Below are 72089 nucleotides of genomic sequence, written 5' to 3'. Positions count from 1 at the left end.
GTAACAGATCATGCTACTTTTCCACTTTAAAGTTTTTTTTTTTTTTTTTTTTTTTGATACCTTTTTTATTATGTAACCACACTTTATGTATCCAAGGCCAGTGGTTACTATCTCTTAAACAATCTCTACATGAACACTGCTGGGTATTTATTCATTCATGATGTTGCTAGTCCCTACAGTGGCATGAAACACTCTAGTGCATACACATACAGAAGAGATGCCAAGTAGGAGATGTGGAAGCAGGAAAAAAGGCTGCATTTATGAATGAATCGAGCATTCTAAATTATTTATTTCAGTGTATGAACTGAGTTACTTCATCATGCTATTCCTGGCTATCTAAAATTGTTGGAATGTTGGTCGTGACTGAGGTCTGAATCTGAGATCTTCAAAGCTAGAACCATGACTTTTTTCACTTAAGAAAACAAAACCTGAAATCAACAACTAAAGACAAATAGTTTCCATGGATCTAAAGCAGAATGTTTGACTACCTAATTGATGCATACCTGGAACCAAGCAAATGATGTTTCTCTCAGTGACTTGACAAAAACCAAACAAATAAAAAACAACAAACAGAAGGAAGCTATACTATGATTAAAGGAATGAAATATTTCCTAAAACATCATTTTTCATGAATGAGAAAATATCATTTATTTTTCTCTGAAACAAAATGTTTTATTTAATTTTAGATATTTATATATATATATATATTAAATGTTATGGATTTATGGTGGTTAATTGTAGTAGAATTTAATTTTGATCTTTTTTTTTGGAATGAACTATGTCAGCACTTGCAAAATTAAAAATATGTAAAACCAAACCAAATAAACTTAGAAACCAAACTGAAATGTTTTTCTATTTTCAGAACTACACCAATTACTTTCCAGACAATAATGTGTGGTCTAATTTAAAAAACAAAAAACAAACAGACAAAAAAAGATTCATCTTAATTCTTTTTTTCTCCCTGAAATTAAATATCTTAAAAAGAATTACAATTCTATGAATTACATATGCTGAAAAGGAATTTATCTGTTTTTCTTATTCAAACTATCATATCCAATATACTGATTATTCATCAATAAATTGGTGAGCATTTTTCATTGTCTGAAAAGCCTAGCCATTTGCTTAATTTATTCTTTAGCTTACCTATTCTTTAATGGTATTTTTTTCTATTATTTTTTGCTTGCTTATTTGTTTATTAGGTTGTAGAAGAAGGGTAATATGGTCAAAGTCGGTTGGTCTACAGTCATCACAGAAGACCATTATTCCATTCTCTGTAGAAGACATTAAACAAATGTAAACAAAAGATGGAGGAACACACTGAGGTCACTCAAGGATGATTATGGTAATAGAAAGTGAACTAACACATTGTGGACTTTTCTCACTATATATCAAGAACTTAAAGGGAGCTAGAGGAAAAAGAATCATCCTGGAGAAGCCTTGAAAACATCCCAGATAGCTAGCTGTCAGAAACAGAGCATGGTAGCTGAAGAGTTATACACAGTATTTTGGTAATTATATGTTCTCTGTGTGCATCCCCTGAATGGAACCCAATGGTTGTGTTCTGACTATGAAGTGATATGCTTCTTCTGTTTCTGTGGCTGAGTAACTAACAGGTTGGGTTCCCAAAATGGGAAAGCATAAGGACAAAAAATGACACCAAAGACCCCTAGTTTCTAATAATGAAATGACTCAGTGGGGAAATGAGGAGGGATGTCAAGCAGAAAATTAGTCTGGCATATCTGATGGAGCTTGCTTAGCAATTAGATATGCTGATATATTAGATATGCTACTGGGTCAGTTTGAGCTTTGTGATGTAGCTGCACTAATGGTCCTTTGATATGTAATCTTAATATTATCCTAAAAGATTTTTAAGTATTAGTATTAATATGGAAGTGTTTGGCTAGAGAAATTATACACTAGATCATCTGACATCTTTTTATAGTGATTCTCCACTTAATAGCAGTTTTCTGTGGTTTTAAATAGGTAGGTATTAATATAGTACGGGGTGCTGGCTACTAGAGAAAACAGCATACATTGTAGTTGCTTCTGGATATATGCGTAAGAGAGTGCTCATGTGGTTCAAGCAAAAGAAAAATGATACATATTTACTTCAGAAATGAGTAGATAATAAACTCCTGAAATATGTGTCATTCAGGAAACAAATAAACTACAAATATTACAGAAATTGCAGCTATTGCAGGGTTATATTAAAACTGTTAAAACTGTTGAAACTGTTAGCACTTAGCAAGAGACAATGGCAGAATATGTAGCCACATTATGAGAAAAGTTAGTGTCTGCAGTTAAATTGTTCATCTGTATGATGAGTATATGGACTGTGAACACAAAGATAATGAAAAGCCTATAAAAATTTTTATAGATAAGCAAGAAAGCAAGAAGCCAGGCAAAATAAAGAACATTTTTTTTTTTCCCTGCATTAGGTATTAGAATAATTTTTATGATATATGCTTATATCATTTTTATGATACATGTCCTGCATGTGTAATTTTATTAAGTGACTTGCAAAGATGTATTTATAGTTATTTAGGAATTTGTCCTGATGCTTCAGTGCAGATCACTGATGCAGTAGGCAGCAATGTCTCACCTTGGTGCTCTGAATCTTCTAAGAAAATTGGCAACAGAAAACCTGAATGTACATGAGTAGGAGCAACTGCCTGGGGCCATGCTGTCTGCCAGGTACAGGGTGGGCTGCTGGGCACTACTTGTCTCTATGTGTGAATACCAACCTTTCTAAGGTAGATATTCCACAAGGAATCAACACTCACCACCTCTGTGGGGTGACCCATGCCAGGCTCCTATGGATCACTTCAATAGACTTGGGAAGCTCATGTGGTGATAAATTCATAAAAGAGTATTGACTTCCAGGTAAGTGTTGTGAGCACAGTTGTCTCAGATGAGCAGATGGGGACCAAGCTGGTGGACCTGTTACTGATTAGTCATCAGGAGACTCTATGGTATGGTAAATCAATACCATCAGAAATGCTTCATCTTTTCAGCTACACATGTATATATTATATATGTATATACATATGAGTTATGCATTTGTAATATAAAATGTCTATAGGTACTGATGTATATATGTGCAGCTGTTGAGACGTTTCAGCCATCACAGGCAGGGCCCAGCTTAACAAGCACAAGATGCAGTGTTGGAAGTGTGAAGCTTTGCTTATTCCCACTGAGTAGGTTTGCATATAAATGCAAATACATTTCCATCCTATGCCAAGGCAGTAAACAATTCTGGATGGAGTTTCTCACATACTGCTTTTCATTGACCCCATCTTCCATTATACCTGGTAGACTTGGGACTTCTCATTACCTGGCTTACTGAAAAGAAGATCAATCTTTGCTAGCAGGCTAGCAGGTGTTTTTTTTTTGTTTTTTTTTTTTTTTTTTTCTTTTTTCCCACATAAATATGAATATCCTGCTGAGAGAGAAAAAGTTGTATTTCAAAGTCTGTTCTTTAAAAACAGCTGATTAGTGCTAAAGAAATCAATTTAATGCAAGAAAACTTCATAAAGGCCTATTCACTCTGCAGAAAATAAATTCATAGTTCCATAGGGAAGTAAAAAACAAAGAAAAAAGTATCTATCCAGTCAGGTTTCTCTTCCCTAAAGGGTCCTTCTGTTTGTAAATTAAACCACTGTTCTTAAAAGTGCTTGACTTTAGAAAAGAGTTATTTGTTTTAAAAGCTGACTTGCTGTTATGTGTATACCTTTGGGCCTTAAGTTTTAAAGTTTATTTTATATAATATATATATATATTTAAATAATTATACATATAGCTAAGTAACCTACTGTAATATTACTGTCTGACTTAAACAAAAAAATGAACAAACAAAAAAGCAAGTTGCATATCTCTTGGAGAAAGCCTGAAACTTTAAATGGAAAACAACAGAATTCAGTACCAACAGTCTTGAAAGAGTACCAAATGCCTTTATACATATATATTTGTATATATATATTTTTAAGGAAATTCTTTACAAACTTCTAAACACTATCACACATAGAACTTTTATGATTAATTTTGCTTGCTTGGGTGATTTCATTTTTATATTTCATCATTTTTTTTCTTCTGTCCTTAAAAGTGGATGAAGTGGATACTTTGCCCAAGGGAGCAAGAAGAGCAAGAATATATCCATTTTTCACTTGGTGGAAATATCTACTTTCTTCTCTCTCTCTCTCTTTTTTTTTTTTTTTTTTTTTTTTTTTTTTTTTTTTTTTTTCACAGTTCTTTCAAAAACAAAGCAATCAAACCCTGCTTCATATTGGAAGCACCATTTTCCTTGGTGTCACTGCTCATAGCATCACTGACTTCAGCTATGTTTGCCTATTACTTCTGCCAGGGAAGCTAGACAAGTAGTTCCCAAATGTTATGCCAAGAAAGCAATATTAGAATCTACTATTATATTAAAGCTAAATCAATAGTCCAGATCAAAAAGCACAGTGTAAAGAAATTTGGACTCTAGTGTTAAAGACACCGTTTTCTGATGATTTTATTATTTTGAATCGAGGAGAGGAGCAATAGTGTCTTGAACATTTTGCATGCAGAACAACACTGACATTTGATCCTAATTTTAGGAAGGGTCATTCTGAAAGTGATCTGTCAATGATGAGTCTATATTGCTCATAAGCACTTCTCCTCATCCCTGATAACAATTTTTTTTTTGGAATGTTATCTCTTTTATTTGTTAAACTGCCCAGATTAGTGGTGAACCCTGGTCTGTGTAGTAGAGTCCTATGACTGGAGTGAACTCCCATGTCACAGCTTTCTGAGGTCCTGCAAGGAGAAGGATGTTGAGGAAAGGCACAAAGAACCTATTCTGATGAAAGAATTAGGTTAATCTGGTTCAAGAACTTCTTCCATATGATGAAAGCCTTCTTATACAATGTAGTTACATTTTGCCTATCCATTCTTCTAGGCACCTTATTTTCCACTAATTCTGGGTTGATTCATATCATTTTTCCTTTTTATTTTCTTGATCTCTTCTGTCCTCATCTATCATCACAATTGCTCCTCTCACTCAGTCATCTGATATACCTTGTTCTCCTGACATGCAAAAGAGCTTCAGGTATAAGACCTTTTAATTTGAGGGACAGAAACAAGAGAAGGCAGGAATCAACCTCTTTCACTTGGCAAGGGAGTCGGGCAATATTTAGCATAGACTCTGCATGCTAAGATATGTGGTTACAGTGTAGCTGGGGAATCACAGAAACACAGAATGGCTGAGGTTGGAAGGGACACCAGGAGGTCATCTTGTCCAACCTCCCTCCTCAGGCAGGGCCACCTATAGCTGTTCACCCAGAACGCTAAGTGGCTTTTGAATATCTCCAAGGAGGGAGACACCACAACCTCTCTTAGAAACCTATGCCAGTGCTCAGTCACCCACACATTAAAGTGCTCCCTGTTGTTCAGAGGGAACCTCTTGTATTCCAGTTTGTTCTGATTGCCTCTTGTCTCACAGGGTATCACAGGGTACCACTGAAAAAGTCCTGGTTCTGTCTTCTTTACATCCTCTCCTCCTCTCCTCAGTTATTCATATACATTGATAGGATTCCCCTGAGCTTTCTCTAGGTTAAACGGTTCAAGATTTCTTAGCCTTTCTTCTTAGGAGAGATGCTCCTGTCCCTTAAACATCTTAGTAGCCCTTCTCTGGACTCTCTCTGTTATGTCCATGTCTCTCTTGCACTTATGACCCTAGAACATAATGCAGTACTCCAGGTGTAGCCATCTGAAGATGTACAGAATCTCATTACCAACCTATAACTTTTATGCGATTCAGATATAGCAATATGTCTGTCTTTGTTTAGCAGACAACTACCTCAATGAGAGAGAAACTTATCTGAAATATGATACTTTAGCTGCTTGCCAGTCACTCTCCATTACTCCACATGGAAAATGTTTCAGGGAAGAAGGTGCTGAAGAAGTAGTTGCAGGGAACAACAAAACAAAACAAAACAAAACAAAAACCATACCTCATCTATTCTAGTATGTTTACCTATTCTAAGGTCACTGTGAAATAAACACAGCTGAAGACAATGAACTCCCAGATTTTTTGTACTTGAGCAGCACTCAGATACCATGAACTATTTTCTTTGACATATCTGGCAGCAACCCCACAAATATTGGCTTAGCTGACCACTGACACACTTACGCAGTGCCTGTCTTTTTCTGTATTCCATGTAAACAGAAAACTTCCATTCTACATACATCAGCCTTCTGCATAACCTTAAAAGAAATAATATTAGTGAGCTCATTTTTCCTCACCTCTTTCCTTGGATTATAGTCAAACATATTCTATGGTGGTGTGAACAGCTGAAGCTTATTCTTTGTTCTTCTATATCTGACAATCATCTTTCTAAAAGTACACAATAAGAAACTTCCCTGGATGACACTGTAACAAATAAAAGTGCCAAATGTGAACTACCTCTAATGAATAGTACCTCCAAAGTTGAATGCATGGGGCTTGTGCTTTGCATTTTCTTAGCACAACTTAACAATAGCAGAAGCAGAAATAAAAATTGTCTCTTATTCTGATTGACACATGTTAATTTACAGCACAGAATGCATCAGTACATCCATACTGGTATACCTTTTTTCTCTCTACTGCTTAATTATTTTATTTTATTTTATTTTATTTTATTTTATTTTATTTTATTTTATTTTATTTTATTTTATTTTATTTTATTAAACCAACATTTTATTTCTGGGATTTGGGAGCACGAGAAAGACTCAGTATAAATCCAAAGCCAAATTGATTAAAAGTGAGTAAGAAACATATTCTGCATCCTCCTTCTTTAAGGCTTTTGCCATTTTTAGATATTTTGCTATTTAGGGCAAAATGAAAGATTTAGGATAAGTCTGGAAATGTTTAAAATATGAGGCTTCTGGGCTGGGTTCAAGCTTCATCTACCTAGCTTTGCTGTGGAGCTGCACATCACAGTTGTATTCAATGACATAATGTGCCATTGAGCTGTAGGTTAGCTGAGGGCAATGGCAAGAAGTGCCTGAGGCAAAAAATGCACTATCAGTCTATCAGCATGCAGCGTATTAGAAAGTTATACATACTTCAAAGAAAGAGACTCTTCAGAAGATATGTATGAACTCTCCAGTAAAATTATAGATGGAATTTGCAATGGTACAGAGTACAGGGACTGTCTGCCTGGTGATGACTTAGTGTGTGGGGGAAGACATATGAACTGGGAAAGGGTATGCTTTTGTACCGCTAGGCTGCACTTTGTTCTTCTTACACATATAAATGAAGGGCATAGAGATCTTTGGACTGGCAAGGTAGACCTCAGATGAAAAACCTTGGGTTTGAAAACCACTGCTTTCGTATTTCATTGTAAGGAGTGTTAAATACCGTATATAAAAAGTTACACTGAGAAGTAACTCTTGAACTGCAGAATACTACTGAAATTCTGTGAATTACTGTAAGTAAGTAAATACATATATTTAGAAACCTTCAAATTGTTGCATTTTATTTTGGATTGTTCTGAAAAATCTGTCTATATCCTTGCACAATGCACACTAGTTTACTAGTTTTAATAAGAAACACTGGGGTACAGATTTATTTTAATAGGAAAAGCTGGGGTTTCTATATTTTGTGTGTTTTCAGCCCTGCTAATTGTCTTTCTATTTTCTCTGTCATTGAACTATATGAAGGGTAGTGGTTTTTGCTTTTTTTTTTTTTTTTTTTTTTTTTTTTCTAAATGTATGTAAAATACGTAAGAATATCCATTTCATTATAAAAAGACATTCCTTCATGAAGAAAAAAAAAGAAGAAAAAAAAAAGAAAAATAATATTAGCTTTGAAGGCTCAAAATCATAGGCAAATAAAAAAGTTACCAACACAGATAACAACTTCATGTCTTGGTCTAACAAAATATATTATCTCTCCTAGCAACCCCACACCTCCTTTAAAAAACAACAAGATATTTAAGGTGCTGTCATGACTTCTAAATAGCAGGTTTGGTTATGGTGAATCTGTCTGAAAGGAAAGTATTGTTTTTCGAAGGCTATTGAGGAAAAATTACAGTGTTGCTCATCTCCTGTAGTCAGCTGGATTACAATGCCATGTACTTCTTATCGTTAAGTCTGCTGATTGGTGGGTTTACATGCACAGTGGTAAGTCATAGTCTTCTCTCCCGTTCTTGGTGCTTTCTTACATTACTGTTATTCTCAGTTACTTTTGCAGTTATGAAGGGATTATGTATAAATAATAATGATACATGATTTTAATATTCCTCTTCCAAGAACTTCCATTTAGTTACAATTAAGACCAGGAGTCTAAATTCAGGCTGTGTTTTTCCATGTTAAATGTCTACGGCCTCTGTTTTGGTATCACTAGCAGATTAGAATTCTATCATTATCACATCATGACTAAGCAAAAGGTAGAGAATATTCTTGACTGGTTTAGAGAAGGAAGTTGAAGAATTTGCAGGTGTTAATTGTATCAATGTGCAAAGCAGTATAGCAACTTTTCTTTCTTTCGTTCTTTCGTTCTTTTGTTCTTTCATTCTTTCATTCTTTCTTTGTAAATTTTCCATGCATATAAAGTAGTAACACACCTCAAAATTCTGTCTGTTTGTTGTACTCCTATTGAATTATAGTAAACTATTTTGTAATATTTCTTAAATTTTATCTGTATGCTCAGAAAATCTTTGTAGAGGTTGAAAGGCTGATAGTTTTTCAAACTTCATAAAAATATGGTACATGTAGTAAACTCTCAAAAAGAACAGTGTTAATAACAACAATGCTAAACAAAACTTACTTTGACATTGAATGTTTAAATTCCACTCAAGACCACATTGTACATCACAGGGCAACAACTGAAGGGATTCAGAGTGGCTGAAGAGATGTTAACACTCCTAAGAAACAAGATCCAAGGCTACTTGCTGTCTCAGCATAGGAGCAGAGTGAAATTCAGAAAATTATACCACTTAAAATTATTCTTTTTCTTATGGATAAATGCTAAGGATTTTCCTTGCCTTTATATGCATGAACGAGATAAAGAAGGTGTTCAGTCTGTGTTCACATTTTAGTCGATATTATACCAGCAATCTGAACACCAAGAATACACTGGATAGCTTGCATCTTATGTCCATATTGACCTTATAGGGAACTGATGCTTAGTTCGAATTTAGATAGATTGCAGGTCCCATCTGTTTTTTCAGCACCCACCACTGTTTTTTTTCCAGCAGGAAGGAGTGTCAAACTCTCATCCACCTCAAGTTGGTCACAGATCGGCAGAGCATAGAGAGGTTAGATGTAGGCTGTTGAGCCAGACACAAAATAAAAGTTCTCATTTGGGGTATTTTGCACATGGAGTGTGTTCTCACATGGACCAAGAGTCCTCCTGTGGGTAGACAGAGTAGATGGAGAATGTAGCCTTGATCTGGGTAGTTTTCAACACAGAGATGTAGAAGGAAGCAGGGAGTCTTAGCTTAAGTAGAGGTAGAACTCTGAGGATTTCCTACTTTTATGTGGAGGAGCAAGGGATTTTGGGAAGAGAAGAAAAACTGTTTTTCAAAGATAAAGTAGGATTTATCTTAAACCAAAACTAATTTTAAAATTGCAGAATTGCACTGTTTGGAGTTAAACCTATCACCCTGATTATCAAAATTAGAGAAGGTAGATATGTTTAACTAGGAAGTCTATATTCTATAACATCCATAAAAAAAAAAAAAAAAAAAAAAAAAAACAACACAAACCACCTTTCAGATGATGTAACCTTGCAACTATTCAACAATTGCCCTTGTCCTTCCATTATCCATCTTCTTGGTGTAGCCCTTGTGATGTTTCCTGATGACCCTTGTCTGCCTTTCTCCATCCCTACCTGCTTGTAATATAGGTTTTAGATGCAGTGAATGTCTTCACATAGTTGGATGTGATATATTTCCTCTTTATGTAGGCAGATCAAACACCACCTTTTTCAGTGTAAATATTCCCTTTTTGTACAGCTCCATAGGATAGACATACCAGCAGTGTTCACAGAAATTTGGTTATTTTCAGTGGCTTTTCATTTCTTTCCTTTTCCCAAAGATAATCTTACTCACATATATTTATACATGCACTTAGACCACATATGTAACTTTATAATCCATAGATATATATTTTTTTTTATTTTATTTTTTTTGCTACTTAACAATTTCAAACATACTGCATGAAGACAGACTAGGCCAGGAAAGATAAGGAAGTAAAAGTTGTTTGCTGTGATCCAGCTGACAGTAGTGCAATTAAACTGCCAGGAAAAAAAAAAAAGAAAAAGTGCTTTACTTGTCTAAAGAATGGTTTCAAGCCAAGCACATTTTGTACTGCACATTCAAGGAAGTAATTAGCATATCAGGCATTGTAATAGCTTAGGTGATGGGCAACAAGATATTAGTCACTGCAAATAGCTGCAGTATGGGACTAAAGTACATTACACGGATGGTTGTTTGACACCATTTATCTAAGAAGAACATATAAATGCATCTAAATAAACTAGAATGCAAAATTACATTTTTTTATTCCTATGAAAACAGGATTAAATTTATTGAAATAATTTTACATGCTTGCCTCACTCTCCTCTCCTCTCCTCTCCTCTCCTCTCCTCTCCTCTCCTCTCCTCTCCTCTCCTCTCCTCTCCTCTCCTCTCCTCTCCTCTCCTCTCCTCTCCTCTCCTCTCCTCTCCTCTCCTCTCCTCTCCTCTCCTCTCCTCTCCTCTCCTCTCCTCTCCTCTCCTCTCCTCTCCTCTCCTCTCCTCTCCTCTCCTCTCCTCTCCTCTCCTCTCCTCTCCTCTCCTCTCCTCTCCTCTATCCTCTCCTTTATAATTTAATTTAATATTTTATTTTATTTTATTTATTTTTTTATTTTTTATTTTTATTTTTTACAAATGGAAGGCTGAGGACAATGTGTGAGAACAGGTTTCCTTGCCCACAGGTTAACACTTCCTCTCTAGGGACAGTAGAGATGGGAATTGCTGTAACTCGGTCTATGCTTTCCAGACATGACACAGAAAAATCCAGTGATATCTCATACCATTGTCTTTGTTTAAGATCTCACTTTTTAATCCTGCATCTGGAATATAGTTATACTTCTATTTGTAAGCTAGGTAGCTAGTATGAACTGAACTATTCAGTTTTTTAATACTGATGTATACAAAAGTAAGATTAGAATTTACTCTGAATATTAGGACTTGTTCAATTGTACATATTCCTTGTATCCTGGACTTTTCCTTGAAGAGCATGACATGAATGACAGATGAGGGCTGCTCTCCTGAAGTAATTGATATGGGTAGCATTGCCTGGATCTTCTCATATTCAAGCTGATTGCCCCACTTCTGTGTCCTATGACACAAAGATGACATTATTATATTCAGAGATGGGTGAGCATTTTGTACATATACTTATAGAATCATAGATTCCCAAGATTGTTGAAAAATAATTGAAAGAAGTCCCGCGATGATGTCAACCAGCTCTTTAAGCACCCTGGGATGAATCCCATCCGGACCCATGGACTTGTATGGATCCAGGTGGAGCAGCAAATCCCACACACATTCAGGATTGGTTGGGAGTTTATCATTCCCACCATCATGGTCCTCCAGCTCAGGGCACCCTGGGTACCAAAGCCTGTCATCAGTGTTGAAGACAGAGGCGAAGAAGGCATTAAACGTATCTGCTTTGTCTGTGTCTGTGAGGAGACATTCCCCATCAAGTAGTGGACCAATGTTTTCTTTGGTTCTCCTTTATCTGTTCACATAACTAAAATAAACTTTTTTATTGTCTCCCACAGACATAGTCAGCTTCAAATCTTGTTGGGTTTTGGCCACACGAATTTTCTCCCTACAAACATGAACAGCATCCCTGTATCCCTGTATTCCTTCCTCGTCTCCTGACCCTCCTTCCAGCAGCTGTACACTTATTTTTTCTCCTAAGCTCCAGATCCTTGGTCAGCCAGGCCGGTTGTTGTTTTTTTTTTTTCTTCTTCTTTCTTTCTAGTTGAAAGACCTAAATGAATTGTCTTATAATTTCTAATCAATATTATTTCCACATATAGTTTTGGAGCAACTTTAGCAGGTCACTGTACTGTTTGAGGTGTTGGAAGCATTGCCAGATGTACTTCTTATATCTTGGCTACAGAAGCTTACTTGCAAGCTAAATTTGAATTCTATTTTTTTTTTTTTTTTTTTTTTTTCAGGATACCTTTATATAAAGGTGAGAAAAAATAGTGGAAAAGAAAAAAAGTGTAAGAAGAAAATCAATACGAAAAAGTATTCCAAATATGTTGAATAGATGAAGTATGTACATGAGTATGGAAGCTGACATAAATCAAGCCTAGCTGACAAGAGTGTCAGCATAAGTAGGTGACCTTTAGTTAGCCCTTTAGAATTAGGAAGTAGTTTAGTCATAACAATGGAGGAATAAAAAGGATAAGCTGTTATTCACTGTGAAAGCAGCAAAGGTGTCAAGATTCTTTGAGAGAAGCAAATCACATGGTGGTGGCAGCCACTTGTAGAGTGGGAGTAGGACTAGGAGAAAAGCAGAAGAAAGGTGATGAGAAGGCAGTGTTCGTAATAATCAGGCCTACAGTTTTTCTGTCCAGTCTTCTGAGATTTACTGTATAGGAAGTTTCAGAATTGTTCTAATGGAGGAAAGAGATTGTTCTAAGTATGTATGTAAGAAACAAATAAAACATGGTTCTAATAGTAATAAGCAGTTTGTCACTATGTTAAATAAGACAGAATAATGGAGTTAGAAAGAGCTTGTTCAGCTGTGGCACTCGTTCAGATTTGACAAAGTAATCAATCTTCTAAATAACAAAAGGTCCTAAAGAACTTGGGATATAAGTATTGCACATTTCAAAATCAACATACAATGCTCAACGTTATCAGAAAACCAGGTCACTAGTTATGGTGATGGTCTGATTTTGCATAAATATCCTCAGAAAGTGAAACAATGAATTATTCCTCTCAAATACAGCATGACATGTTATATTCATCTACACATGCCTGTTCTGATGATGGAAGAGCCAGCCTTGTCCTTATAGTGTAGACTTTGGATACAAGAGAAGATGGACCACAGCAAAAGAGAAAATTTTCTCTTTTCTGTGGCAGAAGAAGATGATACTTATATATTTATGAGATAAGGGTTCAGCAAGTTGAGGACTATGAAGTTCATAGAATCATAGAATCTATGAATCATAGAAGCATAGAATCACTAAGTTTGGAAAAGACCTTCAATATCATCTGGTCCAGCCATCACCCTACTACCACTGTCACCCACTAAACCATATCCCGAAGCACCAGGTCAACCTTTCCTTGAACACCCCCAGGGGCAGTGATGCCACCACTTCCCTGGGCAACCCATTCCAATGCATGACTACTCTTTCTGAGAAGAAATGTCTCCTAATTTCTAACCTAAACCTCCCCTGACGCAACTTGAGGCCATAGATTTGTCCATGAAGATCTGTAAGACAGCAAACAAATGAGATAACCTTGGTTCTGCCCACATTGTCTACAACTCAAGAAACTCTATTCTGCCTTTCATAAATAAGGTGCTATCATACAAACTCTTGCACATTCTCTCTCTAATAATCCACCCAGCAAATCCTTGGCTTTAGTTGTTGTATATATTCAAAAGTGGAGACAACCACAGATTTCTTAAGAATGTAAATGCAATATTCCAAATCCAAAAGAATCCCAGATTCGTAAGACTATTTCAAAAAGTATATGGTATGTACTTGTGGGTGGTGAATGTCAACATTTACATGTGTATGAATCTGTAGTCTTTCCAGACACCTCAATTACACTTTCAAACTTATTGACCATAGTAGTGACAACATTTGATTTAATAAAATTTAAAGTCTTGAACCTTCTTATGGAGATTAGGGTTTTAGGATGCAAAACCAAAAAACAAAAACAAAACTCAGAATAAATAGTGCAGAATTCTTAAGGAACACGACAGATGTGGCAACTGCCAGCTCAAAATTACCTGGCCTGTGTTTTAATTCCTTCCTGAACAGACAAAAACCCTATAACAAGTAAGAAGGTTAAAATGAAGACTGTAGTAATCATGATAGACAATAATTAAATATGTTACTATTTGAAAACCCTTTACGGCTTGTATACAGAAGCCACTGCTGTATGCCAGTATAGCAGTGCTCCTCAGAAGCAGGAAATGAACAATGTTTACTTGGCCTTACTCATCACAGAGGGCAAGAAGATTGCTTTGGAAACAGGATTGTGCACTGTAATGAATTCACTTGCACATTAAGAGAATCTTTGGATGTGGGGAACAAGAACAGTCCTCTTGCAGGGGAAAATCCATGTTTATATGTAAAGATGTATACATATACATATATTTAGTTTTAGTAAAGCACAGTTATATTTGAATCAAAATGCTTGCAATTTGAAGTTATGATCCAAAATCAGAAGTGGAAACAGCTTGATTATTAAGTAAAAATAATACGAAGTGACAGTAAACACTCAAAGTGATTTGTCTAACTGCTGTCACCAAGCATTGCTACAGAAGATGTATGATAAAACTCATTGAGTTTTTCTATTTCCTAGGTAAACAACTGAAGGAAATGTCTGTGTTTCTCTGTTCTTGCCCTAGGGCATTTCCATTAATACATGTATTGACATCACAAGCACTGTGCTATTGAAACAAAAGAAGAATAACATATTCTGGTGATGATCTAATACTGGCAGCAGCAGGCAGCCTGAATTCAACACAGAAAAAATATTTTTGGTGGATTTTTCGTGAACCCAGAACTGGAGCTGGCACTTGGCAAGAGTAGTCACTCACCAGCCAATTTGCCATGCAACTCCGAAAACTTTTGAAGATATGTAACAAAATATGCTGTACACTTTAGCATCTCACCTTGTACAATCAGTTTTAAAATTTAGCTCCAGTTTTAAATTCACATTCTTTGGACAAAAACAGAAATAGCTCCCAGTCTGTCATGTTGAGTAGTATGAACAAAACCAGGCAACACCAGCTGTAATACACTTACAAAGTCAAAACTGCATGACTTTCTGATGTTCATAGATCTGAATATATACCATCTTCTTCTTTTTTCCTTCTGCTTTTTTTTTTTTTTTTTCTTTGTTTTTTTTTTTCATCTCCTTATCCTTCTTTTTACTTTGGAATTGTTTAACATAAACACATACTAATGACAAAGGCAGATAGTCACCCCTATTGCTGAAAATTATGTTGGTAAGAAAAAGCATGTCCCTGGGCTGTGCTCACTTTAGCATGAAATATGGGCCATGGTCTTGCTTATACAATGGAGGAAGTTAGCATCCCACAGTATCTTTTGCAAATTCCTGTACATTAGAGCTGCAGTCATTCCAAGGTTCATGTCATGTTCTTCCTCTGCATGTGGGTAGGAAGGCAGAGAACACAGGAAAAAGGTCTAAGTTTTAGTTCGTTCCAAATAATCTTTCAAATAGAAGTGACCTGCATTGATGAAAGGATAACTTGTTATGAAGAGAGCCATCACACATGCATTCCTTACTGAATTAAAAATAGAAGCCACAAATTCAATGAAATGTCACAAATTAGATTTAGATCCCAGGCTCAGCCTGGATTTTTTAAGTTTTGCTCATGGAAGAGTGGTGAGGCTCAGTCCAGTAACCTAAACATTAACCATGAAGGGTGAAGGATTAAGCTGAATAAATGGTAGAGAAGGAAAGGCTTTTTGGTGAATAAGTGACATTCCTGAAAAGAAATAATACAGTAGTTCCTTTCAGTGTAACCCACAACTTGCTGTGGTAAGGTCTCTAGCTGAAACAGAGGTATATGTCATTAGTAAATAGAAAGAATATGAGGTAAACTTCCTATCCACATGTATTATTAATTCCTGAATTAGAATAAAAGATAAAGGCTTTAAAAGAACTTCACAGTGTGCTTTCACAGTCATTCATACAGAATGCACTTTTAAAACATTACTTACAGCATTTCAATTAGATTTTTGAAAGCTACGCTTGATGTCATTTTACTTGAGTACGCAGCCTGTATTTGTCTGAATAATATAACTTAAATATCAAATTCAATTAGAACTCAATGTAAATATTTAAAATCCAATTATTACTACCAGGAAGCACACAGATAAATATTACCAGACAACAAAGTCAGTCAAATTACATGTAATTCACTGCACTTGGAAGACAATCACAGTTAATATGAGCTTGCAAGTTCTTTATGCAATAAAATAGATACCAAAATTAGCTTGTATTACCACATTGTAGGTAGGTTATCATAATCAGCTGGCTAAGACCCCATGTGATACCATGAAAGGGTAATGTCAGATAGCTTTACTTCTCACATTTGAAAGAATTATAAAACAGGCTCAACTACTATTCAGATAAATAGCTCTATCTGCCTGATTGACATTTGTTTTTCTGCTTTAGATATTTATGTAAAATCACTTTAAAATCAGGCCAAAGGAACTGAAAGGAATCAACTGAAAGCAACCAAACATTGTGTAGTTTGATAATACTTTTTTTTTTTTTTTTTTTTTTTTTCTTAACTATCCTGGGTTTCTTCCATTTCACTCCAATGACTGCTTGACTCTTTGAAATGGTGGTTGAATATATGGCTGTGCTGATCTCATTTAAGAGAATTTGTGCCACAGACAGTGTGTGAACCTATTTCTGTTGCCAGCCATAATGTTTGTGGGACAGTGAGAACCATCTCCCATGTTATTCCAGTGGGTGGTCATTTTGAATACACAAGTGATTCTATGGAGCTGGGGAAGAAGAGGAAGGAATAATTTTTCTGATGCATGTCACTCGTATGCTTGTGTGATGGTTCCAGCCATAATGGATTGATTTTATCAGGCTTTAGGAATAAAGAACTGATCTCTCTCAGCAGACAAACATTTCCCAAAACATCTACATTGATCTTTTAGCTAGCAGCCACAACCCCAAATCAAAATGTTACTACAGCTTCCTCCTGTGAAACACCTCTACTTCTGCTTGTGGGCATGGACAAAACTATCTAGGTTGCCAATTCCCTGCTGCTAGTGAACTATGTGGAAGTGATGCTCTAGTTAGAAAGTTAGAAGGCCTAAAATTATTGACAAAAATCTTGTCACATTTAAGTCAGAAGCAGAATCCACTAAGGAAAATCAGTGAGGAATTGCTTGATGCTGTCATTCTGGATACTTTCCAGGTTCAGAAGATTGGCATCTACGCTGGTCAGGGTTCTGGCACTAAGGACCTCTGGGCACAGATAATTTTCTGTTTGTCTGTAATTTGTTGGTGATAAATATTACAACAGACAACAATGTCAGTCAAAATTACACATAATTCACTGCACTCAGAAGACAATCAGTTTATATGAGATTTATACGGACTTTATAAGAGCTTTATATGAGGTGGTAGATGACTAGCAAAGTTGGTTAGATAGCTTAAGTCAAACCATTTTGGTAGCAGAGGGATTTTAGTAGGATATTTTCTTAAAGAAAAATATTTTCTTGATTGTTAATTAAAGAATGTCTGAACATGATAACTGTGTCTTAGTTTTAACAAACTGCCTTTAACAAGCTTTTCCTAAAGAAAAAGAATCAAGGTCAAAGAAATTTATTATTTTTTTTGTTTGTTTGTTTGTTTATTTTTTGATCTAACGGACACAGAGCTCAGAAATGAAGAGCTCAGATAGTCCAAATCCAAATTCTAACTTAGATAAAATCTCAGTGTAAGTTAGCCATGCTTCTGTTTTGCTATTTTCATCCATATTTAAGTACAAAGTCATTAGTATATTCTAATATTTCAAGAAAGTGTGCTTTTTTATGTACTATTGACACGATTAATATTTACTTAGTAACAGTCAACTTTATATAAAGCTTACCTACCCAATCACACTGTTGCAAAGACTATAAATCAGTTAATTTTATATAACCTCACATATGTTATTTAATATGTAAAGTCTCAGGTCTTGACTCTCTTCTTGAATCTCAGTGAGTGTTTCATAACTGCTAATCTTATGGAAAGTGTTATTCAGTCATTCCAAAAAAAGTTGATCCTCAAAAGTTCTTTTGAAATTCTGTTGGAGTTGGAAGAGGCAACGCACTCTTGTGAATCTCACTTTTGATTTACAAAAGTAAAGTAATTTGCAACACATGGAAATTAGCCATTATATATCTATGTATACCTCTCTCTCTCTATAAGTGTGTGTGTGTATAGATATATAAATATCCAACACAGCCAAACTTCAGAATGCATCCAAGTGGCTTTCTTCACCATTTTCCTTGAGAAATGTCATTACAGTGAAAAGAATTTATTTTGAAAAGCTATGAAAAAAGTTAAAATTGGTTACAGTGGCTGGTCAACTTAACTGGAAATGCACTGCTCTATGGGATGTATGACAATGACACAAAAAGAACTGATGTTTTTGAAGAGATCTGTAGTACGAAGCCTGAGGACACAAAAAATTTCTGCTGGAGAAGGCAAAAAAGCACCTGAGTGGGAGTGAATATGCTCACCAATTCTGTAGCAGAGCTTAAGATGTGATTGCTGCATTTTAAAGTTCCAAAAAGGAGAGTAATTGGGCAATTTAGGCATGGTGTGCATGTTAGGCAAAATCAGTGCATGTGCAAATCAGAGTACTTGTGCTTCTGCCAAAATACTGCCTTCAGAATGTGACAGGTGACAAATATTTCTGTATTTATAGTGCCAGAGACTTAAAGCTTTTAAAACAAACTCTCTGGTATGACTGTAACAAGCATTGTGGTCAGCTGAGCTGCCTACAATCAGCACAGAAGCACAGAGAGTGAAGTTCATGCAGGACCTTTTGTTCTAAAAATACGTCTGTCACTTGAGTTAAACAACGGACTCTGTTATCTGCAACAGCAGCAGCAGGAGGGCTTTTATTCAGCTTTCAGAATGATATAGTAGGCAATATTGCGAGAAAGTAATATTTCTGTTTCCTTATCTGAACTAATGTGTTTTAGCAGAATAAAAGGACATTATATATATGCATACTTTTGTCTCCTTTGTATTTTTTTTTCTTTTGGGAAACTGTCATGTATTCCATGCAAAATATAAGTTCATCTAGAGAAATACTTTGTAGCCTAGAAGACAGGAGATATTCAGTTCAGATCCCTGATTTTTGCCGCATCATTCTTAAATGTTGTGCTAATAGCATGCATTGGCTGGGACAGAGTGCTGTTCTCTGTATGTAAGAATATTTAATAAGTTGTGAAATTACATCATGTCTATTTTTCAGTGTATTAGAACAGTGTGACCACCCACAAAAGCCATTCTCCTTTCCTGAAGTCAATAAGATGTAATTGTTTTAGTGTGTTTCTGAGGAAAGCTGGAAAGGCAGTCAATAGCCACCAGAAGTTGTTAGAGTTTTCTCCAAACCTCATGGTGTGTGAAAAAATGACTTGGAAAAACTTGGAAAAATCACAGTGCACCATGAGCTCTTCTACTTGCAGTAGCATGTACAGTCCTGCTCTGAAAAGTTGAGGGAGAGATGAAGCCTCCCACATTGCAACATGACCTGGCTCTATGAAGAGGGAAGAGGTCTGTGCCTGTTAGAACAGCCTTCCTCATGCAACCTGTGCTGGGAAGCCATGGAGAAGCCACAACACTGCTCTTGAGCACCTGCTTCTTTCTCTGTGAGGGAAGCAGAACTAGTAGAAAGGTTGAACCTCTCAAGGATTTTTCTGCCCTCCCATCTTCTCCACATTTCCTGACAAATCATTTCTTGATTTCCCTTTGGTTCTTCCACTATTTTAAACTGCATATTCTCCAGCTCCTCAGTGGATTAGTAAATTTGGTTTTTGTAAGGAATGCAGAGACATTCAGGAATGATTTAAGTGCAAGGATTAGGAATTTAATGGGAAATTATGTTGCACAGACTGCAGTGAAATCTTGGAGAGTGTGGTATTCCTTCTACTTCAATTGCAGCTAATTTTCCAAAAGAAACTATACTACTCAGAACCATCAGAACCTATCCCTCTAATGCAAATAAGTACTCTATTGCATTAAAGAGGAAATGTTAAGATTAAAGGTAATATAAAATCAGAATGACATTACTTCTGCTAGATAAAGATAAGCAGTTCTTCAAAGAAAACTGATTCTTTCAATCACCAGTGTAAACCAAGTCCCTGAAATGAAGTTGAAAACTGAATTGCATGTTATATCCGAAGCAGACATCTGACTAAGGATAGACTAATGTTCTGCCAGCAGAAATCAGAAACAAGATTGGAACCTCAATATTGTGTATCTACTTTTACTTCAAAAGAATTACAAAGGCATACCAAAGGACAATTGCTTGTATGTTGAACTTGGGTACTATTTTTTCTTCAGAAAGTATTCTCCAGGTTGGAAGATACAGAACAGTGGTGTTTTATCTCTGTTTTTATCAGATCGAATTAGGCATCTGGTAGAATGAAAAAACATCATATCCAGCTAAAATTTGACACTTGAAACTTAGGTTTCTTATTTCAAAAAGTATCCTCATGCTAAAAGCCAACAGAATAGCAGACGTGCTTAAGGCTGTCAACCCTGGATCATCATTGCTTCATAACATGTTGTCATTAGCTTCAGCTGAACATAAACATAAAATAAGTCCTACCCATATCTGTTTGTCTCCCTTGCATGGTAGTAAAGTTCTTGTCTGTTTGACCTAAGTGATTAGGCAATTAAGAACAAGGCAGTTGGAATTCAGACTTATGTCTCTTAAGTGAAATACTTCAATAACCTTAAATACTTTAATAATCTTAAATTGAATAATTAACCTATTATTTAAAATATGCTCTAATGACTTTGAAGATTACAGTAAACAATATCATAGCAGGAAATGGAAGATAATGTGAAAAGCATTACACAAAGTACTAGTTAATGTAATGGAGCTATTTGATTTAATTGGTCTTCGTTCAAATATGTTCTGTCTTCAGCCCTGAAAATTGGTGGCAAAAATGTCCCCTTCATGGTTCAGAATTTTAGTAATAACTTCATTAGAAGAAAACATTTTGTAATGATACTTGGGTATAGGAAGTGTTTTCAGTGTGAAGTCAAAAGGTTATAAAGGCTGTTCTTCCTCTCTATGGAAATGAAAATGAAATAAAATTTTAGGTTTAGCATTGATCTTAAGGCATCAACAATATGGAAATATACCTCAGGAGCACAATGAATTCTGGTATGGAAGACAGACAGAAGAAATGGGAAGATGGTCTATGCATCTATTTAGTTACAGCTCCAAATGTAAACCAGATAGCGTTATTTTTTTCCAATATGGCTCAGTATTTTCTTGTAAATTGAAGTGCAAAAAGCAACTGTAACCTACTGATTTTTGTTTTCTCTTGAACAGTTTGTTTCTCAAAAAAGACAAAGACGAGAATAGTTTTAACCACTTTATTTCTTTTTCAAAATACATATGAAACAATTAGAATAAAATTATTTCAATTGTGTTCTTTTTCTTTTATTTATTTATTTTTTAAAATATAAAATTATCACAAACTGTACACTTCATAACATCTTTTGAGGTTTCATTGTTACGTATTTTTTTTCAGAACTGACAAATAAATTCACACTTTCTAGAGAATACATTGTAAAAATACTGAAATGTATTACAGCTCTTAAAGGCTAGTGCAAAAAAAACCATTTACTATCAGTAGTACAATTATATGCTCTCAAGATTCACAAATGGCCATTTAGCGCATACAAAAAGCCAGTTACACAAGTCCAAAGTTTTCTTTTTCTTTATAACGCAGAAGCCAAGGATATTGACTTGAACAATGGCTAAGTATCAAATCACAGACTTCATTTAAAAAGTCACATCATGAACACGAAATAAAGGGTACTACTAAAACAGTCAGGTATTTAATATTAGGTCTTGGTCAGCCAACACCACATAGCAAGAACAGACAAAATCTTAGAAGAACTCTGCAGTTCTTTGTAAGCTACATAGACTTGGCAACATTTCTGTTCTAATCAAAAGATTATTTTAAAGGTAGGGAGTTCTGTTAGAGTTTGGGCCAGATGGGGCCTAATCCAAACCCCATATTGTTACAGCAAAGATACTTATTCTGGTGGGCATTGTGCTGGGTGCTTTCTTTTTATATTTCAAAATATTTATTGTTTCAATATTAAGTATTTTTTAACATTTCCTGTGGCCAGGAACTCCAGTTTAACTTCCTACCTTTTGAAGCATACATTCTGTAGAATGCCTTTTCCACAAATAAGCATATGCTAGAAAAACATAATGATCTCTGCTGAAGGAAAGATGTGGCTAATTTCTGTATTCTACTTCCTCTGCTTCATTTCTCACAAGTAGCCCACTGAAGATGAGTGGTTTAAATCCAATGTGGACTACAAGATCATGAGAAGAAAGGAGAGGCTTTTGGGGACTCCCCTTGCAGTGGTTCAAAAGGCATCCTCCTCACATGCAGAGGAGCCATTGCTGCAGGCCTGCTGTCTAAGATGGTGAGGACTGGGCAGAGCAGGATAATAAGGAAATGCAATTTGACTTTGCCCTCTCCCATCCTGGCTAGTATAGCTATGCTGGCATGGAGGGTGTTGAGATGTGCTTTTAGTCTAAACTAAGATGAGCATCCAGTCTAGTCATGACTCCCTATGTTTGCCCATTCCTAGACAATGCAAAACCCCTGGGCAGATGCTCAGGTCAGGGTGCATGCCCAAGCTATGGTGATTTCAATGGGACTCAACTAGCAGCTCACATTTTAAAAACATTGCAAATAGTTTGCTGAACAAAGGCCCTCATTGTGATCTCTACCGCAAAGTGGAGAAAGCACACAAGTCAGAAGTGTGTCACCAAATAAGTACACCAGCAGTGGCTGCTTGTAGGGTAGAGAACTAGCCATATCCTGTCCTTACACGTATATTTAAGTTGAATATATCCTATTAAGATTACTCATGGAAATACAGAAGAATAGGGAATGATTTAAACTCATACTTGGAAGAAAATTAAACAAGAAACATCATGAAATATATATCTATACTTTCTCCTTTTCTTGAGAAATAATTTTCTATTTATTTAACAAAAGTAAATTTTGTTTAATATCTTTTTTTTTTTTTTTCATAGAAATATAGACTAAAAAGAATTCCTTTATCTGCAACATGACTATCTAAATATTATATATTAAAGATTTTTACCTATACAGACACCCTCTGAGCTTCAATAGCAAGATGGCATTACGTGGAAAACTGTAGGCCACTATTAAAAAGGAAAAATCTAGTAAAAATACACCTGACCTCTATGCCTGACTACAGAGACTAGACATTTTTATCTACCAAATCAGGCAGCTGAGACTCATATTTCTTACCAGTATTCGTAAAATTAGCATTTGCAACAGTAGTTCATACCCTAGGGACACACTGAAGACTTTTAGCATAATCTGAATTGTCAGCAAGCTGCAAATATCCATGGTGGATATAAGAGAATTCATTCTACTTGTTTTGAGACTCCTAACTCAGTTTACTTCATAAGTTGTTATCATACAACATCACATACAAGCTAATGCAAAGCCAGCTGAAATCAATAGCAGTGTTTCTGCTTAATTTCAACAGTGGACTGGTCACTTACGTAATGCTGAGTTTCAGAATGAAATAACATATTTAAAAGACCTACAGAATAATTTTGCTGGGCTGATTTAATGGTCTACTGCCATAACATTAAAAAAAAATAATAATAATTAATTAACACAAAAACAATTGCCATAGAAAATAGCAAGTGATAGACCTAAATGAAAGATTGGTTTGAAAGCATAGTACACTTGTACCTTGGTAATATAATGGTAATTAATAGATTTTGGTAGGCTTTCTTTATTAATACAAAATATACAAATGTGTGTTGTTGAAATTATGCATTAAGAGGCTGAAATAAATCACCTTCTTGTGCTATGTTATTTCAATAAATGTTATTTCAATAAATGTTAAAGTTACAGTAGATACATTTAACAATTTGTGGTTTTCTTGAGAAAGACCTGAAAAAGGGGTGAAGTATTCTAATTTTATTTTTAAAAAAAGGGGGAAAAAATCTCAGAATAAGTAAAATGTCTTTTTCTTAGCATCTTTATATTTTACTGCCATTAGTATTTTTTGCAAAAAGGCTTTAAGTTTTATTTTATTTTACTTTATTTTTTGCATCAATATTATTTTCAGTGCATGAGTAGATTGGTACTTAAGGACCACTTTTTGCCCTGCTAGAGATTAAATTGTGAAGTCTGGTTTTAAGAAAAGGTTTAACAACAGTACACACACACACACAAAAAAAAAAAAAAAAAAAAAAAAAAAAGGCATATATATATATATAATGCCTTGAAATTCCTTAATTTGAATGAAATCTCTTTTCTCAGCATGGATTTCTCGTTCTCATTATCAAGCCCTCTTTAGGTAGGACTGCTCATTCATTTCATGGGTTGCCCTGTTTCTGGAGGGCATGCAGAATCAGATCCAAGATTTTAGAGGTTAATCCTCAGAGCTTCTCTGAAACCTAACTGTGACCTACAATTTTCTGTGTGCTACTGGCAAGTAGCTAAAGTGCAATAGTGCCAGGCTCCCTTTCAGAATAATACAGAAAAGGTGCAGATTCAGTTGCTGGCTAAGATAAAGCTACAATTTGTAGTCAGTGATTTTGATTCTCTGGCCCAAATTTACCTTGGTAATTGGTAAAGAATGGTGTTTGGTGGACTGCAAAGTGAAAAGGTTGTAGGTTTAACTAAACGAATTAAGTTCTTGTCCTTCAGGGACAATTAAGATCATGAAACACACTGAAGGAAAGTTGAAAGGAATAAATGCAACATAGTATAAAGTGCCCTTTGGAGAGTCTAACAAATTTCCTTTTTTCATTTCCTGGGGTAGCCAAATCTCCATTCACATAAAGAAGACACACCCATCCACACATACCCTTTTGCCAAGAACAATTACAATTGGCAATTCTATGCTTTGTTCAGCTATGCAGTCCTTTCCCTCATAACTGTTATTATGCAATTAAGCCTCAGAAAAACATGGTGAGGGAGGTAATGGTCACGTATTGATCACAATGATTTTCAGTAAGAGGCAGCCACTCCCAGGGTGAAGCAATCTAGCACACTCAGTACTGTGTGACAATTCAGGACAAAGAAATAAAAAATCGTTATTCAGCTGAACCTGCATGAGTAGGAAAAACAGGAGGAGACAGGATTTGTCTGGAACATCGGTTCAAGAACGCTATTCATACACAAAGACCTCTGGGATATTAACTGAAAAATACACCATAATTATGACTTCAGTTTTGTGAGTCATTAAGGAATTAGCACCTGCAACAGCCTACTGACTCTTCCACCATTGTGTGACATAAGTCTAGCCCTGACTCAAAACCAAAACCAGTGCCTTGTGCCTCAGCAGCATTTTAAAGGTGTTGCCTGTTGGTTTTTAATTCATTTACTGATTGTCTGAAGCTTTGAAAATGTGAAGAGGTGGCATTATATAAAAATGATTTTTCACCTATCAGAAACTTTTCAGTATATTCCAGGTGCCAAGAGAAAGGAGGCCATTGCAGCACCTAGAAAGGAATGTGTCTGAGTGCACCTTGGTGGTTCTTTTTTTAGCCTCAATTATGCTGCAAGAGATGGACCAGAAGGGGAGGATGTGTCTTGTGCAACTACCAGCAACCTTTGCAGTGTAGCTCCTCTGGGATCAGGATCTGTAGGGCGGAGGACTATATTTATTTTAAGAATAGATCCAGAGTTCACAACATGGCTCCCATTGTAAACTTGCAGACAGCTTTGTAAAACACAAGGTAAGGGAATTACATCAAAAATCTCTCTCTCTTTTTTTTTTTTTTTTTTTTTTTTTTTTTTCTGGAAGTGTTTGCTACATGTACATTTTTACTATGGAAAATGCTCTCAATTCACAGACTTTTGGTATTATCTACTTTTTTTAAAAAAAACAAACAAACAAACAACTTTTTTTTTTTTTCTATAAAGCTCTTTACACACTTAATAGGTTTTTCTGCCTCCTCTCCTCTCTTGTGCTCATGACTCAGATGTCACACAAGATTTAAATATCTTCTTGTTCATTACTTCTAATGCAATCATCAGTCTCAACTCACAACATATTGAACAAAACCCCTTCTCTCTCTTTTCTTGGAGACCGTATTTATATAAGCATATCTGCTTAACAAAACCTGCTAATAGCTCACAATCTCTCCTTCCCTGAAATTTACCTGCAAACTGTCCCAAAATGCAGGTTCCTTTTTGGTGGTCATGTTATGTGCCTAAAATGTCTGTTTGTTATGTTGACAAACATTTTTTGGAATATCTCTGATATTAGGGATTATGCAGGGATTATGTAGGGATTACACAAGTAGGAATTCTGCACCTACAGAAAAAGACTGTTTAATAAAGAAAAGCACAGCCTTTCCTTTTAACTCTAAGAGGTCCCAAACTATCTGGTCTTAAATCCATACCATTATTTTACATCTTTTTTACTATTATCATCATTTATTTTTTTTTATACATGGATGCATGGACGGATTTCTTTTACTTCAAGTGTTTGAATTTCTTATGTACGCAAAAGTACCAAAATATTTTTAAAAAGTAATCTCTCCAAAACATGCTTGTATTTTGAGGGACAGCAAAATGCTGTATAAAGGCTATGTTGCTGTCGTGAAAACATGTCGATGTCACTCTATTGATATGCCCTGTGTAATAAATGAGTGGGAAAGTTCTCTATAAACTCTGAAGATGTCATGAAATAAATGTACCCCTATTTTTTCCTTGGTCTGTTTTCAGATCTCCTTTCCTGTCAGGCTTCCTGACTTCACCACTTCAGGGGAGAGTCAGGATTTCACAATTCTCACAATTATTCTGGGCTCTGGGACACTGTCTCTATAGTAACTGTGCTAACCTGGGCAGTCTGAATGGATTTGCAACTTTTCTTTTAGGGAGGCTGTGAATACTCCACTTAATTAAATATAGAACGTTATTCAACTATTTAAGCTTAAATATGTAAGATTTAATATTTCAAATAAATGGATTTGAAAACAACGGTCTATATGTGCATATCCACTCTGTTAAAGCTTTCCCATCCATTAATGGGAGTTTAATCCAGCCTAATTTCTTTGTAAAATTTAGCAATGCTTTGCATTTTAGCCTGCTCAGACATAAATCTTGCCTGTTCTGAAACAGATCTCCTGATCTTTCCTATCCATATTTTTTTTCCTTTGCCTGCTTGGACTATGATCAATTTAGGTGAGATGCATTTTTCAGACTGGCTGGGGCATCTGTCAAATCTCCTGGTCCACCAGGACAGATATTAACATTTTGAAAATCTCACGTTCTTCTAAGAGGCATGCCACTTACAAGCATTCTCTCCATATTCTTTTTTCCCCCTAATTTGAGACCAATAGACAAGTCAACATATTGTATTAATAAATTATTACAAAGATCCACTTTCATCACAACAGGTATCTGACTTCCTACAGATCCAGCTTTCAGAACACGGTAATGGATTATATATTAGAGAGTCTTTCTGTCTTCCCCACTAGATAGTGCTTTGGCATTCTGATAATCTATTTATCCTGTATTTACATTCATTAATTTTATTTTTCCAGTGTTGATAGTGAGGCTCTTCAACAGTGCTAAAACAGTTCACCACCATGAACTTATCACTATAGAGCACTCTTGAACATGCTCTCTTGGATTACTAAGGCACCAAATCTTGTCCTTATTATCAATGAAGTGAATAGTCTTCATGATGGTGCAGTTTGAATTGATTTTTTCTGTTTTGCAAATTTAACACGCTTTGTGATCTTTCAGAAGACTGAATTCCATATAATGTAATAGTCATGGTCTATAATGGAGTGGAAAAATTTTACTTAGAAACACCAGTGGCATTCTCTTCCCTGAGTCAATAAAGACTCAAAGAGGTTTCCCAGCAACAGCAACACTGTAGAGGTGCTATCAGATAAAATATAAAATCACAGTCCTGAGCACTTACTGTCATCAAGCATCCCCTAGCACTTAGCACAAAATTGAAGGTGTTAGTTCCATTTTCTGGCCAGATTCCCCTGTGATATTTAAATCCCACATGCAGCTTCATATTTTCTTAGTGCTCCAGCTCCTGGTTTGTTGTGTGCTCTTACAAAACTGCTTATTTCCAACCAGGACTAAGGAAAAGAGGAATTGTGTATGAGGCATTAATTCATTTGGGTTAGTAAACAAAAGACAGTTTTGAAGTTAAAATATTTGCCTTGGATACAGCAAGTGACTCTGATAAGGACCTCAATTAATTCTTACACTTAATTCTAACTTTTCATCAGGTACCTCCCTCTTTCTTCCTGCTTTATAGTACATAATGAAAAGATAAGTGATATAAATATTGGGATGACCATTAGTTTTGAAGGGAAGCTTTTCATTTTAGAACATTTACAGTTGAACTGACTAGCTGTGCATCTGCTGCCACATTTTCCTTTGTCTTTCTCAGCCCTGCAGTCTGCTCTCTGGCACAATCTATTTTCTGACACCAGAGAGCTCGGTTTAGACTGACAAGCCTCAGAAGACAAGTGAAAGTGAATTTTGAGCAAAGGCTTAAACTGAGTCTCAGCAGTGCTGTGAATGAGAGAGAACATTTTCCATCAAAACTTGCATTAATATTCCTGTCATATATACTGTATGTTATCTGTATTTTGGATGGTCTGACAGATATTGTATGAGCTTTGCCTAAAAGTTACCTCACTGTCTAATTAACACTTAGACCATATTTTAACACCTACAGTTTTTTCATATTTCTAGAAATAGAGTCATATGAACGTTTTAGATCAAAGAACCTCAGCACAGATTAGTCCAGTATTTTTCATGAATTGAAATCTATTCTGATAAGGTGGGGGTGTTTTGTTTTGATAGAAGTGCTAAACAATAATGATTGATTATACATTTTGCAAGTGCAAATACTTGTATGTGCAAATCTAAGCTTTTGTATTCTCTATTAAAAACATTTTCAAATTTTGCAGGCACATTTATGGATCTCTGAAAAAAATATTTTCAGCAGGAGAAGAATTCTATCATGGAGTTCTAAAATAGTTACTCACTAAAATAGTTACTTTAAAATTTTTACACATTTAAAGATATAGTCAAATGATTTCAGAAACTGATGTATAAAGCTTTTAAGATCATTAATCAAATTAATTGATAGTGTGACAAAAAGTTAATACGTATAAAAGTTTATTGGATATAATCACTTAATTTATTAAAAAATGTAGCAAAAATAATCTGGGAACCAAAGAATCATGCATGTGTTGTGCGTGGTAAAATCTTTCAAAAGGATTAAATAGAAGTGAATAAAAAAACCTGAAAATTAAGAGAAATGGTTAGATTGAATAAGTGGTTTTTGGAAACTTAATTTTCTTAATATTGCTCAAAAAATGTATCAACAGAAAAACGATAGGAAGTAATTGCTTTTTCTCTTTGGAAAAAATAAACAAAAACAAAAGCACAACCAAACAAACAAAAAACAATGACAACATTTCATGCTTGCTCAAAATTTTCTTCAAAAATGTTGAATAAAGTTGTGATTCATTAAAAAAAATATATGTAAAAATATGAAGTCAAAATTTTTCCATATATTGAAAAAGAAATGTTGCAGGGGAGATTTTGTCCTGATTCTCTCGTTTTGTTTTATTGATTCTGGACACTTTCTTTGTCCTTGGCCAATATATATATCCCTGAGATACATATATTGCCCTCATTGCTTGCTGGGAGCCAAAAACCATACAGTATCATTGATTCCATAAACTTCCAGGTATCATAAGGGACTGTGGAACATGGAAGTTACTTCCCTGACAGTTTTTCATAAAATGAAAATGAGAGATTTAGCTATCCTATACCTCACAGGTTTCATATTACTGCATTTTAAGAAAGAAGTCATCTTTTAGCAGCACGGACAAAAGTAAGGGTCAAGTCTGCTGCTTGAACAGAAACCCAATATAGAAAAAAGATGGCGGGAAAAGAGATAGTAACTTGCTGAGAGAGTGAGGGGAAGGCCCATATCATCAGATGGATACAATAAAGCCATCCAAAGTTGAGTTCATAGAGTACAATATATGACCTACAGCTCACAGAATATCTGCTAACCTATGCTACTGTCTGCAGTATCACTGGAATCCTAAATCTACCTGTGTTTTAGGGTCCTACTTAACATTTTGCATAGACCTAATAACAATTTTATGGTTGCTCAGAGCAAATCTAATGGTCCCTGAAAACTTATTTAAAGTGAGAAAGGGAAGCAGTTGTTTGAAAACAATATTTACCCAAAAGACCATAATGGCTCATTAGATACATTTGTATGTGGGCTTTTTTCACTTTACAGTGCATTATTGAAAATAAATGTAAAATTTAACAGCTCCCCTGAAACCACTTAATCCATCATGTACTTTCTCTGTACAGATCTGTGGTTTACTGTTGTGAAAGTACAAAAAAGCTCTGCAGTGCAAAATACAATTCTTATTAAGTACAATTACTGTTTCCAGCAAAACATTTCAATAAAAATAACTCAGGCTTGTGAGTTAGCTTCAGGAATGTGAGTTCTTCAAACTCTTGTAAAATTGCTACAATATATTTTACACCATTTTCCAGATCTGATTTCTCTCAAATTAGGCTAATGTTTGTGATATGACAGAATGTGGATAAACAACAAATAAATATTCAGTATGGAAGAAGAAAATTTACAACTATTCTGCAAATTAAAACATTTTACATATCTTAATAAAGAGATTCATAAAGCAACATATTAATTGATAAACTGTGCTAAGTTTTTACTTAAAGGTACTTCTGTGAGTTCACTCATAGAGTAATGTGTGAACCAGGCTCCAAAGCCAATGGACAGGTTATACTAAATATATACCCTGTCTTATGAGATAGTGAAGCAAAAATGAAAAATTATAACCTTCTGCATTAATTCTATTAATTTCTGAAAAGGGATTAATAAGAATTAACCAGGTGATAATTTCTGAAATTAGATGTCCTGATAATGTTGCAGCCTGATTTTTCATATACGCAGAGCACCCATAAATCAAGTTTAGACACAAAAGTCATTTGCTATTATTGTTAACAATACAAAACAAAACCAAAAACAAACAAACAAACAAAAAAAAAAAAGGAAAGAAAAAACAACCACCAACCTCCTCCCCCCCCAAACAGGAGCATAACTAACATAACAACAACAACAGAATCAGCAACAGGGCACATAGTGAGCTATTATTCCTTTGGCGTCTGACAACAATTTAAATTTAAGGAAATGACTGTTGAAATATCATACTAACGATGAATCGTACTCATAGAGGACAATGAAAAAGTTAAAAAGATGTTGCTCATTGCTGAACAGTTATGCTACATTTGATTGTGAAATTGTTAACTTTTTGGATATTAGGTGCAAAAAAGTGCAAAGAATATTTAGTCAACTGTTACAGTACCACATTACAAAAAGTATTTTCTAGGCCACAAAGGCCACTGCTGATATAATTTATATTAAGATACATGTATACACAAAATAGTTTTTCTATATCAACGTATATATTTATGTACGTATAAGAACTGTGAGAATGATCTAGGCCACAAAATCTCATGAAGATGATGATAGGAGAAAAAAATAACAACAAAACAGAAAGGAGATCTTGTTCTCCTATTTAAAATATTAGTCACCTGGAGCAAATGGAGGAATGAATTCTGCAAGGTTGTTCTGTAGTTATGGTGATGAAAATACAATCTTAATCAAGGAGGATCAGTATTCAGTATTACCAACCGTCTCTGGGAAATCTATTACTGTCTAGAAACCATGAAAAGCAACCTGGAACAGACATTCAAAAACTCGGGTTGGAGCCTTTTTTTTGTTATTATGTTATTATTATTATTATTATGTAAAGAATGCCTGAAAGATTTATTTACTCTTTTTTTTTTTTTTTTTTTTTTTTCCTTAGAAACACCAGTAATGTTAAGACCAGCCTTCCCAGCTTTCTCAGAGCAGTCAAGACACTTCAGAGTATAACTGACTGACTGTCTGACTGTTACAGGAGGAGCTGGATCTTTATTAATGTTTTCTGTGTCAACCAGGCCAAACTAACCAACCCCAAATGGTTCTTTCGAAGTCTGTCTAGGACCCCCTTTCCATTCAAAGCTAGATTAATTCCCACATTTTTTTCCATTATCATAAAATAATCTTCTATTTTTCTCATGTATGACACTTCTGTAGAAGTAACATTTTGGAAAATACTATCTTCACATGTTTCATATGTTATAAAGATACAAAAAGAGCCACCAACCCAATTTTTTCCAGTTGCAATTCAGCTTTCAAAATCTCAGTCCCAATCACTCAGTCTTTTCTGTGCTCTTCATAGAAAACAAAACAAAACAAAACAAACAAACAAAAAAAATAACAAAAAAAAAAAAAGGAAGGAAGAAAAAATATCTGATTGAGACAATCTGTATTAGGAAGAGTTAAATGCAGAAAATAATATGCACTTCTCTTCCATTTTTTAAATTATCTTCTTTCAGGCAAAATATATTTTTTTGTATTTGCTCTCACTTTGTATTCTATTTAGTAAGTTTACTAGTTTATAAAATTGTTACATTTTATTTTTTTTCCCATATATATTGACACAAAAATTATTTCAAATTCATATTAGACATCTAATTTGAGGCATCCAGCCAGCACCAGAAACTATCCTACACGAGCTATGCACTCAGTTAAAATAATTTCAAACAAATACTAAGTCAAGAACCAGAAAAATGTTTTGTGTAACTGAAAATTTTGGTCAAGTTTTTGAATACTAAAATTCATTAAATAAATTCTTCTATTTCAGAGCATTCTCTTATCTACGGTTTGGCCTGAATAAAGGCTGAAAAGGACTGCATGATGCCCACAGAAAACAGGCTTTATTGAAGGGGCTAGATGCACCTCATAAGGAGACACCTACTACATCTCTGTGGAGCTATATCGTCCTCCACACAGCTTCTTGTAGACACATTTGCTGTCCACAGTGATAGTTCAGTGCCATGCAGACATGTGAGCTAGCTCTTCATCAGCCTGTGGGTAGCTGAAGCAAAATAGCTGCCAAGCACAGCTGCTTGCCTGGGCGCACATGCCTAGTGGTTATGACAGACAGGTTTCCTGTAGGTGCAGTGGGCATCCTAATTGCTGGAAAGTTATAACTGCATAGATACAGTTGCGGGACCTCTTCCTTAAAGGCTGAACTAAAACCCAGTAAAGCCAGTAGGGTGCTACTCTGTAAACTTGGCTTCAATGGGTTTTTGATCAGCCCTCTTTCCCTGCACAAGGAATGAACTAGTTTTCCATACAGTAAAAAAGTGACAGTAGTTTTTTGTTGATATTATTTTCTTTTTCTCATGCAATATTCAGCTTGAAGTGTTTAGAAATCATACAGGATTTAGTGCAATTTAGAGATGTAATACAATAGCCATACATGACTATTTGCTTATCCTCAAAAGAACTAAGCATTATGATATGCAATGATTTTGAATTGCTTAAGGGATTTTTTTTTTCTGATTTCTTTGTCTATGCAAAGATACAGGTCATATAAAAACCATACTTGGATATGACACTGGATATATGCCAGAGAAAACAGGTGAATGAATTTTTATGAAGAAAGATTATATTCAGCTCAAGTCAATTTCACTCATAAGAAATTATTATAAACTGTAATATAAGACAGAATAGGAAAAATGTATTTTAATACAAAAATATGGATACAGTTCGTCAGCAGAAGCCAAACCTTCTGTTCATGTAGATGTGAGCTACATAGGAGTGTTGTACATTGAACATGATGAATGCACTCTTGTTCCCTAGGGTGTAAGCGGTGGTTTTGGTGATGAACAGGATCCCTGGCTGTCAAAACTGGTTGCTCGACCAGGTAACTGCAAGAAAAATGTTAATATAACAAATGTCATTAATATGTCCATGACTCACACTCATTTCAGAGGATGAGAGAATACCTCAAAGAAGAACCTGAGTCACAACCAGACCCTTTCTGGATCAAACTCTTAATCAGAACTGATAATGGTAAGAAAATTCCTAAAGTGACCTCATAAAAATCTCTGACTCTTTCCACAGGAGTAGGTTTAACCACCCAGGGTACCTCCTTCTTCAAACATAAGTAATTCAGAGAAAGCAAGAAACCACTCAAAAGAGGCTTCAGTTTTGCACTGATCTTTTTCAGATGTTCTACTGAGGCCTTGTTGTTGGCTGCCTTTTTTTTTTTTTTTTTTTTTTTTTTTTTTTTTTTATTTGTTTGCTTCTATCTATTACTGAAGATGCTGTGCAGCCATGTGCTAAATGATTGAGAAGCCAAATGGACCATGTTGCTTTGGACTGCAGCTCATTTTTCTACAGAGACTGATTTAGGGGAGGGCTAGAAAGTGTGTCCTCTGTGTCCGAAAGGTCCGAAAGTAGGATCCATTGTTTCTTGAGACTTCAGTATGAATCTTTTCAAACCCAAAGCTAATGAGCATTTTATATACAGAAAATCCATAAAATGTGGCCATAGCAGGCTGAAGAGGTAGTCTAAGCCCAGGGATTTGTAGGTATGCATTGCACCCATGCATGCAAATAAGCTTCCAATCAGTGTCTGCTTGAGCAACTCTGGAGGTAGCTGCTGTTATGTTGCCGTAACTTAGCACAATTAGAAGGCCAGTTTCAGGTTAATGTTTTAGCAACATAACTATTAATGTTAAATATTTTTGAATAGGAAATGATTGCTTTTGAAATGGTTGCAAATGATTTCTTATAAGTGGATGTAAGCTCCTTAATTTCTGGTATTTTAAATGTTTTAATATTACAATGTTGTATCATGCCGTATCATCATGAAAACTTTTGAAATGGAAAATTTAAATAAAGAGTAAACCCATGAAACTAGATTTAGATTGAGGTAATTATATTATAGCTGCTTGACAGATGGACAGTGACTCCCATGTTGCACTGAGTTTAATGATTCTCAGAAGCACATACATGTTAGAAAGAAAATAACACAAAACATTTAAAATACTGAGGAAAGAATTGTGTTACTTCTTACCTCTACCAGTGGATGCCAGTGAGTTATTGGTTTGCGTGGGTAAGCCAACATTTCATTCCAATGATCTCTTCCAAGCCCTTCAGCATCAATTCCTGTCCGACATACCCCAATGACCTCATTGTGCCCTACTCTGGGAAACGTAGAGACAGTTTTTTTTTTTTTTTAAATAAAAATAGTTTTAATAAAATCTGATGTATAATTCAATTTACTGGTTTAATGCAGCAGAGAATGCATGCCCAAGGTTCTCCTATTATTTATTACAGATATTAGTTTTAGTGGTAATATAGTAATACGAAGTTCTGTAATGGCAGCATCAAAAACCTCCAGCCACTACCAGAGTGCTTCTAGAAGCCATAAAAATAGCAGTGAAGACTTAACCTTTGCCATAAAAAGGTTAAAGGCCAAAAGACACAAAGACAGAAAAGAACCATGTTACACCAAATGATCTAGAAGGAAAGCATATTTAAATTTTGTTGCTGAAGAAGGTGAAAGAATAAATTTTCTGCTCCAGGGAATAAATTTCCTGTTCCAAATGCTTCAGACATAATTTCACACTACATTTCCTAACTCTAACTGTTGTGGTAATTGGAACTTCAGCCAAAAATGAGAAAGACAAGGGGTGTAACCATAACAGGCTATACCTTAATATTTCTACATGCCTGTTGAGGGAATCCAGAAGGTCATTTTCTGCACCTCACTTATAGATGCCTTAGAATAACATTTCCTACTTTCCACAAGAGCTGATGAGCATTGAAGGTGTACAAGTTGCAGTACTATCCTCCTCCTAATAGCACTGCAGTACCCCTTTCATATTTTCAGGGAATACCTTCCTGACTCAAGTTAGAGAAAAATGAAACCGGATGTTGAGGAAAAATAATCTGAGGTTTGTGTTGCTAAACTGGACTTTCACTGTTTATTTGCCTTGCAATCTCAAGAACTCATTACTAATAGCCCTTGAACAATGCAGGCTTGGCTCAGACATGATGCTGTCGATCATTGTCTAATTTAACCTGCAGTCTTAGTGCTACTCTAAGCATCAGTCTCTTCAGTTGTCAGTGAGGTTACAGATTTGTTGAGGCTTGGAAACATTATCAATGAGGGCTGAACCCAAAGGTTACGAAGCTTCTTTATTGTGTCAACCAAATAATTAATTATGACTTATTATACCTTAATTCAATGAGACAATTAAGCACCTAATTCTTCCATTCTCTTTTAAACTAGAAGACACACTTGACAAACTTTTTGCATAGTCCAGCCACCAGATGGGGACAGAAATGCCAATGTTAGTGGCAGGTAAGGAGACTGAGACATTTCTTCCTCATCACAGTTATTTATGACAAAAATAAAATGAACTGAGCTTTAAAAGTTGAGGAAGCTTTAAACTGCTCCAGGAAAAGGTCTGAAGGCTTTGTCTTTTGTGATACTGAAGCTACCTGTATGTTCAGGGAGGTAGAAATTGGTTGCTTGCAATGATCAGATAATGTCTCACTGAAGTTTAATGTTCAGAGAGCAAACTCTGCTTACCGATCATAGTCCATCACTGCAATGGAGAGGCTGACCTGATCCACATTCTCTGGAGGGATATCAAAGATGATGGCCTCGTTATAAACTGGATTGAGTGTGTTCTTCTTCGTGGTTGTTTTCCGCTTTTTCAGTCTTCGACCCTCACACATTAGTGACACTTTGACGTATGGATCTGAGTAGCAAATAATCAGTTGTGTGCACTTGGACTCAAAGTCTTTCAAACATGTTAAGCGGTGTTTTTGTAGGTATGTCATATTGGTAAGACACATAAATACAAACATTTTGTGACCTTGGAAAACTATGTTTTCAATATGCTGTCAATGCAATGGAAAGGTATAGGCTTCTGAATAAATGTACTAAATGTCATACCAGAGATAGCAAGTAGATCTGTACAGAAGCTATACCCACTATCTTACTGCTTCCTTTCACAACCATGTTAAACATACACATACAAAAAAGGAGTTGCTATTAATCCACTTTTTGAATAGACTTGACCTTGTTATTTAAAAAAGAAGTAGATTCACCTGATGAGCCAGTTATATCCATTGCTTTGAGATTTCTACATTTGATGACTGTTAATGTCATTCTCCCAGCAGTAGGCAAATAACAAAGGGAAAACATGATCTCACCCAAATCTATGCTTTCCTGAAAAAGAAAAATAATAATTAATTATCTGACTATAAGGCCAACAATAAATGCAAAATTCAGATCATGCAAAATTTTAGAAATACTTTTACATTCACAGAGACTTCTTTTTGCAGCTTCAGATGCATTCAAAGAGATTGTAAACAAGAATATTCAGAAATTACTTCTACAAAATATGGAAAGAGTAACAATAGGATAATATTTTAGTGACAGGATCTGGAATTGCCAAACTGAGAATTTAAATCAAAAATATGGTCAAAATTTTCTTGATGTCTGATACATTTGTGTTGAATTCACATTGGAAAAGGTGATGAATGTAGAATGTTAAGACCCACTCTTGAAAAGACTCCAATTCCATCATCCCCAGTAGAAAGAAATCAAGTGGGATATTTAAATGACACACATTTCCTTGCAGTTTAGCCACTGAAATGTAGGAGTTTTATTTGTGCACATATGTATGTACATGAAAAGTTCATCCTCAGAGATTTGAAGAAATAAAAGCACTTGTAAATGTTGCCAACCTTATTGCTTTCATTGTGTTTTGGGGGTTCTGTTCCAGAAGAAAAGCAAAGCAAAAGAGTAACACCTCTAACTTTCCTGTCTAAGGGATAACTTAAAGGAGGATGGTATACTAGAAAAGATGGATAAGGTATATATGGATCTTAATACTCACAGAAAGATAATTTCTTTATTGAGACCATGTGCTGCAAATTCAAACAAAATGATGTAGCTATACAGTTCAGATGCTACAACATTTGGGGAATGTGATCTAAAGAAGAGAGGTTCCATCAATTCCTGTTTTTTCTCTCATGAGGAGAACATGTGATTTCTTTAATATCACACAAGATTAGTTGTTGAGATATCACTTATGTACCAGATTGTTTCTGTTCTTTTAAGATTTTAAATACCTCTCCCCCACTCCAAAAATCCAACACACAAACAAACAACAATAACTAACAACAACAAAAACATATTAAGAACAATTTAGAATTTTTAAATGAAAGTTTTTAAGGAGCTTGTAAGGCAGTCAGTTTAGTAAGGCAGCAATTCTCAAGCTTGATCTCAAAAGACTATTTTTGACATTACTAAAAAGCCTATTTTTTAATATTCCTTCTTCAAAACCTGTCAAATCTGCAACTACTCTGAGTGTGAATTTGAGAACTACTGGTACAGCTACAGAACTACTACTATGGTACAGCTGTTCTAGCATCAGAACACAAGTGTGACATATTTTCAAATGATACATGCTAAAATAATCGTTGTGTGTATGACAAATATGTTGCTCATAGTTATGAGACAGAGTGGGACTTCTTCACATATTTCAGCTGCTTACTGGAAATATTTTATTATCTTATTTTTTGTTAATGCTTTATCTAAATTGAAGTAGGTACTTAGGATCTTTCTTGATGAACTTAACCAAGTGCCTCTTTTATTTTATTTTATTTTATTTTATTTTATTTTATTTTATTTTATTTTATTTTATTTTATTTTATTTTATTTTATTTTATTTTATTTTATTTTATTTTATTTTATTTTATTTTATTTTATTTTCCTGCCTTGCAGACTCTAGCTCAAAGAATGTAGGTTTAGAATATCTTTGAATTCTCTGCTGCACTGTTAATAAAATATAGGCTTTGGGCTGGTTGGTTCACATGTTCAGTTATTTTACTGGGTTTCTGTTTTGAGAATTAATAGATTGGTATATATATTAACAAGTTATGAGGGGAAATTTCATACATGTTAAGATTTCTCAGAATTTCAAAATGATTTAGCTCATTCAGTTTACATTGGATGAACAGGCATTTAGCATTCCCTTTGCCCAACCCCTTACTTTGCCACACACAATGAAGAATTTGTGCCACAGAATACACACACAGAAAGCAAACAAATTTACTTTCCTATTTCAGAAAATATAAATAGAACTTGAACAAATGAAGTGTAATTCTTTTCAATCATTTATTGAAGTGGTAGATGTCCTCTATTATACTTTGCAGTTTTGTCACATCTGAAATCTGTTTTAAACACAGCTTCTGTTTGCTTTCTAAAACACATTGCTTTCTGAATTCAGAATCTGATTATTGATCCTCATATGTGTGTATGAAATACATTTCACTCTTTTGTTATAGAAGTAAACACAGTTCCCCCACATCTAGCACTTCAAAGTGTGAGTTCTGTGTTGAGAGAGGTGATGAAGATGGATTGTATCATAGAGCATAGTGGACAGAACATGAAAAAGACTAAGGGGTATAAATTCTTCTTTCAGAGACATGATTTGTGTAGGTGAATAGAGAAAAAGTCTTTTCCCCCAAGAGCTGTGTATGAATTTGAGTCTTCTATTATCTCTTTCTGGAGAGAAATTACATGCACTCAAAAGTTTGAGTGAGCTGAAATTATAAACAAGAACACAAACAGCGCTATTTAAAGTGACTTAAATGCTTTTAAAAAAACATTGCTCAAAATACTTTCAAAACTCTTTGTGATTGTTACCTCACCTTAGTTTTCTGCAAACCTGTGAAAACCTCAGTGCTTAATGGCAACAATTTGAGGCTTATGCTTGGTCCTTTTTCTTTCCTTTCTAATCCCCATGCACTGAAATTGTATTGAATATGAGCTTGGAAAATCCCTTGCAATCAAACCCAGTGTGTTTGACCATGAAATTAATAAGAAAGATGCCTTCATGCAAAAATAACGATTAGACAATGAATGAGGGGGATGTTTTCACTCCACACAGCAGGCTGTCCACTGAGGTTACCAGGGCTCAGTAATCTGTGTTCTGGTACTCCTCAGTTTGAAGTAAAAAGTTATGGGTTGGAAAAATTGTCTTTACCATTCCAGTATTTATGCAGGAATCTTCTGACACCTATGACCTATGCCTAGAGAAAAAGTGGCTCGTGTTGCCCTGCAATGCCTGATTTTCACATTGTGGAACAACTCATGCTGCTCTATGCATTTCTACAATAGATAAATTCTTCAGTAGAATAGAATACATATTACTTCAGATAAACATAATCTATGTCAAAGACATTTATGAGCATCACATTGTAAGATCAAAGGGCTAGAAATAAAATTTGTAGTTACCCTACACTAGGCAGTAGACACCATGTAACTTACCTCCTTTTGAAGTTCTTTTGAAGAATTGAGGATAAAATTATTCACATATAAATAAATACTATCAGAGGCTGGGTATCACATAAAATGGCTGGGTCATCACCAGCTTTGTTTTCTATTTTTCTTAACTTGTATGTTAGTGGTTCATATATTTGGAGATGAAAACACAGATTCAGACTTGGATAATGAATAAAGTAAAACTCCGCATTTAAGCTTTTCACGAAAGTCTGTCTACTGCCCTGATTATCATGAGTAAAATTTTTAAACACCCTAGGTGCTTGAGTATTATTGATTTTAATTGAGATTTAAAAATAGGATTTAAATTACTTCAGAATCCCAGCGCTTTAGAAAATTCATATTTCTCTCATTTTATAATACACTTGATAAATAAGTTCACACAACTTATTTGACATTAACCCTTCAGTACAAGCAAATCTATGGAAGCCAAGGCATCACCACATCAATAACTATGTCTGCACTGCATTCCACTTCAAACAAAGCACAATTCAGAAAACATGAACCTGGAACCAGAGGCTGCCTCTCACACACTTTTTAAACTATCCTTCATATTATATTGCATGTACTATATATTCACATATAACTTTTGTTAGAGTAGTTGTGCATTACTTAGCTAACTCATGAAATATTCTTCCTTTCCTTTGCCTATTTTGATTTTTTTTTCTTCTTAAATTAATCTTAGATTTCAATTAACAGCCAACTTTACAGATGCTTATAATGATCCAAACAACAACAAAAACCAAACAATCAAAAAAAAAAAACCAAAAAAACAACACACTAGCATAGCTGCACTAAGACAAAAATAAGCATTTGTTTGTAATGTCTCTCTCTTCTTCATTTATTTCCCTTTTGTGTACAAAAGCCATCATACAGAACTAAGGAACTGGAATGGTGGTAAGTGCTATACCAGCTTCAGTTATTTTTATGGTTCCCAATCTACTTCACTGTCCAATTCATTTTTCTGGTACAGCAACACTAGAACAAAATAAAACAGAGAAAACACAGACTTCAAATGTGTATGTCAGCTACTGTGATGAATTTGATTTTTTTTTAGCTATAGAACACAGATTCTTTGAATAGTGTAATTCTTGTCCCACACAAGAAACCAAACCTAAATGGATACACTAATCAGTTGCCAAGGATCTGTATGCATACATTGCTCTATGAGGTTTTGGGATATCAGTCCAGGGGTTGGCAAAATCAGACAAAAAATAATTACTCTTTTTTTTTTTTTTTTTTTTTTTTTTTTTTTTTTTTAAATCAGACTTACTGGAGAACAGTGGTCTCACCTTCACACTTAATCCTGTAGAGGCAGTAGCAGCATTTCTGTGGAAATGCTCCATGTTCACAATATGGATAAACAGTGAAGGGGTGTAAGAATTTTGAAGCCCTTGAATGGGAACATAAATTATTTTGATCAAGTTTTTAGAACTATTGTTGCTGGAGAAAGTTTTCCTGTTTCTCACTCTGATTAATGTTTCCAGTTGCCATTGAATTCAATCAGAGAGAACTTTCAGCTAAGAATATCTGCAAATTCAGTGAGGAAGTTAGTAAGTCAACCTTTAACATTCAAGGAAGTTTCTTCTCATATATCACCACCCATAATTCTGAATTGAATGGGAAAAATTATTTACTGATTAAGTTGAAAGTGAGATAACTCGTACAGTGTTCCTCCAAGGTCTTTGCTGGTTTCATGTGCTAGCAGGAGAGAAAAGTTGACAGAGAGCTGATACATGAAATACAGTGTAATTTTTGCATCAAATTTTGAAGAAAAACGTACTCTAGCCATTTGTTTAACTGATGTTTGTTTTATGCCTTTCCCTTTTTCAAATTTTGCTATTTAAATAAAATCTTAAAACAACTCAGTGATCTATGTGAATGTTACTGGAACTCAAAATATTTTATACTTTTATTGGTACTAGAGTGTCATTAATTTATGTTGTTAAAATATGAATTATTTGCATAATTAATACTGCACTAGAAATCTAATTTCCTAAAAACCATTCTGGGTAGTTTCATTTTCATTCCAATTATCATAATCCAAGTTAATAAATTAATTCTTAATCTCACTTTTATTATCTAGAACTACTTTCCTAATAATTGTAGTTTAAATGATGTTTTAATGATTACATGAGAAAGTAAAATAGTGAAAATCCTTACAGTGACTTGAATTTATTTTGCAATTAATTCCTAAATAAATGATTTGCACATTTTCTCTTTTAATTTTCTTACTGTATGTTGAATGAGCAATTGTACTAACAATCATTTACTAGATGTGAAATAAGTCATTTAGGCATTTGCATTTCTAGACTCTTAGCTGTTCAGTCACAGTGAGGACTGTCTTTCTGTTTAGTATGCAATTAAGAAAAAAAAAAAAAACAACAAACTTGGATTTTTTGAATACTGCAGAAAGATAATTTCCCAAAATGAAATTTATTATTTCCAACAAAAGCTATCTTTGCATGACCTCAATGTTCAAGAATCAGGGATGAAATAAAAGATAAAGCTAAATGTTAGGGGTTGAACGAAAAAAAAAAAAAAAAACAAACAAAAAAACAAAAGAGGGGCTTGTCCCCTCAGAGAATCAGCAAAGCTTAATGTATTAAGACATTTCTGCTTTTGAGGTGTAGATCAAGAATTAGAAGAATGATAGAAAAGAAGAGTACAGAGCTCTAACAATTTGTTTTCTCATCTGTGCATTTTGACTTTGATGGTATTTATATTATCACAGACGTTGTCAAAAGTTACCTACCTGAAGCTCAATAATACAGGGAATTCTCCTATCTCTCAAAGGGATTTCACTTTGGAAATCTTGTCCCCACAGCTAATATTTATCTCCCTCTCCTGTTAGTCTTTGCATATCAAATTCAACTCTTCTTCCCAACACCTCTTATTGATTGAGCTGTTCTCCTGGGAAATAAATCAATCAGATTTGTGTTTGTTCTTGCCCCTGTGGAAGATGGTCTGGAGACACTGGGGCCTGTTGCTTCATAATGACTGTGTCTACTGCTTCTGGAGGCCTAAATCTTGTTTTAGCCTGACATCCTGATTGCTCTGGGTAAGTGCAGCTGCTGATTGTGGTCCTGATTGCAGAGAGGACTCCCTGAGACAGCAGGCTGGGTCCAGCAGGCTGAATACTCTCAACAGGAGACCAGGAAACCTCCTGCATGCTTCTTTTGTCATCCCCTTTGTACATAGCCATCTGCCTTGTGTGGTATGGGGGTAGTTTCATTTTGCCAGACACCAAGGAAGCCCATTCCTGCTTCAGAACAGCTGGGGACAGAGATGCTTATGTAACCTAACCGTGGCATCTATTGGCATGTGAATGAAACAATAACTAAGTGGCTTCAAATACAGAGATGCACTTCTGAAGCAGCAATGCATTGATTACAAAGAGAATATTTGCAGCAAGAAACTCATAGAGTGCTTAGGGCATAGAGTGATCATCAGCAGAACATCAAGCTGAACACTTTAGCATAGCTACCATGTACCACCTAGACACAGAAATATTAATTTTCCTTGAGGAAATCATATTTTTAATTCATCTGATATTTCCTACTTTTAAGGTAGAACCGAAAGTAGCAGTTTGCCTCCAGCAAAAGAGAATATTCAAATAATTTGTTGTTTCAAACTAATAATAATTCAATAATTCATTCAACTCAATTTGTTCAATAATTCAATCATTTAACAATAATCAAAGCCTTCCCTGCTTTCAGTAACTAGAAAGAAACTTGCCCTTTCTCTATTGTCTTTTCTTGTTATCACCCAAACCTAAGGCAGTCCCAAACCTAAATGAAAAACCTAAACACTTTTCTTGTAAAAACTGCCCCAGAATATTGTCTCATGTACTCAGCAGCAGGTGATCACATGGATCATCTTTATATCATCATCATTGATTGGAAATGACAAGTGCCACCTATTCTTGGTTATTGGGGGGCTGTTCCCATTATAGAGATGATAAATCCGAATATCTCTAATATTAGGGGGCCTTTACTTTTTTACGTTTAACATTGTTTCGTGGCTTTTATGGACATTTCCAGAAACAATAGTGTAAACCCATTTTGATGAGGAACTATGAGGAAAACTAATCAAAGACAATGGCTGCAATTGCTCTAGATGGACTGCAGAGGTAGGCTTAATTTTTGTTTGATTTTGTTTGAATCAGAAGAATCTCTCAATCTCTCTTCATAACAGAAGTCAATGTCAAATAGGATTACCTGTGCGACGTCCTACACTGGCGAGTGTTTGAGATAGATCTACTGAGACAAATGTTACTATTTTTGTTTGTTTGTTTGTTTTTAAGTTACCTAAACATTTCTGTCTTTTCCAACAATGTTATTCATTTATATTCCAAGTGCTTTAGAAGTAGAAGTCACTCTTCATGTGCATTATATGAAGTCTGTATCCTTACATAACCTTTTACTAACATCCCACTTCACAAATGGGAAAAATGAAGCACTGTAATGTTTGGTGCTAGAAATGAAGTAGTAATCAAGTTCCATCCATCTACATGAGATAATTCAAGAGGCTACAAATATGTGACATCTCCATGACTAACATCCCCAGGAGATGACCATTATCCTGGAAGTGGCTTTCATCTAAATGTTGAGTTCTATTAAATTTTTAATCCAATTGCAGTGTCATATAATTGGTTACACTAACGGAGCTCACAGAATACCTTTACTTTCCACCAATATTTTGGTCAATGGTGTTAGAGGCAGGGATTTCCAAAGCAATCTATCAAGATTAAAAGAATAATCAGAAGTTAATACACTTTTAAATCCAGAAAGTGTTAGATCATAGCAAGAGGGGGAATTTTTGTCTGAGTGATTTTACAGTACTGAATATTTGCACTTAAATGATTATCAATTCAAATTAATGTTTTTTGTTGTTGTTTTTTTTTTTTTTTTGGTTGTTTTGTTTTTTAAGTATGCAGTAAGTATTGATAGTGACAAACCTCAGAAATATACATGAAGCTCACAAGCACTTTGCAAAAACACATGACAGATATTTTGACTAAATAGTTCATGTAATATTGTTTGCTTTTGATGCTATGAACTAATCTCCTACAGTGTTTTAAGAACTGCAGTATTCCAATATACTAAACAACCTCTGCAGGTAGTCCAAGGCTGCCTCTGGTTTGTCTTTTTATTAATCAATCAAACAAACAAAAGTAAATGATGGATTATTTATTGAAAGTTCAACCACCCAGTTATAAGCAAAAATTGGGGATGTTAATATCATCAGATATTTGGGATACTTATTTTTTCACAATCAATTTTACACCAAATTTATCTTGGTAAATAAACATTAAAAATGAAAATGCGTTAGCACTTATAACAGGTACATGCTACATATTATACAACAGCTACAGGTTTCCAACAGAACGTGTAACAGAGAAACAACGATATGAATGAAAAATTAAATGAAGAAAATACAAACTACAAAAGATGAATAAACATCAACAATTGTAAACTATAAGTGTAAAAATGAGTATGTGAGGGACCAATCCTGCACTTGTAAAATCATTTCAAATGAAAAAAGAAAAAAAAGAAAAAAGAAAAAAGAAAAAAGATTCAAATTGTGGTTTCCCACAGATTCATTGGTTTTATGGCCAAAAAAACTCAATGCAACCATCCAGTCTGATCTTCCCTTGGTTTTGTATTTCCTGTACCAAATAAAAAAATCCTTGCAAGCAAAACCTTTAAAAATGCTCTTAACTAGTGACAGTCTTTGCATAATGGAGAATCTGATCTACTGTGGTAATGTCTTTTACTGGCAAAATTTTATAGTTCATTTCCTTGGTAAATCTGTAAATCTCTTCAACTCCTATACTGTAGAGCCTTGTGTCATAAAATCAGATTCTTTCCAAGTAGGTAATAGTAACAGGATTCAACCAGTTTCTAACTTCTCAACAGAAAATCCTTGACTATGGAATAGACATAAAAGACTCAAAGCTGAGGAGAGGCCACTTCTGTGTTGTATTTTAAGTTTTGAGCTCTTTTAAGTTTTGAGCTCTTTGAGCTCTTACTTTTTCCTGTTTTCTACCACTTATCATTTAGCAACTGTATGAGTAAACCATTAGGTATGGAAAGCATGTCTGAACAGTAAGGCTGGAAACTTCATACAACATACAGGAAAACAGAGCAGAGGTGATGAAGGAAAAAGAGTGAGAGAAATGTATTTGCATATTGGCATCTTGGTTCCTATGCTATACAGTGTAAGTATGGACCTTCCTGCTAATACAACCACTTCATTTATTTATTTATTTGTTATATGTTCTTTATGAACATCAAAGCATGTGTTCCTGGAGTACAGTTATTTCTCACTAATTGCAAAACTATCTGAGTCATATTTTTCAAAGCTTGACCCAAGTTCTACTGACTCTGGCAAGTGCTACTGCTAGTGAGTGACACTGGTAAACTTTAGATCTGGTATGTAACTCTATAATTCCCTACTGATTAACATCTTATGCACTGTTTATTGCTGTGCAGGATTGGCTCCCTCATTTTACAGTTTCTGAAGTGTTGGAATTATTAGTAAGCAAATTTTAATCGACATGAACCAACTGAAGTAAAACACAAGGCAACACATTGCACATATAATAACAGGACACCTTATAGGAGGATTTCATTTTCACAGGGAAAATCAAACAAATCAGTTTCTTACACAGTTAGCTGAGAATAAGGTAAGGCTTGTGAAAGTAAGCAGTCATTGAATACTAGAATATATTTCCTATTTTTGTGTGTGTTTATTGTTAATGGTTTAGGTGAGGACAACTTATTCAGCCCAAAAGGCTGAAATCCAAAAACTAAATGTTTTCTCCTAAATTTCATAAACACTAAAAAAAAGCAACACAGAATGAACTAAGCACTATAGCTGAATGTTCCAACCCTTAGTGATGAAGAAACTTGGTTTAGAATTCAGTGCCAAGATTAGCAAGCCAGATGTTTATCAGCATCCCTCCCCACAGCATCATCTGGTATGGAATTTCAATTTGCTTAAAACCAGTGATGAACAATCCAGGTATTCTAACTTACTGAAATTGTTCTAGTTGTCAGCTAAAGATCTCATACATATGCCTGTATATATACATATATATAGGCCAGTTTGGTAAACCCCACAGTTAAAATAAATATTTTCTAGAATTCACAAAATTCTGAAAACTGCCCTCATTATGAGACCATAACTCTCTTGTACTTCTCTCTCAGGAAACATATTGCTCATACTCATACTGGTGAGCAAATCCAAGTCCTCTTTGTCTTCCTGGTCATGCAGACCTAAATTTCCCTGTCCAGCAGGTACGTACAGCATGAAAATATTTGGGAAAAGAAGCATAGGAAGCCTCTGGCTCTATCAAAAGAGTGGTGTGAAGCTTCTGTCATTGAAGCAGTGACTAGTACCTCTCTGTCCTCTGTTCATCCCTGCTACTCTATAGATGGCAGTCCAGCTCATGCTTAAGGACATGCATGACAAACTGTTTTGGTTATCTCTACAGAAAAATGGATGGGAAATTTTTCTACATAAATAGCATAGTTTAAAAAACAAAACAAACAAAGAAAACAAACAAACAAAAAACACTTGTTTCCCCCTTCTCAAATTCTAGCTAGGGAAGATGAGTTTGGATTTCTGTGTTAACAAAGATAATGGTTGGACACTTGTGTTTTTCCTGATGGTAGCTTGTCATCTGTTCTATGAGTGAATTGCACAGACCTCCTTTTCTTGCTTACAACAACAGCAAAATAACAATTTCTCTTTCCTAACTTTCCTTCCCTGTGTCTCTTGAGTTTTGCTAGCAACCAGCAGCAACACAGATACATCTACTAGGGGACCCTAGGTAAAGGGCAGCCTGCAAAGAGCATTTTAAACTTCAAGAATTTTGAGCTTCTTACGTCTCTCACAGGATTCCAACCCCATGAAGATGTGCTAACAAGTGCAGAACAGGCTCTACTCTTTAATAGATGGTTACTTTGAAGGACAGGGTATTTTCCTGCCAGGAAAATGTTAATAGCTCTTGTTAAGCAGTGACTTTCTGTGATGTACTATTTATTTAATAAACCTAATGCACACTTGTACAGTGAGCCATGAGGATGATGGTATGTTCTCAGAAGATTTTTTTAGTAATTAAATTTTCTAGCTTCCTAAGCATCTTATTCTCTGTGCTTAAAGGAAAATATTGACTTTTTTTTTTTTTTTCTTCCAGAATCTGCTGATGATAAACAGGATGCTCTGCCATGAACTACAAAAGAAAAAATGAAAATATCACATTAATGGTTTTGGTAATGGTAACACATTACTTACTGTGGTGGCACAGTGGATGTCTTTCCATACATTGGCTTCCCTGGAGAGATCTGAGACTTCAAAAAGGTTATCAAGAATTACTTCCCCAATCATGTCATGTCTAGAAAATCTGTCAAAATCATAAACACTGAAATGCAATTTCCTGTTGCTGAGTTGATCATAGGCTACAGGAAACTGAAAGGTTTCATCAAAGACAGGATTTAATGTCTTTCTGTGAACTCGTGTCTGAAACTTCTTTTTCCTATCTGGAAGCAGATATATCTTAACGTAGGGGTCGGATGTTCCTGTGAAGTCTTTAGCAGGCAGATCTAAGGCTTTGATAATTGTGACAGCCAGAAGTTCATTCTCGTAATCATACCGGAGAGTGAAATTAAGTTTTCCACATGTTTTCACATCTTCTTGTTGCCCATCAGAATCCACAGACTTCTGTTTGTAGAGTTCTGGTTTTATTCTCCCAATGCTGGTTGTTGTCTCTCCCCTTTGTAAAATTGGATCTGTCCCCATGTTAAAATCAACACTGGACACTTGCATCTGTCTTGGCAAGTGCCTCCTGAAAGAATTGTGCCTGCACACACACACACAAAATGAGCCATAGTTATCTCCAGAAAAGACCTGGCTATTACTAAATAGAAAATACATCAAGAAGACTAAATTAATAAGGGTTTGTATCTTTAAAATAATTTTAAAACAATCCCCCAAATGTTTTACAAGTGTTAAAACATCTTTGAGAGGAAATGATCATTCAGAACGAAATTCTTGACCTGAGAGACACCCAGTGTCCTGGCAATACATATATTTATTACCTCATTTTCAAGCTATGCAGCTGAAACTGCATTCAGGTTCTTTCATAGAACAACTTTACAGTTCCAGCATTACTTGATCCCACTGTGCTATTGCATGGACAAAATGTAGCCAGGAAGAAAAAAAATAAATCACCTACAGACAACAGACTTCCTTCCTGTCGTTTGGAGGCATTCATTGGCTGTTTTTCAATTAAATGTTTACCATGCTTAACATTGATTACTGTGAAAGGCCTGAAAAGGCCATGCAAAGCTTTGTTTGGAGGTTTTCAACATAGTGCTTTGCCATCATACAACATTTTAAGTATATCCATTGGGTATTCAGTACAGAGGTACAGGTTGCCTTCTCCAATAACATTGTGAACATTTTGTTCTGGCTGCAATACATTTCAAAGTTTTGGGTAACATTTTCCTGTGATAGTTTTTATTTTCCTTATGTTTTCATACTCTTCTATGCATTATATTAGAAAACTGATTCATATACTTGTACCAAGAAACATTATGTTTAAATCATTGTAATTCTGAATATTGTGTAGCATATATGTACATATTTATGGACTTATCCTGACTCATGACCATCAACAGAAATTTTGACCTTTTCTAAGATTGAAATCAAACCTCTGTTATGCCATGCAGTTTTAAAGTAGTATAAAATATTGACCGAAAGGTTTCATAGAATTAATCATTAGCAGATTCCATTATGACCATATTGTCCAGTTTATTTTTTGGACATTTTCATATTTCCTTGGTACTTCACTACCCTTACAATCTGTACTGGAAATACTCACTACCTCCTCCTGTGAGCGTACTTAGTTGCCATTAAAAAGCAATTTAATTGTCAGAATTTCCTCTGCTTTTTGCAATCAATTGCTTATTAATGCCAAATGCAGCCTTGCCTTATTGCCTGGTTTCCCTGTGGTGTTGTGTTCTGAAAACAAGAGGTGTCACAGCTGTGTGTTTCTTTCTTTAAATCAGAAATGCAAATTGTCCATTTGAAAGCAACCAGGACTCATTTTATAGATATTATTTGTATTTTTGATGTAAGTGAAGTGGTTGCAGAAGGCATATAGCACAAAACTACTGCAATTTAGCTGGGCAGAGATACAAGAGGGTAATCTGCAGCCATTAAATAATAGACAAGAATGTTTCCCATTTTGGCTGTTTTAGTACTGCTAGGTGTAGGGAACAGTCCGACTGTCACAAAAGAATAGGGGAGGGAGAATAGGCCACGTTTGATGTAGCTCCAAAAAAAACAGGTGTTTTGATCTCAAATTTGGATGAATGTTATACTCCTCTCATAATACATTTTACCTTTCTTAAATGTTTCTTAAATGTTTAAGCTGCCCAAATTCATAGCATATGATGTCCATGCTGGACTGGAGTGAGGACTGGGAAGGCCCTAACTATAACCATACCCTCAGGGAGTTTCAGGGCTGCCCTTGAGCCTTTGCCCACTGGAAAGTCCCATCTCATAGGTGTGCCAAACACAAGGGAGGAACTGAACTCCACCCAGAATGTAGTGGCAATAAAAATTTGGGCATGCAGTGATTTACGTGCTAGCACTCTAGTATCTCTGACTTTCTGCCTATGCAGGGGAAACAGTGAAAATGCCTGCATGCCATTTCCAGTGTGAATGAAATTGGATACAAGACAAACTCTTTTTTTTTTTTTTTTTTTTTTTTTTTTTTTTTTTTTTCTCCTAGAATTTGTTGTATTTATGAATATCTGAGTTAATACTTGTACATGTAACTTGTAAAAACATGAATCTATGATTTCTAAGGTGCCAACCTCCTTTCAAATTGTCAAACATTGCATACAAAAGATCCTCTAGCGAAGACAGTCATTGTTGTGAGGTGTTGCTAAGTAGAACAGTGCAGCTGTATGGCTATGCCCCATGGGAACCAGCAGTGCTTTTGCTCTAGTAAGCCAATGCCCTAATTACATAGTGCCTAGTATCTGTTCTGAGTCACAGCATTTCACCAAGATGGCTAATCGGTCTGTTAATTATTAAGAAGTTTCATTGTTGTCATGGCAACATATTTGTCTTCCTTTGTTCTGCAATAACAAAGGACTTAATGACTGTTATAATGAAGTACAAGGATGTCAGGCAACCAGGTTGTGAAGATGCTGTGAAGCTACTAATGTGTGCAAATCCAGGTACTTTGAGCCACTACTGGCTTTTACATAGCACTCCTACAATAGACATGTGTTCTATAACTTAGAGCAAACACATTTTGAGTGACAGTAAGTCTGCACATAAATCTCTAATATGAAATGTGCTTATACAGGAATAATGATAGTATGAAGCTGTTTTATTACTCAATAAGATTGACATATGTAAGACTAAAAAGTAGAATAGGATGCTGATTTATGAAATGACTTGAGATTTATGATGTGTGGCTCTGGTCTAGCTTTACTACATGACATTAGAGTTATGTTTTGGAACAAATCCAGGAATGGACACCAGCACTTAAATTGTATTTAGACAGAACTGAGGCTGCTGTTTCCTCCTTGATGTCATCAAATTCAAGAGACCTGCTTGTTTTTCTTTAAACTTAACTTTTCCAAGCACCTCACTTTTGCATTTATACCTCTTGGGAGCAGACTTACTCTTGTAGAGCTGAGTGGCAAGTTTCTCTCCCACCTAACACCAAGGAGCTCAAAGCACTCTGGAAGTCAAGGTGAACATTTGAAGGATGAAATATCACAGAAGCAATACACTATATTACAGAATAACTTCACAAAGTTCTGGGAAAAGTGTCTTTCTCTAACACACAGCAAAAATGTATGTTAAGAAACACCACTGATGCAGGAATTCTTCTATTGTAGTTTACTAGCTAATTGGGATCAAGGACTGAAGGACTTTTTTAAATTTTTTTTTCTTTTTTTCTTCCTTTTAAACTAGCAGGTCTTTTCTTACTATTAGGAACTATGCAAATGGTGTCATTCTAATTAAGCAGAAATTTATCATTTCCATGCAATAACATGTCTCACAGACATCAGACACCAGAGCCAGTTTTTAATCATTATGTGATCCAACATTCTGTCACATGAAAGAGAAGTAATCCAGAAAACTGGTCTAAATATCCTGCCTTCATCTTATATATGACATTCTTGGCAGTAATAATTAATATGGGCTGTGGGAAGGTTTAGACTCACCAAGCAGTCAGGGTTATAGAAAAAATGCATTTGCAAATACAGAAAGGATGATTTCTAGGTACTTTTGAAGATACATCTCATTCTAAACACTTTGTAACAAGGTATTTTGTTGTTGTTTGTTGTTCATTTTTGTTTTGTCTTTTTTTTTTTTTTTTTTTTTTTTTTTTGAGCAAAATGTAAAGGAAGCTGAAGAAAGTGTTTCCAAACCCCCTACTGCTAATTGGCTAAAGTGGGAAAGATTTAAAACTGATATTCTAGACAGGGTAAAAAGAAAAAGCTTCCTTACATCGTGCAGAAAGAGTATGATTGATGACAGGTTTTAATTTTGTAAAACTGTCCTTGGCCTCGGGGATATTTTATGTATTTAGATCCCAGTCCAAATCACCCTGGAGGCCTGTGGGAATATTTTCATAGCCTGAAGTGGCTCTGGATCATGTCCCCGGAACTTCTTTTTTTCCCCTATATTACCACCGAGAGTTTTCAAATCTATTTGCCAGCTAGCTATTTCTTCTGTCTGTTCAGGTAGTCAAAGAGCCCAATCACCTACAGATTTACCTGTTGGTACATGATGGATAAAACTCTTCCAATTAATATCCAATTAGATAGCCAGTTACATAATATCTTTATCATGCTAAGCTGTATCAGTTTTGGTCCCTCTGTGTTTCCTATAGCAGTTACCATGTCAGAGCTGTTTTTCTAGTATTTTGGAACTGTTCCTCAGAAAGACTTGGATACCGTGCTCCACCTCTTAGCAGATGGATACAGTAGTTGGACTCAGGCACAACTAAGGCAATGTGGCCTCAAGCCAGCTGTATAGTTGCATCATTCATCATAGTTCAGCTGCTAGAGTCAGTTAGACCTCCTTTGGATAGAATATTCTAATTTTTGGGAGCCTTCTGTGGTTGCTTTTTGGCTGTTCCTCGTTGTTGGAATAGCTGGAAAAAATGCCTTTCTCTACTCACCAGCTCAATGAATGCACTGAGCAAGCAAAACACTGTCTTAGGGACTCTCAGAAAGCCAGCAAAATATGTGGCCACTAAACATAAAGTATGTCTTCTCTAGTCTTGTGTCTCCAATGATTATTATGATTATTATGTGAGGGATATTTTTGTTGTTGTTGTTGTTTTGTTTTGCTTTTGTAGCTTATGTTGATTTAGCAAATAGTCCATTGAGTGAAAGCCACTTCTTATGTAGCATTTGTACTCTTACTTGTAGCATTATGCAATACTTCAGGTGCCTCTTTTAACCTTCAGTTTCCCATTTTGTGTTTACGAAACATTTCTTTTAAAAAATTATTTGTGTATTTATTTTGTTATGTAGGAAATGATCTTTGTAGTTCACTGTCTATTTCCCATACATTAAATTGCTGACAGTATTTGAAGAAAACCCTGTTTGATACTACAGGTCACTGCACATCTCTTCTTCACTACTTTACAAGATAACTCAGGATCTGTGACAAAATTAAAGTTTGTGTCCTTCACTTTAATACAAAAGAAATCACTGCAGCAATATTATATGCTTGACTTTTATTTAAAAATCTATATATAATCTGTACTGCTTTGAGGTCAGTCTGTAAGGGTCTATATTCTTAGACTGGGACTTTAATTCCTTTATAAGTGGCAAACCGTGTCTTGAAGAAATGTGCCATCAACAACAAACCTGCCATTTATTTAGTGAAGAAGAAAACTTTCAACTGCAAAAGCAACTCCTCTACAAAAATATCTCTGTGAAATGACAGACTTGCAGTACTTGCAAAAATCACACTCAACTTGATTTTCCTATACACAAAACCTAAAAAGGAAAAGCTTAAAGTAGCAGTAACATATGTATTTACAAAGCAGTAGAAGACAGAGATTTGATCTTCATATGTTAAGGCAGTGAGGTAGCACCACCTGTTTTGGAATATTCTGTTTAAATTCACGTGACTGCCGTTTCACCCATAACTGGTAAAAACACAGCAAACATCCTATGATATTAGAAGTTTTCAGCAGCATGTTCTGGTTGTACCTTTTTCCAGGAAACGTGCCACAGATGTAAGTGTCCCTTACCTTGATGATGATGTGGGCTCTGTGATCTGCCTCTGCATGCGTGCATGTCTGATCAGATGTTCTTTCAGCGCATTCTGGACCTCTGCTGGTATATCAGGTGAAGTGTGGCTAATTTTCAATGCAGCTTCAAGTACCTTTGTTGTAGGTTTCCCATTTTCTTTAACTTCCTTTTTCTCGCTGGTCTCAAAAACCTCTGTGGGAGCACTCGAGTTGCTCTGAGGGACATTACTGGCATTGGAAGTGAGAGGTTTGCTTCTCCAGCAGGGCCAACACAACTTCCAAAAGACAAAAAGTGAGACTACCAGCAAAGCGAGCCCGCAGAAGCTGACGACTACTGCTAACAGACTGACTGAGATGTCTGCAAAGAATTAGAAACAGAGATCATCATAACAGACAAACATGGAGAAAAAAAAAAAGTAAGAAAGAAACAGGTAAGGAGATAGAAGCATTTTAATCACTATCCTATCAAAATCTTTAAAGTTTTATCTATTTATGTATTTGTTAGTTTTTTTTTTGTTTTTTTTTTTTTTTTTTTTTTTTTTTAATATATCTAAAATGCCTTTGAAACGCTATCATTCTCTACTATATATTTCTTTTCCAAATTCTCCAGTCACTGTTGCACAGACTAGGTGCCAGTAACAGTACCAGTAGCCACACACTGCCAGTCAGGCTTCTCAGGAAATAAGGGACTACACAAATGGTCCTGAATACACCCAGCCATGGTCATCAAAAGGTGTTTGCTCATGAACACTTCTTGCTGAAAAAAATAAACAGTCAACATTTTCTATAAGTGCACATGAAGATAGGTTAATTCAAAACACTGAGGCTGATAAAGAAATTTCTTCAGGACTTGTCAAACTTGTGACTTCATGTGCTAACTGCTTCATAAACATGTTTAAACCTAACATTTACCTGGATAAGCAGGAACAAGATATAGTCCGTCACAACCAATAAGTGGCAGGGGTTAAATCTTAAGCACTGATAGACCACGACAACACATATATCTTGGTATCTAAAATTATGCTATGAAAATGAAGCTGGCTTCAGAGTACACTATACAATGCCCTGGGTTGTATGGAGATCTTACCGTACACTTAGCTATCCCTGCTGCCCAGCATTTGACTTTTTCTGCCACAGTGGATTAACATATCCAATAGCTCTGTCAAAGTAAAGAGAACAGATTTCATACCAACTAAATTCTGGGAACAGACGTGCATTTTAGGAAATGGTGGATCACCAGAAATGCCAATTGGGCCTTAATTAGGATTTTTATTCTATGTGACATGTTTCAGTTTGATTTTTCCAGTATCATGTAATCTTATAAATTTGACTTAAAAAATCCCCTTCCTTTTGAAAAGAGGCTTTTGTATGCTTTAAAAATATTCAATAAGCCCTGCCTAAATGCCCCTCAAGTAATGGCTGCTGCTGCTTGTTACAACAAGATTTGACAATTTAACAACTAATATTTTGTATCCATAGCTCCAGGCTACAGACTACTAAACTGAACTCATGGAAAAGTGCAACCAGACTTTGAGCGTATTTTTTAATAAAGGCTCACAGGAAGAAAAATAGTCTTATAGGTCTGTATTGAATCTATGAAACAGTATGTATCTCACAAATACTTTGGGGATATTGAGTTTCAACAAGTTCATTTAGGAAATTTTTCTTTCATTTCCAAATATGTCTATCAGTAACAAATCACAGAATCATTAAGGTATGAAAAGACCTCCAAGATCATCTGGTCTAACTGTCCCCCTAATCACCAATATCACCCACTAAATAATACTGAGCTTAAGGCCCGTTCGGCATGAAACTAGGTGAGAACAGTCAACATAAACAGAAGATGTTTGTAGTTTGGATATTTGAAAGACATGTTTCTACTTAACCTTATTTCATATACATCATGGCCAGCTTCATGGAGGAATCAGAAGGGGATGTGCTTCTGCTTTTAAAGCATTTGGCACTAACTGCTGCCCTGCCTTGAAGAGAAATATGCCTCTGTGAACATTTTCTGACAGTCCTGGGAAAGGTGTCATCCTTTTCTGCCTGTAGTTAAATGTCAAAATGTAGCCCTTGGAATATCCATGTCAGCTTAAGGAGAAATTCATATGGTAAATTCTGATTTAAGATGTCCATAAAATGAATGGTTGCATAATTATACCTAATAGCAATGTAACACAAGAAGCAAACAATATTCTTGCATATGATTTTTCTAGAGAATTAATGACTGATAGGGGTTATTAGGCTATTTGGTTTGATCTACTGTTTACACTGAGATCTTTTCTGAGCCTGATAATTTTTATTTGGCTTGTGCACATGCCACAGCAGTGTCTGATCTTGACAGCAAGAGAAGGCATTAGGAGATGCTGAGTTTACAGCTTGTTTCAATGATTAATCACTTTGTTGCAAATTTGTATTTCTGATTTGTACTTCTGTAGTTCTAATTTACAGTCATTTCTTCTTTCATGTCTTCATATGAGAGGTGAAAAGCTATGATTTGCTTCATAAGACATGCCTAAGCAAAATTTGCTGGAAAAAAAACACCCGCAAGGCCTGAAAGTCAATCACCTACACCAGTCCCTTGAATGGCTTTAACCTGGGGTACTTCATAATGTCCCAGACAATTCCTGAGCATGAATCAGGAATTACAGAAGACCAACAATCATTCTTTATATGCACTTTGGATGTGGTCCTTATATGTTAGTAGAAGACAGACTTTAAGTGTATGGACAGAGGCTGTGACATGTGAATTGGCCTCAGTGCCAGGGAATGGTCTTAAGTAAATTTAAGAACTGAATACAGAGGTATGCCCCATTGAAAGAACTCTTTTTGGTTAATTCTCCATTCTCAAATCTTGACCAAATGTAAAACTCTAGCAAAAGGTTAATGATTTTTCAGAAAGCAAGAAAAAAGAAAACCAAAAAGGAATTCAATTTGGGGTCATTTGCAGTATTTCCAGCTCAGTTTAGATGTGGTTGGCATAACTAGGTTATGTTTGGAAATGAAGGCTTTTAGAACTGAAAATTATAATTTTTCATTTAGAAAATGTTGAAACAGGATGTGTAACTACTTTGAAATAGCTGAAATAGTTTCAAAATCAGAAATATGATCATTTATGCCTTCCAGCGGTTACAATTTGATGAGCAGACACTATCAGCTGAAAAACGTTCTATCAAAGCATTTCTAGCCAATCTTATTTTAAATTTTTAACTGCAAGACACTTTTCAAGCCTTCAAGTAACTTGGTGTCTGTTTTCAACACCTACTCTAGTTCTTCGACTTTCTTTATGTATATATTTTTTTATATTTCTATTTTAAATTCTCTCTAACCTAGTACCGAAATCTTTACAGACATTGTAAGTTTCATACACTGAAATAATCACCTGAAACATCTGAAGTCTTAAGAGCAGCGAAAATATGTAGGAGCTATTTCTAGAGATAGTTGTACAAACTACAGTCTCCATATTTGCTATTTAATAATAAGTTAAAGAGTTTCACATATTGCACTTGATAGTACAACAAATACTTAAACAAAATCATGAAATACAGTAATTGTCAGGAATTGGACCAAAAAATAGTTCATTAGGATAAAAATATATTTACTTCATTTACAGCCATAATTGCTAAAAAGCAATCACTATACCATATACATTAATGTGAATATCATGTTTCATTTCCTCATTTCCGACAGTCCCTTGGTTGAGTAACTACTGTGAAAGATTTGCTGTTATGTGAAGACTGGAATCATCTGTAGAACAGCAGTAAATGGAGCTTCCTAGACACTTTACATGTTACACCGGAAGTATCTCATGTATTACCTCTTAAGAGGAAGGTTGGTTTGAAAAAAAAAAAAAAAAAAAAAAAAAAAGCTCCCAAAACATCTCCTGCAGATGAGGAGTTTCTTCACGTTTCTTCACACCCCTATTAAGGAAATCTGCTTGGGAAGAAAAATGGGTACCAAAGGATGGCTGTGTCTTTAGGCTGGGATTGTACTTTACTTATGTAAGTGTTATATAAAGATAGTGACAACTTCAAAGACTGACTAGGTTTTTAGAGGCAGAAGGAGAACACTCGCTCTTCTGGGACAATGCTAACTGTCAGTGTTGTAAATAATGTTCTCACTTGTCTCCGGCATGAAGTAAAAGAAAAATAATTTTCAACCACAAGCAGTTTTTTGACAACTCTTTTTTTGTAATTACATCTTGTCTTCAATACTACAAGTTTACACAGAATAGGACATCTTTCTGCATACTCATCAGGGTGTACAAAATTATGTTTTTGCCATTCTTGTTCACATGCTGGATAATTTTAGCAATGTGAGGAAAATTCCCATTCTCTCACACCGTCTTCTGATCAGTGGGAAATCTTTCACTGATTTCACTGGAGTTAACATTTCACTCATGGTCATTTTTCTTTACCGACCTCTCTTTAATGTCATCTTCATAGTCTTAATAAAATGTCATGTCTGAAAGAAAGTTTCCTCTTTCTTCATGGTTTTCTATTTAAAACTACTATTTGAAGCTGTGCAATATTGGACAATTTTATATTTCTCATTTGAGAAAGACACACCTACTTGGGTAATGCCTGAATTATATTTACCTCACAATCTTCTCTCTGCATTTTTTATAAATATCTGTGGAAACACATTCAGCATAAGAGGATCCTTGACAGCAAGTGTTTGATATTAGGCAAGTACTGCAGAAACATATATATATATATATATATATATATATATATATATATATATTTTTTTTTTTTTTTTCCTTTCTGGATGCAAGGAATATTTTGAGCAACTGTTTCTGTACTATCATTTGCAACAAATTTTTGTTTGAAATTTGCCTCAGGAAGGTTCTGCATGTGAATCCATTCTCAAACATGCACACTGGCAGACTTCCATGTGCAGACCAAATTAAGTTCATTTCCATTTCAGTCAGTGCCCTGAAAACATAAGGCCCTTAGTGCTTAGCTTGAGAAAAAGGATATTCCACCAACACATGGTATTGAATATGAAGAGGAGACCAGCTTATGTGGTTACATGGCTGCCCACGTGCATAACTGGCAGGCAGCGCAAGGAGGGAGCAGTCACCTACATTTGTGTCAAGTCACAGTATTTGGTGTCTCTCACATCACATCACATGCCAGAAGATATGCCAAAGTGCAGTCAGTCACATTGCTCCAGCTGGGGTAAAAGAGATATGCCTGCAGAACAAGACTGTATATTGGACTCATACTTCAGGACTGTTGCAGAGCCCAACAGCCTTGCTTTGGCTTTAGAAATGTGCTGTGAGTGTTCACAGCAGGCAGGAGATGAATTACATCTGACATGGACCAAGCTACAGAGAATGTACTTTTCCCAACAAAGCAACAGCAGGAAAGGACGTTCTGGAAAAAGAAGGCTTGTATCCTCTTTTGACCCCCTTCTTGGTCTATAGGTGATCTTGGATCTCTTAAATATTTAAAGTTCAACATCACGTAAAGTTTTCTCAAACCAATTTTCTTTAACTATTTTTTTCTCTCTTGTTAATCATCCATAAGCAACTCTACCATCTCCACAGGGACTACTCTGAATGGAACTCTGTAGTCTGGAATATCAGCAGTTGGCTCGTTCAGATAAATTAATATGTCTCTGATTTTCTAGAATTCGAAGAGAAGCGGAAGCTTTATTAATTATAAATGGTCTGGGTCCGATAAACCTCCTTTACTCGTGTGAACTAGTTGTCCCAGCCCATCATTTTTGCTGTTAAGTTTTCTTTGGGGAACTCTGAAGAACATCAAAAGTTGCAGGTGTTCATTTTTACTCGGCATTAGCAGATCTTCCACAGTTACCTCAGTATCATCTAAATCACCACAGATAGGGATATAGCATACCTCAGAAAGTGGCAGGTTCAATCTTTCTTATTTTCTCTTAACCTGAACCTGTCAAAACACCTGACTTACACTTCAAACTACAAAAATAACCTTTCACTTAAAAGTCTACATGTAGTATCCTCTACTGTTCTCACAATGAAACATGCTTTGAATAACTTCCCCAAATCTTTTGACTCTTGCCCTGTTGTGAATGTGTTCCCTCCTATGCTGCTAATTCAGTCTGATGTCTGAACTTGTTCAAAATAGCCATCACCACCTCCTGGCTCATATATCATTTCTTAGTGCTAACAGAACTCTAGGGTAGCATATTTCTTAGCAGCAAGGGAACCAACCGAATGAAGTCAGGTATGACTGTGTTTTACTACATCTTTAGAGCACATAAAATTATTAATCTCTTGTCAAAATCATTTTATCTGTTATATTGTTTATTAATGCATCTGATAATCTACTTCTGTCCAACCACAAATGGAACATCCTCTTTTACCATTTCAAACTCCCTATATAGGCCTTTATACTTTAGGATGTATAGTAGATCTTGGGTATTTCCCAGACGCTCGTTAGCTTTCTCCTATCTCTATACATCACCTTCTGCTTTCCAGAAATCAGAAGGAATTTGCCACAGCAGCAATGTAATCCATAAGTCTTGGTACATGATTTGCATGCTGTATATAATTAAAAAGGATGGCTTTTACTTTGCCTGGCTGGATACTTGTGTTTTGCCTGCAGTGTAGGAAGCAAAAGACATTGGACTGAACATTGGCCTCTCCACTCTAACATACCAAATGTAAACTGGAATCCTCCACTTCTAAGGCTTTCTCTGGCCTACCTGTTTAGCTACTTTCATACTTGTTAGTTCTCACTTAATCTCAAAAGGAGATAAATTTCCATCTCTGCTCAGCCCCTTTCCCCCCTCTGCCTTCCATTAAACAAAACAAACCAACCAACCAAACAAACAAACAAAAAACACAGCTTTGAGCTTGGTCCCATTCTGCTCTCACACTTGCAAGCATCTCTAAACATCTGCAAGAATACCTCATTATACTCTCTCAGAAAAGAAAAGGACATGAAAACGCATCACAGACCCTTTGGACGGCCAACAGTTATGAGCATGTTGTAGCTACAGCCAGGTTCACATAGTTTAAGTGTCATTTTTGAATTGGCATGGTTAAGTTTATTCATACATAGCATTATATAATGAACATACAACACATGATAAGACCTAGCAAAACACACAAAATTGGCATTATTACAGATTTGTCTCCCTGCTGTTGTAAGCATTTCTGTATTTTTTCTTTGCAAAACATGGACAGAGGAAGATTCCTTTATAAATGCTTGCCTTTACTGTGCATCACTGCTGTATGTGTGTTGAGCACTTCTGCATTGTTGTGACTGTCTTCACATTACTGTAAATCTTGTTTCTGTGGTGCATTTACCCCTCTTTTCTACCACTACATTGCTGAATTAGCTATTTCTGTTTTTCACAGCTTGTTACCATCCATTTCAGAAAGCAGTTTTCAGTAACCCTGCACTTTTTCTTTTTTCTCCCAAACCATATTTCTCTATGGTAATAATTTTGCTCTGTCCAGGTGATGCATTATACCATAAAAAATTTGATCTGTATTTAACTGTTCAAAAGTTTATTATTTATTTTTCTCACATTTATTTGTAACAGAATGCTCAATTGTTTCACACAACAGTTACTTTCTTATGAAGAAATATGTTCCTTTCTTGTATGATACTCTCACACTGATCACAGTAGTCTTCACATTTGTAGTCCCCTTTGTGCTTGCTTTTGGCACAGTTGAGAAGCACTTATAAGCACACTACTGGATAAATCTGTTCCTCTATCCCCCTAAACATAACCAGGTGGTTCAAGTATATCTTCAGCTTATACTCTGCATGTGTATACCCACACATGCATGTACACACAAGTATGTTTAAAGGAACCAGGACTGATGTAAACCACCAACTGCAATCATCAGGATGGGAACTGGCAGAAAAGGAGCTGACAGCCAACAGGAGACTCATGCTGGCTGCAGCAGAAGGAACCTCCCCAATGACATTGCTCTTCAGGGAGGCACGAGGCTATATTACAGAATGGCCATGCTTAGGATGCTCTTGAGTTTTCTTACTCCTTCTGTACTTCTGTAGTAAACTGTCAATCAAAGGTGGGGTTGGAAACATGTCAGGTTAAAGTTCTATGGTAGTAAAATAATTGTGAGTGGAATATTTAGGTGAATAGAAAACAATCCTGTAGGAGCTGATGCTTGTTGCATGGTCAACTTTAAAAATAAAAATAAATCATTATCTGACAATCAAAAGAGCAAGAGCAAACATCGCCCTCAAGTACTCTCTAGCCCTCATCTAGCTCACTAGATGACTAAAATGTCCTCCTGGCAGGGAAAGAACTGTGTTCCCAGCTCTGTTATAAACATTGGTTCCCCATGAGAATGGATAATGAGGTTCTTAAACTCTGCAGGACCAGAAGGCCTAACAAAGCAAAGACAGCAGTAAGTGCCCACCATTTGCAGAGGATATGTGATAGCAGTGAATTTTGAACATGTCCCTAGAGCAGGAAGCCTAACTTCCTCTCAGTACACTTTATGCAGCTGGTTTCAGAAATGCTCCCAGCTGGGACTTCGATATGCTTGGCTCCTTAAAATGAAGAGGGATGCTCAACTGACAGAAAAATAGAAAAAGACAGAAAGACAGAAAAAAGACAGACAGAAAGACAGAAAGAAAGAAAGAAAGAAAGAAAGAAAGAAAGAAAGAAAGAAAGAAAGAAAGAAAGAAAGAAAGAAAGAAAGAAAGAGAAGAAAACCCTGGAGTTCCTTATTGATCATATAGCCTGAATGTAAATACAGGTATAACCAAGCTGTACCTATGAATTTTGGGCATTTCTAGAAGATAATTTATTTGCATTAAAGATGAATTTTATTAGGTGCAGTTCTGCACACATCTATCTCCCATATATTTTCTACCTGAACTCTTCTCATTTTTTCACAAACATCTTAATAATTTTGCCCGAATCTATTGGGCATAAAGAAGGTGTAAAAAATAAATAAACCAGTTGCACATCTAATTCAGCATTTTATGAAAAACATTATTCTCTTCAGAAGAAATCTCACTGTCATCTGACTATATAGAAGTACCATAAATGTAAACAGCTTCCTAATCTTTTTTTTTTTTTTTTTTTTTTTTTTCTTGAGCATTCCCCTGAGATAAGAGAATTAATAGTCCTTGTAATTACCAGGGCAGAAGATATAACAGCAGATGTTGTATTTTCACTAATTGTCTAAAGCTCTTGGAAATTTACAAAATGTGTTCTCTCAATAAGATTCTTTCCTCTGAGTTCCATGGATTAATTATCCATTACACTAAATATGATTACCCCTTCTTGACCCAAGCAGTGAGCTTGAGGGTCCTAAGGTTTTGTTGCTGTCACTGAGAAAAAAAAAAAATGTATTGAAGAATCAGCCATTTCTTTGATGTAATCCTGTTTGTCCACAAAGAATGTCCAAACTCTTATTTCTGTAAGAAAACGGGGAACCAAACACGTGGAGGTTATTTATTTATTTTTCTTAGCTAGCAGTAAACCTCAGTAGCTCTCTTTCCTTATTTGTTGATTCATTTATTATTATTATTATTATTATTATTATTATTATTATTATTATTATTATTATTATTATTATTATTATTATTATTATTATTATTATTATTATTTTATTCTGCCCTTCCAAAGCCAAACCTTCCATTTCTTGTTCTGTGTCTCTAGCTCCCTCTTGTGTGTTTGATTCTGTTACCCTTGTCTTGCTTCTTTCTCATATGTAGACACCTACACTATCAAAACAACAACAACAAACAGTACCCAGCCTCTCCACTTGCCAGTGAAACATCCTGGGTCACAGGGTCAACGTTGTCTCATGTTTTACTTTGAGCCTGCGAATTGGTGGTGATTCCTCTGAGAAGCTCAGCTGCATTTTACAGGCCAGTTGAACAGAAAGCAATCATCACACGCACCAACAAAACCAAATCATAGCAGTATTAGTTACCTATTTTAAAATTTTCAACTTCCAGAACATGCTTGTATTCATGTATTAAATAGAAAAGATCTTCTTTCCTTTTTATCATCTACTTTTTTTCTTTCTGAAATGTTTCTTGTACTATTCTTTCCTGTCCAAATATGGGTCTCCTCATCTTTTAGCCTTCTTTCCTCTCATGAAATTTCTTTATTGATTCTTCCTTATACTACATTTGTGACACTTTCAGGTATCTTATTTTTGAGATGAGAAAAACTAAATGAATTTAGTGTTCAAAAGGACAATATACAGACTTTTTTTTTCTTTTAATTTTTGCACCCCTTTTTATGTTGTCTCATTGACTCTGCTTTTTGAATTTGAAAGTTTAGCTGATTCTATAATATAAAAACATACAATAATAAACCACCATTCTGTAATCACCCTCTCAGTCTTCTATATCATCTCCACATCCTCCAGAACTCCTTCTCACAGCTCAAGTATCTTCTTACTCTTACTACAGTAGATTCTTCACGACATGCTTCAGTGCTTGCTGCAGGGGTTAATGCCTGACAGGCTGCACAAAGCCCCAGACAGCAAGTAACTGAAATGGTTCATGATGCGTGTTATCTAGCTTGGGCAAACACTGGGAAAGGGTTTCCCACATCATCATTTGGGGAACGCTAGAGCAAAATACAGCAAAACCAATAGGGCTAAATAAGCCATTGCTCTTCTTTACCCTACAGCTACAGTTGCATGACACCAGAATTGTGCAGAATTTACTCAGCCACAGCACCACCGCCACAGACTCTCACACCAAATACTGGTAAGCCCATGTACCAGACACCAAAGTTTCAGGAAAACACAAACATTTATGGCTTTATTCTCCAAATGAAGATGGAGAACACTTTAGGTTTCTACCTTTAATGAACAGCAGCTGTGGGTGTTCAACACTGTGGACAACATTAACTTTACACATAGAGATGGAAATATACATGCATTTGAAGAGCAGAATAAATACCTCTCTAAGGCATGGTTTACCTTTCGATGACCACATTTTCTCAGCCTAGATACTGTATTTACAATCTTTCAACTCAGCAAATTCATGAGAGTAATATTTACATCTTGTCTATCCAAGTGTTTACATATTAAAATATTGTCAATTATCAACAATGACTGTGTGTCTGTTCTTCCTCTGAAGTCATAAAGTATTAAAGTATGATTACTAGCACTGTTAGTAATTGATGAAAATGTTTAATTTAATGTGTGTGTCAATAAAATCGACACCCTTAATGTTTTTATTTTTGGAGGAAAAAGTTAGATTTAGGAACTCAGTTGAGATGTGGGACCATGTGATTCAAGCCCTTTCTTGGTTAATTGTCAATTATTATTTTTTTCTAATCTCACAATTGCAACTTTATTAGGGTTTTTGTATGTAAATCACCAAGAATATTGTTGACTTTAAAGAAATGAAGATATTTGTTCAAAAATGTAGACAATTCTTCAAAAGAAGCTTCTGTAATACACAGTGCAACATGAAGGCAAGTGCTGGAGATTCAAATTTGCTAGACAGCAATACTTGGTTTACCTTGTGGGACATTTCTGTATCTTTCACTACCCACCTGTTTATATATTCACTTGTTTTTTACATGACACCTAATACTGACTCCCTGTGCAGCACTCTCTAAAAATCAGATAGAGAAACTAATCTTTTCAGAGCCCAGTTTTCAAAGCTTCATGAGCTTATTTTCATGCCACCTTTTACGATTTGGACAAGACGGCTCAAAGAGTGTACATATACTCGTCAGATGGTATTTACAAAGCACAGCAAATCCACAATCCGTGCTGGTGGAAGCATGCTACAACCCCGCACCCTGCTGCCCTGGCTGTCCAAGCCCTGATGGGTTGGTCCGGGCCCCTCCTGCAGCCTTCACCGGCTGCAGACTGAGCACTTGCCTCAAGCACAAAGCCATAGGAGAACCGTGCAGGTACCCAAGTCTGTAAGAAGAATTGCTCCTCTCTAAGGACGGTAGCAGCAACAGTTGTTTTGTTTGTTTGTTTGTTTTTTGTGCTGAGATACTAAATATCTCGGAATTTGCAGTAAATTGGATATTAGAAGGAGAAAAAAAAAAGGCAAAAAACAAACAAACAAACAAAAAAAACAACTAACAGATGCCGTGGTAGCAACAACGCAGCTGGGGCACATGCTCAGAACCTGCTGCTTTTCATGACTTGGTGTCAATTTATTTAATTTGTGCTGTACGCTTGTTATTTGTTGGCCATAATGCAAGCTATCCTGCTGCATTTATGAACTTACAGAATAGGTTACCGATCACTTCTGGCAGAAATTAAGAACTTGGGCTAATTTTCAAACCCTGTCCTCAAAACCAGCACCATGGCAAAACAGTGGTTCTGGAGTGTAGTGAACAGAAAAATGCAAATGAGCAGAGCCAGTTCCAGAAGATCCAGACAGTTCAGAAATCAATGACCAAAGACAAGCCCATTAGGAGTCTGTCTGGTTTCGACACTGACATGTTTTTCTTCTGGCTTCGGAATATTTAAATTTACACGAATTCCCTCATCCCACCCCCCAAAAATTTTTTTTTTCCGGGACGAGTCCTGGACCAGAGCGACCCGGAGGGCTGTGCTGCTCCTGTTGTCTCCTGCCGGCAGGCAGAGAGCTCTCCCCCGGCTAACAGAGGGAATACGCACCCCTGTCCCGCAGCGCGCTGCCGCGGGTCACCGCACGGTGCCTGGAGCCCGGGGACCGCCAGCGAGTAACGGGGCGCCCCGAAGGGCAGCTGGGGAGATGAGAAAAAAGGGACGACGGGGCGCAAAGCCCCCGTAGCACTGAAGAACGCCCGACTCTGCTGCCCAAGCATCAAACGCAGCCGTCGGCTGCGGGAGGCAGAGGATTTTAAAGCGGGCTGCGAGCCTGCCCCCCCTAGTCCCCCCCCCCATCCGCCCCCTCGGCACGCAGGGAAGGCAAAAGAAAAAGTTGCGCTCTCCGGCCGCCCACGCCGGCGGCAGGACGGGAGCGGCGGCGGGACGGGCGCGGTACCTGTGCCGCCGATGCCCTGGCGGGCGGTCTCCAGGGGGAAGATGCCGGCGCACTTCTCCCGCTCCACCTGCCCGCCCAGGCACAGCTCGGAGATGATCTGCAGCGCCTTGTGGCACAGGCTGCCCACGCCGTCCTCCGCGGAGAAACTCATCTCTTCTGCCCCGGCCGGCCGCTCTAAGCCATGGCCGGTGCGGGACGGCTCCGCACCGGCACCGCACCGGAGCCGCACCGCACCGGCACCCGCGCAGCCTCCCGCGGGGAGCGGAGCGGGGCGGAGCGGAGCGGCAGCGGAGAGCGGCGGAGCGCCGGGTGCGGTGCGAGTGAAACCGCGCTCTCATCCGAAGAAGAAGTAGTGAAGGTTGGGGGGGGGGGGGAGACGCCAAAAAAAAAAAAAAAAGGGGGGGGGGGAGGAGGGAAAAAAAAAATCAAAAGAGGAAAAAAAAAAAAGCATCCACTTAGCAACGCCTTTTGTGCCTAGCGGGCTTCGGTAGGCGGCTTGGCCAATGGCAGCCTGGCGAAGGGGGGCGCAGGTGGCGGGGGGGCCCTTCGCATCCCTCGGGGAAAGTTTGCCTTCCCCGCCCCGCCGCCGGGTGAGGGGCGGTGGCGCCCGGGGGGAGCGCGGCGGGGCGGCGGCGGCGGCGCTCAGGGGCGCCGGGAGCTCAGGGGCGGGGGTGCTGCTGGCGGAGGCGGGTGGGGGGCCCCCACGAATCCCCCCCGCTTTCACCCGGGGACTTGGGGGTCCTGTGGGGTTCTTTGGTCGCAGAAGGAAGAAGAAGAGTTTACTGAACACCCGGCCCCGTCGTTTTTCCCAGGACATCATTTCTTAGATGAGCCGGGCAGTGTAATCTTCTATACCGTCTGCTGAGCAACATCAGATAATTTCATTCACAAACAACAACAACAACAAAATAATTAAAAAAAAGATCTCCAAGACGCTTTTCAGCAGCAGAGTTATGAAACAGTTGACTTCGGCTGTTCCTCTAACTTGCAAAGGAGTTAGAGTAAGCTTGCAATTGTCTGGTGTATTTCCTCAAAAAGTTGTTTTTTTTTTTTTGTTTGTTTTTTTGTTTTGTTTTGTTTTGTTTTGTTTTGTTTTGTTTTGTTTTTTTTTCCTTTATTTATTTCTTCTTCTTTTAAGTTTGTTTATGGATAAAAAGTTCCCTGTACTGTGTGTGCTCGACACACATTGAGAAATCAGTACAGCATATGCTGCTAGTAGTTGTTTAAGTTACTGGCTGCATAGCAGAACAGGACTTTGTGCTATTTGTTATTATACTTCCTGACATTCTGATTTTTTTTTTTTACGTTTGTGAAGAAAAATGTTTCTACTTTGATGGCATATGTGTCTTTCAATACTTAATTCTAATTAGGCATAGTTGAAAGGAAGTCCGCTAGCAGATTGCTTAACAGCACTGCCTGTAGTCTACTGCTAGTATGGCTTGGTTTCATAAGCATGAGTGTACTGATGTGCTTTTTTCCCCCGATTTCATTTTTTTAAATCTGTTACCTGAATATTGATAATTGTCTCTAACAAAATGCAAAGCTTAACATTTGAAAGCTTTATAACCATCAATAACTGTAAATTATGAAATACTACAGAAATGTTTATCTAGGTTTAATTCAGAAATTCTGTACTTTGTATAGTATAGGTGCTTGTAAAAAAGAAAAGTTGCTTCTGAAAATGAGCCATTTGGCATTTTGAAGGCTCATGCATTTATGCATACTAATTCATTCACAGGTATTTTTCAAAATCTTAGGAAACCAATAGATTCTGTAGTACACAAACTGTAACAGCTACAGAAATTATGTTCCTCAAAGCTTTTTCACACACATAGCAGGCATTTCAGAAATATCAGATGCTACTAAATACATCTTTCACTGCTCATGCATTTACTGAGACTAGCATTGTCAAAACTCTGTGTTATTACTGCAAAATGTTCTGACAATTCCTAGAATGTTTGGACTCTTATTATAACTATTCAGGGCACAGAACTGAGGAGACCTATTTGAGCAGTCATTCAGCTTTCATAGGGATCTAAATCAGTATGATTATCTCATGAAAATAGGCTTGCTAGTAATAATAATAATAATAAAGTACATATTTTCATTATAGTGAAGGCAACTGGTACCTACTTCCAAACTTCAAAGTATGAGCATATTTACTGTTCATGTGACATTAACAGTGCTGTTCACAAAATTCTGTCATGCACCACCAACTAATAATTAAGTAGTCTGTTTATCTTTGAGACAAATTCATAATTCTAACAGAAGCTTACAGGAGATACACATACAGAATGATGAAGAAAGGGTCTTGACCAGAAATTGGTTTTAAAGAGAGTGAGGACTGCATTTAAAGCCAGAGAGCTAAGCTGCTCTATTTCTGAACTTGTCTACAGACTCTATGTGCGCATGGTTGTATCAGAGTTCATGAGTGAAATCTATCATCTAAGGTTACTGGCACTGTTGCCATTGAATACAATTGAGTCAACATTTCACATGTAATGTAAGCTTGCAACCCTGCTTATTCACTTATATAATGAGAGTTAGGTACATTCTTACATTGTTTGCTTTTGCACACAAAAGCTTTGTTTCAGTGAAGATCATACCATCTTATTGCTGTTATCATTCATAGTATTGATAGGTACATACATAAGGAAAAGCTTATTCTATGTATTCTATGTATTCTGTGTCAACATTGGTATATATGAACAATTTATGAAGACTGAGATTTTCAGATAGTTATCTGGAGCCAGATACCTCTCTTAGCCGTCCTAAGTACTTTTGAAAATGTTTTTATGTACGCAGAAAGTACCAGCCACAGTCAGTAGTATGACTGCATATTTATCCTAATCTTTAGTAAGTAGCATTGATTTAAACTCTGTTTCATCAACAATCTCTTTTTTCTCAGCCTTAGTACTATGAAATGAGTTTTAGTAGAAGATGAACGATTCTTCTCATGAGACACGACAGTCTTATCCTAAGTCATATCCAGAAATACCTTTTCTTGTTGGAGACAAGTTGTTCATGAAGGGAATTTTTCCCATCTGTATTGAGAAGTTTGGTTAAAAATGTGAATTCAGGTTAGAGATCATGCCATTTTTCTTCAACATGTTGTTTCAGTGGAAAACTTTTTTTTTTTTTTTTTTTTTCTGCACCTGAAAGGACATACATGCTTGCTTTCTAGTTTCAGCTTCCAAAACTTGTATTTTTAATAGTCTGCCAGTTCTCAGGTGAATGCAATTGCATTGTGTGTCCTTGTGCCCACAAAGCCCAGTTATCTTATTTCCCATTTGGAAGTGCTCCCAGGCAGTCTCACCATGTGTAATTTGGTAAGACATGGTGGACTCATGCCTCATGGCTTCCATGATTGCACCAGACCATACCCACTTTTACTATGCTGACTGCTGGTCATTACAAAATGGCTTGACTGCTTTCTGGTGACTGACATTGACAAAGGAAAAATAATCAATTTTTTTTTTACATTATTTCTGTATATTCACATCCCCATTTTGTCAATGAAATATCCAACTAATGGTCAAGGTATTATACTTTGGACTGGAATAAGATGGAAGAAACACCCAGTTTTGTAAGATGTATCCTTCAACAGACACTGTATAAGAATTCTGAAGTTTAGTCAGTATGGATAGCCTAAAGACAGATATAGTTCAGATTTCTTACAGAACTAAACTCCACTGCTAAGTGTAAGGCCACAATTTATCTAATGTAAATGAGTGAAAAACTGGTAATTCACAAAGGAAAGATGGTCTAGTAATTGTTGAGTGAGAGGTACTCTCCCTGTTGCAGGTGTCTGAAATTCAGCTAGGGTGGCAGTGTACGATGCCAAAGATGTCTGTCTGCAATAGAAAGTGGACTGTGACCGAATTTGTAGCTGTGCTTGTAAGTAGAGACTGGCCATGAGGGTACTGATGGACATGGCCAACTAGAGACTCTGTAGATACAGCTGAATAGAACCATGGTTAGGCCTTGACTTGTGCACTTTTCACCAGCTGTCCTCTGTTTCTTGTACATCATGTACTTCTTTTCATATACTCTGTATATTTCATTCAGAAAATGGTACCCTGATCTTAGCCGTTAGCTTCAAGTATTTCTGTATTTTCTTACCTCATCTGAGAATTTGGCCTTGGTTTCTTGATTTGGGATTCAGTGATGATACCAAAAAAGCAACAGAGTTGGGGAAAAAAGAAAAATTTCAGCTTTCAGCATTTAAGAGGCTACCAGTAGGGAAAAATAAAAATAAAAATATATGTGAAGATACAGGTTACAAATATAATTTTTATTTGTAACAGTTACACGTACAAATTTTTCCTGATAGCATCTTTTTAAATTTTAAATCCCATATGTATAGAAAAATAAACTCTAAAACATTAAAGATGGCTGTACTTTGTCTTAATAGTTTTAACTGTCTAATTTTCAGTAACAAGCACCTTTCCCTGCTAATGTTAAAAAGAAAAAAAAAAAAAAAGCCAGCAGCAGGCATTATTACAG

General features: G+C 36.0%; 1 protein-coding gene across 2 annotated transcripts; it reads right to left on the bottom strand.

Moving 5' to 3' along the window:
• Window positions 1-32476: 32476 nt before the first annotated feature.
• SYT10 (synaptotagmin 10) lies at window positions 32477-67737 on the bottom strand. 2 transcript variants are annotated; one of them, XM_032188887.1, is made up of 7 exons: window positions 67584-67737; window positions 54640-54997; window positions 48633-49197; window positions 37085-37205; window positions 36561-36732; window positions 35037-35166; window positions 32477-33882 (listed from the first exon to the last, which is right to left on the bottom strand). In XM_032188887.1, exons 1-7 carry the CDS (start codon window positions 67732-67734, stop codon window positions 33811-33813), a joined length of 1569 nt encoding a protein of 522 aa, XP_032044778.1. In that variant the 5' UTR covers window positions 67735-67737; the 3' UTR covers window positions 32477-33810. The 2 variants fall into 2 exon arrangements, with proteins under 2 accessions (XP_032044778.1, XP_032044788.1); XM_032188897.1 differs by lacking the exon at window positions 32477-33882 and having other exon boundaries at window positions 35101-35161.
• Window positions 67738-72089: the final 4352 nt, after the last annotated feature.

This window comes from Aythya fuligula, chromosome 1, assembly GCF_009819795.1.
Source record: "Aythya fuligula isolate bAytFul2 chromosome 1, bAytFul2.pri, whole genome shotgun sequence".
Lineage (NCBI taxonomy): Eukaryota > Metazoa > Chordata > Aves > Anseriformes > Anatidae > Aythya > Aythya fuligula.
The sequence above is the reverse complement of the archived record's forward strand: the minus strand, read 5'-3'. Positions and strand labels throughout refer to the sequence as shown.

What these genes read in the sequence shown, in the direction of transcription:
- SYT10 (XM_032188887.1), bottom strand. Translation starts at nt 67,734, where the DNA reads ATGAGTTTCTCCGCGGAGGACGGCGTGGGCAGCCTGTGCCACAAGGCG. An exon ending in ACATCCACTGTGCCACCACA is followed by an intron (nt 37,206 to 48,632) that starts GTAAGTAATGTG and finishes TTTCTTTTTCAG; the next exon opens with GAAAGCATAGATTTGGGTGA. An exon ending in GGATATAACTGGCTCATCAG is followed by an intron (nt 36,733 to 37,084) that starts GTGAATCTACTT and finishes TTTGCTACTCAG; the next exon opens with ATCCATACGTCAAAGTGTCA.